The sequence below is a fragment of the Calidris pugnax genome, unplaced genomic scaffold (genome assembly GCF_001431845.1).
Source record: "Calidris pugnax isolate Ruff unplaced genomic scaffold, ASM143184v1 scaffold211, whole genome shotgun sequence".
Lineage (NCBI taxonomy): Eukaryota > Metazoa > Chordata > Aves > Charadriiformes > Scolopacidae > Calidris > Calidris pugnax.
This window is the reverse complement of record NW_015091083.1, coordinates 8,924,441-8,989,318: the sequence shown is the minus strand read 5'-3', so window position 1 is coordinate 8,989,318 and position 64,878 is coordinate 8,924,441. Positions and strand designations below refer to the sequence as shown.

General features: G+C 45.4%; 2 protein-coding genes across 3 annotated transcripts; one reads left to right on the top strand and one right to left on the bottom strand.

Moving 5' to 3' along the window:
- Positions 1-14,258: 14,258 nt before the first annotated feature.
- Positions 14,259-43,727, bottom strand: TRMT61A (tRNA methyltransferase 61A). The gene is made up of 4 exons (XM_014957405.1): positions 43,620-43,727; positions 40,601-40,965; positions 24,922-25,188; positions 14,259-15,664 (listed from the first exon to the last, which is right to left on the bottom strand). Exons 2-4 carry the CDS (start codon positions 40,929-40,931, stop codon positions 15,336-15,338), a joined length of 927 nt encoding a protein of 308 aa, XP_014812891.1. The 5' UTR covers positions 40,932-40,965; positions 43,620-43,727; the 3' UTR covers positions 14,259-15,335.
- A 4,454-nt stretch (positions 43,728-48,181) lies between these two features.
- Positions 48,182-56,398, top strand: CKB (creatine kinase, brain). 2 transcript variants are annotated; one of them, XM_014957522.1, is made up of 8 exons: positions 48,182-48,278; positions 49,228-49,440; positions 50,572-50,726; positions 51,566-51,698; positions 52,601-52,772; positions 54,481-54,604; positions 55,313-55,502; positions 56,032-56,398. In XM_014957522.1, exons 2-8 carry the CDS (start codon positions 49,248-49,250, stop codon positions 56,208-56,210), a joined length of 1,146 nt encoding a protein of 381 aa, XP_014813008.1. In that variant the 5' UTR covers positions 48,182-48,278; positions 49,228-49,247; the 3' UTR covers positions 56,211-56,398. The 2 variants fall into 2 exon arrangements, with proteins under 2 accessions (XP_014813008.1, XP_014813009.1); XM_014957523.1 differs by lacking the exon at positions 49,228-49,440 and adding an exon at positions 49,899-50,086 and having other exon boundaries at positions 48,208-48,278.
- Positions 56,399-64,878: the final 8,480 nt, after the last annotated feature.

The following is a 64,878-nucleotide window of genomic DNA, read 5'->3' as shown; positions in this document are numbered from 1 at the left end:
AGGCATGAGTTGACAAGAAGTGATTAAGCAGCTCTCTGATCTGGAGGAGGGTAAGAAACAAATGACAATATATATAGATGTATGACGGCTAATACAGCAGGGGAGAAAATCAACACACTTCAGGAAGGTGGAAGATCTTTCGGCTACTCCTGTTCCTGTCTGATGATTAAGCTGCTAAACTAAAGGTTGCCAGAGGGAGAGATGATCCCAAATATGTTTTTAAAAACACTGCTGCAGAGCACTGTGTATCCCTGTTCCCACGGCACCCACAGAAGCAAGGGGCTGATTCAAAGGCTGCTGAAGTCAATGGGAGGGTTTCCGATGACGTCCATGGGTTTAGATCCGATACCTAAATCCTGGGCATGGTTTTACTGAAAAAAACACTTAATACATGGCAGCCTTGGAAACTGCTCCCCAAAATGCTCTCCTTAGAAGAAATGAAGCATTGCTGGCTAACTCCTGGGTGCCACAATAGCACCTGGGATCATAAACATGCAGTTTTTTATTATACACAGAATCACAGAATCACAGAATCTTCTAGGTTGGAAGGGACCTTAAAGATCATCTTGTCCAACCGTCAACCTAACTGACAAAAATAGACACCCACACAACAAACAAGAAGCATCACCATCACTCAACCATACCTCCCAGCACTACATCAACCTGTTTTTTGAACACCTCCAAAAGGTTGAACGTGTGCATATTATTTTGCTCATCTCAAGAGCTTAAGGGATTAAAGCCATATTTTCCCCCAGTTCCAATCCTGAACTGGCATGGGCCATTTGTGCTTAATGGGTCATTCCTTATAGTTAGTGCAAACAAGGTTTTAGAAGGAAAGAGTCCACCTTCTGTTCTGCGTGGTACCATGTGCTGTGTCACCTCCAGCCCAGGCTCCTTAATCGCTTATGCCTGGTGGCGCAGGTGCATTTATCTGCTGATAAGAAGTATTTGCATAAGGCAGATCGATTTTTTTATGTATATCCTGATACAAGAGGAAATAGGCTCCTGGAAAATATCGGCAGAGAAGTGGAGAGATACCGTGGTTCCTATGACATCTCCCATCGCCCTTTAATCTCTCTCTATCACGGGTATTACCATTTGCAGGGGGGGTTGAAAGGCATTTCAAAGAGCTCAGGTGGTAAAAGCGCTGACAGCAAGCTCGGAGTCCACGGCTGAAGGTGACGTGCTGAGGTGGGGCCAGCAATGGCAGGTCTGGCAAACAGGTTGAAAGTCAGGTGTTCACCTTGCTAGACATGTATTTAAAAGCCTTTGAAGGTCAATGGTAGATTTTTCTAGTAGGCTGAAGGGAAAGGATTGTCTGCAAATAAAGTTTTCACCAGATGCAATGTTGCTATAGAATCAAAGTCCTCTTTGTTTAACAAGGACAATGGGTTTATAAAGATCTTATCACTGCTCGGATACTTGTGTTGCTCTGCAAAAGCAGACGGCAGGGTGCCTGCGAGCACAGGAGTGACATTATACCACATTAAAACTTGTAATTAAAAGAATAGTTCTTGCTTGGAAAAAACCTAACAGACCATGCTAATTCTTCAGCTTTTTGCAGGCAGGCAGAATTCAGGGAGACATTATGCTGGTTGTGCATGTTACACGAAGCTGGGCTGGGTCTTAAAAGTAATTCTTCAGCTTTTTGCAGGCAGGCAGAATTCAGGGAGACATTATGCTGGTTGTCCATGTTACACAAAGCTGGGCTGGATCTTAAAAGCAGAAGCTAGAGAGAAAGCCCAGCAAAGGTGCTGTGTGAGTCGAGCCCCTGGGGTATGACTTTCAGGGGTCCCACAGGACTTTCCACTGGTGGTACAAGCTGGCTTGACTTTTGTCTCTGGGAGTTTTCCTTTCTTCTCATGAAAATTAACCTTCCCCGCTGATATTTCCTTCTCGTTGCCATTTGGTGGGTTGTTGGATTTCCCTCAGGAAGGGGAAGCTGCAAGGCCGTACCGTGTGTGCTCCGTAATGTGGACTTTGGAGAAAAGTGAGAGGAAAACAGGTTGCAAATTTGAGGAGATGCAAACGGCATGTTAAAAGCTGTTCTTTAAATACGAAATGGCAAGCTTTTAAAAACAAAGCATTTTTATGAATACGAGAAGCTCATTAGGACTTCTTAAACAGTGCCAGCTCTAGGGAAGAGACATTTTTATTTAGCTCTGTGTGCAGCAGGGAAGTGTTTTTGAGATTTTTGATATTTACACTGAGGACAGGCTCTGTCTTGTGAAGATCTGGAGAAAAATGACAGAAGACTTCTTTACTTTAAATTGAAGCATTGCCCCTGGGCAGCCCAGGCCAGCAGGACGCGGGTGAGAGGAGCAGGGGATGCACTAAGCTGCATCACATCACTCCCTCTTTCATCTGTTCTTCCAGCGAGGGTGTCTTACAGCTCAGCTTGGCCATTGCAGCTCCGCTCCAGAGACCTCCAGACGCTTTGCTTTCATATTAGATGAAGACTACAAAGTGCTCATTTTGTGCAGAAATAGGGCTGAATTATGTTGGATCATTCCCCGGCTTTCAGAAAGCTTGGATATAAATCGTGGGCCTGAACGACGTAATTTATGACAGATCTTTGTTTCAATGTACATAAGCATTCTAAAATACATTAATTTACCAAATAAACCACTAATATGCTGATGTTGTAAAGGACCGTTCGCTTTGCTTTCTGCATATAATCTATCATCGTGCCCATACGCCCTTTGTAGAGTAGAAACTAATATTATAAACAAGCATGTTAGAAGGCTTAATATGAATAATAAATGGATAGGAGAATGCTACCAGCAGCAGTATCTGGCCCCGTGGGGACAGACGGCAGAGTCCTTGCCCATGATAGTGCCGTCCTGGACCTGTGTGACCCATCCAAGGTCAAACACAGAGACCGGTTTGGCAGGAGCAAGCAGGGACACTTGGCCCTGCTCCATCAGCTGAAGCTTTCCCGTACAGGTAATCACATTTTCCTTGATTTCTTTCCTTTGAATTTGCAAGGAAGTGCCCCAGCAGCCACAGCCATTGATTTCCCTGAGGAGGAGAAGGAGCAGTCTCCCTGTTTGTGCCCTCCCCAGTCCGGCACTGGTGTTCCTGGGGTTTAGCGACAGGGCTGACTGGGAGGAGGAAGGCAGAGAAGTGGAAAGACCAATTTCAGCAGGGAACATGGAAAAAGCCTCGCAAGTTCTGTGGTTTGGGCTTCTGAAGTTGGCTCCTTCCTCCTGGCGAGACAAGGCAGGGAGAGAACATGGTTCCTCCAGCGGGATAACGTCGGTCCCCTGCAGCATCCCAAGAGGTGACAGGGACAGATGGGCACTATGGCGTGTGCTCCTCCTGCTCTTGCAGCTCATGGCAGCTTCGCCTCTGGGAGACATCCAGCTCCAGGGGGGATTTTCTGTTGGCGTGTGCTCCTCCTGCTCTTGCAGCTCACAGCAGCGTTGCCTCTGGGGCACATCCAGCCCCAGGGGGGATTTTTCTGCTGCCCAGCCTTTGCTTTGCGAGTGCCTGTTGATGATGGAGCACGAGTATTTGTGGTGAAGGCACAACTGCAAATAAAACCTTTAATGCAAAAAAAACCCAACCCCATCCGTAACTAATGCCTGCATTGGCAGCCCATGACGCAGGCAGGTAAAGCTACAAAGGTGATTAAGGAGATAAAGCAAAGGCTGCTGACTGAGTTGCCTTCACACATGACAAAGTGCCAACACGCCTTTGGGGTCATACACCAACCTAATCCGTGCCTACCATGATTTGCAAAGCCTTGGGATGAGAAAATCATCCCCACTGATGCCACCAGAGCACCGTGCACCCTTCCTGCTCTGGGGCATCAGCCCGATGCCACCCTGCTGCCAGAGACCTGCCTGAGAAAGGGGGAAAGATTTAAATCAACCCATTAAAAGGAGACCAAAAGGAAATGTTGTGGGTGCGATTTGAATAAATGCTTCAGAGCTGCGAGAGCTTGTGCTCAAAAATAGCACAGAAGAGGGGGGTTTAAGCCCTGTGCGGTATTTCCAAGTGGCTCTTGGGATAAATTGACACAAATTCCAGAGGGATTTTAACTACAAGGACTAGGATCCAGAGCCTCTGCTCAGCTTGTGCACAGGCTTTAACCATGTCATGGAAAAAGCCTGATTTCAGTTCCATGGGGTAGGGATGGGAATTTGGAAAGGGAGCATGCTTATAATGTGCAGGCTTGCACAAGGTTTATTAGGATTATTTTTAGGAGTATTTATTGTACCTGGCCAAAAGGGTATGATGCAACACAGCTCCCTTCAAATACAAGACAGTGGTTTTGTGAGAAACGACAAAATAAACATGTACCTAGTGAAAGGCTCAGGAACAGGGTTAATTTTTATTTTATCTTCGGCTTGATTTTCCTGTTAAAGAAATAAATCTGCTGTTACAGACCCATTTGTTATTAGGATTCTGACAGTTCCTGCTGACTTCCCCCAGCTCCTGCAGCGCGGCGCAGAGCCGATCGCCTCTGGGCTGTGGGGAAGGCACGAAGCTCCCCTGCACAGGTTTGCTCCAGCTGCTGAAGAGGTGAAAGAGGAATCTGTCCTTCGGAGAACCTGAACCCAAATTCCTCGCGAGGCTGCACCAGCACCCGGATAAACCCCCGGCAGCTGGGGCAGCGCCAGCACCGCGCCGTGAAACCGGGGCTCCCGTGCACCAGGACATTCTTCAGATGTTTTTTTGAAGCTGTCTTGCCTCTTTTATCTGTATTTCAAAGATAACAAGCCAAAGTTTCTAATGTCATTGGTTTAAATTTCCTGGTGAAGTCTAATTGCGCTGGGTAGAAAGCTGCAGGCAGAGACATGGCAGCCTCCCGCGCTGGCACGGCAAGGAAGGGCTTAGGTGAGGATGATAAGGGGAAATCATTAGAGCAGTGCCCTGTACGGGTATCCCCCGAGTAATCACTGAAGGTGAAACCGTCTGGGACGTTAATTAGATCAGATCAGATCAAAGGGCAGAGCCTGTCCGGCCCCGATCAGCCCCAGCTGGCAGCTTGATAAGCTCAGCGCCAACAAATTCAACCGAGAGACCTCCCATAAAACCGGTACCAGTGGGATCAGGGGAGCACCCCGATTGCATGTGACTAACCAAACAGGACCATAAAAACACCTCTTTAATGCACCTGGGATTTACCAATGTCACCTCATGCACAACGAGCCTAATTCTAGAGAGACCTTGCCAAGTTTCTCCACGTTATCCCATCAAACGCAGGGCCTGGGAAGGCACCATCCTTCTTCAGGACCAGCGCTGAACCCAATTTTCCGCCTCTTTTTTTTAGGTTCTTGCCTGTCAGTGGCAGTTGTTGGATGGGGCTTGAATTACGGGGCCATTCCTGCTCCCTCCTTGCGTGGCCGCCGCTATCACAGGCAGGCAGCTGCTTTTACCTCTTCTCCGAAATTCTGTGAATTTTGGACCCCGTTCAAGGCAGAGCAAATCAACTGGGGACTTTCCATTGTTTGCCGCGAGCCTTGGAGCAGCTGTTATTGTTCTTCATCATCTGCTGGAATGTTTCTGATCAAGTTATTGTTGTCTCCCGAGGAAACTTTTAGATGACTTTCAGAATGAAGAAGCCTTCGCTTATTGGCAAAGCCATTTTTTGGTTTCATTCCCAGGGCGATAGTCAGAGTTTTTCCTTTTTACTGACGTCATGGCTTTTGGATGTGTTCAGACTAACTCGTGGCTGCATTCAATATCTCTCTTCGTAGCTTCTCCTATGTTTTACTTTTTACCCCACGGTGATTTATGGCCACTAGTTCTTACAGAATCATGTTTAATTTCCACAAAAGAGCAACCTGAAATCAGAAAAAAACATCTTTACTCTTGAAATGTTTAGAAAGAAAAAAAGGAAATTAATTGCTATTGCTTAATATCACAATGTCTTCATGTTTGTTTATTTCTTTTCTTTTTCTTTTGCAAAGACTTCTCACACGTATCTCCATCTGTAGTCATTTTTCTGGTGCGTCTGGGTTTTGTCTCTCTCTTCTTGTGGGAACACTGATGGGCATTGTCAGTTTTTTCCAAAGCTGTGGAATTAAGAGATCCAGAAATCTACTAATTAGTTCATGTTTAATCTGCACGATCTGCAAGAGCAGTTCTGAAGTCCTGTAGATTTGTTCCAGCACAGTCAAATTATGCTGATTAGGTTGGTAAAAAGCCAAAAAAAAAAAAGAGAAAAAGGCATAAATAGCAATTATTTTAAATAAATTCCAAGCACATAAAGACTGAATTTAGCTTGGGCTGTTGAAAAATTTCATGCAAATCGTAGCGTGTGTTTACGGCATTTTTTTTTTTTCCCTGAACAAAGTGGAAGAGTTGGACCTAGTAGCAGTCAGAAAAAGTTGAAATGCCGTGGGCAGCTGTGATCAGGGGTGGTGAAACAACTGCTCCTCACTGCAGCCCAAACCCTGCTGCAGGTAATTGAGACGAGAGGTGCAGCTGCAGGACAAGGAGATTTATCCAGCTCTTCCATCACAGTCAGCGCAACCGAAGATATCTCTCGGTAGTGCCCTTCCTGGTGCTCTGGCAGTTGCAGTCCTTGTTTTCTTGGGTGGAATGGAGTTTAAGCAAGCGATTTAAAAGTCTGGCTCTTTGATTCATCACAAATTCAGGCGCGGGAGCCAGGGGGTTTAGCTCCCCAGGCTGCGCTGCAGGTAGGAGGCTTCTTCCATCGTGGGTCTCACGGGGCTGCTGCACTTGCTAAGAAGCAACGTTCATATTCGGAGGATAAATACAGGGTAGAAAACAAGTCAAGCATCATTTGAATGTTTACGGACACAGCTGAGCAAGCCCTCTGTGTTTCAAAGGCTTTTAAATGTTTAGGAAACAAAGTCATAATGAAAACCTCCCATCTTATAAGTGGGCAAATGTGCTGTTAAGAACCACTAGAGTTTTGCAATATAAATCTTATCAGTGGGGCTGAAAACACAACTGGAGCTTGGCTTTGACTTGCAGCAACCAGCCGTTACACGTTTTGGGAAGTGTCACGGACCTTTAGACCATCACTGCCAGGAAGGTACAGAGGGGACCACTAAGTAAACAGGCACGAGCTCCTAGATTAGCTCTGCTGGGAGGTTTAGAACAGCTTCCCCAAAAAGGAACAAGCTTGTTGTTCCCTCGGAGAGGATGATGGTGCTCCTCTTGGTGCTGTGGCTCAGCAGCTACTGTTGTGAACTGCTCACCAATACCTGACACCCACCAACTGGGTGTCCCTGCTTCCCCTCATCCTGGTAGCCCTTTGCATTTATCTACACTGAGTGTCACCTGCGCTTTATTGCCCAGAGTCCTTCTATTCCTAAGAAGGACTCACCCGTAAGGTCTTTCTATAGTTCTTTACGACCTGTCCCCATCCTTACTGCCATAAATAACTTCCTGCCTGCAAACTGCTCAGCCCTTTTTCCGGCTCATTTATAACGAGGTTGAGCTGTGCAAGTACCAGCACGGATGCTGGGCTACCACTTGTGACCTCCACGCTACTGCAAGACCCAACTGGGACCTCTACCCTCCATTCCTCATCCCCAAACTTAGCCTACAATCATCCTTAACCATCCTACAGCTACTGGCTTCAGAAAATGCTGCAATTATATTAGATTCCCTAGCTTTTCGCATGGATGGCTCTGCAGCCTTGCTCATGGTCTTTTAATATTACTCTGGGGTGTGTAATTGAATTCAGTCACTCTTAGGTATTCTCTAATGCAGCGGGGCAGCACAAAAGGAAAATGCTGGCTGCGTGGCAATTTGAGTAATTAGCAGCCTGTGCGGTACTTCTGCTTTGTTGATTTTTACTTGAGAAAAATGGAATGCTGGCTGGTAGTCTGTAGAAGCGCAACAAAATGTGACTATCTGCTGCTAGGGTGACTGCATTGGATCCAGACTATCTGAAACCAGTTTCATCTGGCAGGGGAAAAGTACAGGCTCTATCTATAGTCATTGATCCTTCTAATTCACAGGGAGTTTGGTGGGGGTTTTTTCAGCTCTGATAAAAACAATGCAGCGCATAAGCCTCTTTGAGTCATCCTCTCTGCTGTAAGATCAGCCATAAACAGCTGATTTCTATGAGGCAGATGTATTTATAGGCTTGGGATAGAATATAGATTTTAAAATGCCATTTATCTGCTTCAAAGAGATCGACTTAACATTTTTTAATCTGTATAAAATTAATCCAGCTAATTAATGGAAATGGCTACAGAGTAAAATGAATTAAAGTTTCAGAAAATCATTAAGCATTGATACGGCTGCATGCTCTGAGTTGGTAATGAGTCATGACACGGTGAATATTATCTAACTATATTTGCATCCAGGTACTGTAAGATCTTGTGGGCAATGAGATGCAGGAACAGCTTTGCTTTGGAGAAGACTCTTGCTTAGCATTAGGAGAGAGCTGCTAATTAGGACAGAGCTGTAGCCTTTTTAGAAGAGGGAAGATCTGGGATGCCAGGTCCTGTTTTCCATCCTGCCACTGACTTACACAATCCCCTTCTGCATCAGCCTTTAAAATGAGCACGGTGCCGCACGATTCCCACAGAAGCCGATGCAACCAGGGCCCAGGTCATCAAGGCAGTTGTGCTGAAAGCCCACGGAAATACATGAGGAAAGAAAGTCAGGAGGAGCTGGGGCATGAAATCCCTTTATCTTTGAGAAATCTGCTCTTTCTCCAGGCAGCCAGCAGCTACCTAACGTGGAGGTACCACCACGCTCTCACAGTGGCAGCAGGTACTTCCATCTCCCTCTGCAACTTCCTCCTCCCTGAGTAAATGTTTGCAGGTTCAAAACCAAACGGCATGAGAAGTAAGGAACCGTTTTCTTAGGAAGCAGAAATCACATCTCACATGGAGATTTATCATGCGGAAGAATCGCATTTTCTTCTCCTCGGGAGGCACGTTGCACCTTGACTCTTCTAATATACCTGTCAGAAGTGGTACAGAAGGAGCTGCAAAGCTGCTTGCTCAGTCTGAAGGAAACATCCAGCCCGGGGTATTCCCTTGGAGCCTGAAAATGCTCTGAAGGAAAACACACGAGACACAGCACAGTTCCCAAGGTCGGGAGAAAGCCCTGGGCCAGCTGCCGCGCCGCACGGTCGTACGCCGGTCACACCACACATCTGGTGTGCCCCGTGGTGAGCTCTTGGGGACGGGCTCTCTGTGCAGTGTTGAGCCCACCTGGGCCTCTTGGTGCTGCTCTAATGCTAGCAATGCATAGGGGCTGGGTGTAAGGCTAGCACCCTGCTGAGGAGGGACACAGCCCCATTTCTAGCCTGCATAAGAAACCTTAAGGAGCGCAGCGCTGTCGCTCTTGCTCTGACACATGTCCACAGGCTGGTGGTCAGCCGTAACCACGTATCTGCTCCCTCCACTGGAAAAGGGAAATTTCTCTCTCTTCAGAGTACTGCTAAGATCAATGAGGAAACGTTGACAATGAGGGATCCTCCTGGGAGCACTGGGTAGTAAAAACTCTAAGTCAGTCTCCTGTCTGGGAAGATTTGTGTTCTTGTGGGGTACATATTCCACTCAAGTATTACCCGTTTTCTTCAGAGTTTCCCTCTTATCTGACAGAGGACACAAAAACACAGCAAGAGACCATCCACAGGCTGGTGGTCAGCCGTAACCACGTGAGTATCTGCTCCCTCCGCTGGAAAAGGGAAATTTCTCTCTCTTCAGAGTACTGCTAAGATCAATGAGGAAACGTTGACAATGAGGGATCCTCCTGGGAGCACTGGGTAGTAAAAACTCTAAGTCAGTCTCCTGTCTGGGAAGATTTGTGTTCTTATGGGGTACATATTCCACTAAAGTATTACCCATTTTCTTCAGTGTTTCCATCTTATCTGACAGAGGACACAGAAACACAGCAAAAGACCGTGCAGAAACTGCAGCCGGTTTCTTGGTTAAACCTGATTTTTCAACGCAGACAATCAAATCTCCTCCTTGTCCCATGCTCCTGCCCAGTGACGTATTGAAGCGGGTGACTCTTTTCTGTATTTTATAAGAACATTGTATATTTTGTTAAGATGATTTAGACCATGCTGCAACTCTCTTAACAGCATGACATGATGTGCGTGTAATCCAACAGGTTGGGCTGACTGCAAGATGCTTTAAAAACCTCTTTTTCCTCTCCCTCCCTCCTTTCCACTCTGTCAGGTGTGGATCCCAGCCCACAAGCCTTGTTGAAACAGCTGGATTTAACCTCCTCACTAATTGACATCCTCACTAATGAGCATTTCTGATCCACGGCATTCAAGAGGAGCAGCTAGAACCCCCTGAGGAATTGCCTCTTCATTACAAAAAGTCAGGAAAGGAGGTGCCTCCTCCCAGAAATCATTCCCTCCATTGTCATTGCTTCTTCCATTTCTTCCTCCAAGTAGATTTGGGTCTCAAATCCAGCAGCCTGCTCTAGGTGGACCTGCTTTGGCAGGGGGGTTGGACTAGATGATCTCCAGAGGTCCCTTCCAACCCCATAGCATTCTGTGATTCTGTGAATAGGTGGCTCTTGATTTTTTTATTATTATTTTTTTAATTATTCTGAAATAGTGCTTTATGGATGATTTCTAAGGGCACTGGGTACCACAGAGTCTATAACCTCATCATCTCCCTCAACCCCCCAAGTGGAATAAAGTACCTTCTGGCTCAGAATATTTTGGCATCACAAACTTTCATTCCATGTGCCCAGGGACTGGTCGCACCAAGTCCCAGGCGCCTGTGTTAAGGGTAACTACTGCACACATACTTGTGACTCAAGGAAGAAGGGGAGACTACAGCCCCCCAGAGCAACAGAAGAGAGAAAGAAAAGCCCACTGCAGACTCCTTCTTCCTTCTCGGTGCCCAATACAAGGGGAGGCTGACTCCCAGCTGACTAGAACTGGGCCTGCATGGGGTTTGTTCTGAACCAGTATCAGCGCTATTGGAAAAAAAGCTCCTTCCTCTACTTACTAGCTCTGAGTGCTCCGCCAGCACCTCTGGGAGTGGTAGCTCTGAATTTACCATGTCCTGGTCTCTGACATTGCCTGCAGCTATCTGGAGCCCTGGGGAGAACTTCTCCACAGCCCCACTGGAACCATTCATGCAAATCGCCCTCTTAAGAACTATAAAGGAATAAGATATTTAGCATCAACCCACTCAGCCCCCGCTGAAATAACACTAAGGCTGAGGTCTTCGCCGGCTTGAATGATGCTGTGCTGTTGCCATGGCAGCACACGGCTCTCCCAGGGATGCCCCGGGGTCTGGAGAACCACAGCACCTGGCAGCAGCCAGACCTGTAGAGCCTCTGCTGCCCGTCCTGGTGGGGTGGCAAAAAAATAGCCCTTCTCCCCACCTCGTGGGCCAGTAAAGAGAGCAGGAAAACGCTTGCCTCTGCCAAAAACCAGGCTGTGCAATCTGAGTCTCTTCGGAACACCAGGAAGAGTTGGTGCGTGGCAGAAGTACAGCTGTTAGCTCTGGGTTTGAGGACAGAAGTGGGGAGATGATGAGAAGGGACACTCCACGGCAAGGGAAGCACAGTTGTGGGTGATCCACCTCAGCAGCCAGGTAGAACCATGCAGGTACGGTGAGATGCCCCACAGGCCAGTGTTCCCAGCTGGCTTCTGCCTTCACTTCTATCAGCATATCAGCCAGCTAACCTCAGGTTCAGAGCTGCTGCCCTCCAGCAGAGGAGAACGGCGCGTCCTCAACAGCCTACAAAAGGACACAGAGCTCCTGGGCGAGATATGCAGGTAAAGGGCTGGATACCAGGGAGGAAGATTATTTTTATTTGACAATTCAAGGTTTATTTGTTCCCTGTGCTGATACTGATGCCGATTAATTCCAGTTCAGAAGCCGTCACGTAGGGAGAAAGGAAATAACACAATCTGGCTCCCCTCTTTTGGCATCTGAACAACATAGTTCCTCAGGAGCACTCGAGAGGCCAGCAGCATGTAAACACTTTCCCTCATGGTGACACAGACAGCCCAGTCCTTTCTGGTACTAGAGTGACCCCCTTCCTCCCTTTGACTGGTCACAGCTGCACGTACCTTTGGTGTAACATCATGGTTATGCAATGCTGACTCTCCCACTCCGCTCTCGTTGTGCCTCTCCATTTGCACAAGCCATTTCTCAACCCTCCTTTCCCGAGCCTGAACCTCTCCACCCAGCATCAGAAGTGAGCTGGGAGCACTGAACACCACTCAGTTGCAGCCCAGGAGGGACAGTCTTCTCCTGTCTCTGTCCAGAAGCAACTGGAGAAGGCAGGAACACGTGGGCTGCCCGTTGGGCTCGCCCACCTAAACGATGCAGGCTCTGCTGGGATGCACACCAGTATTTACAAGTAGATCTGGGCTGGCTGCATCCCTGGGCCCCCCTCCTTTCTAGGTCACCATGACTTCCGCAATCATCCAGTTGACCAGGACTAATGGAGCACAGATGTACTCTCAAGGGAGGGAGTGTGAACCAGAACCCTCATCGCTGGAGCACTTCCCAGGAAGAACCATCTCCTCACCATCACGTATCCCAAAGCACCTAAGGAGATGACGGAGCAGGGAATTAAGCAGAAGAGCGAGTTCCTAGCATTTTTGCTCCTTTATCCCTTTAAGGCTCTCAAGCAGGATTTACAATTGCATCTTCTTCAGAGGAAAACAGTGTTGTGCTCACAGGTGAGCAAGAAACAACCCCACTGAGATACAGGTCTGTAATGCTTTAAGTAAAGCACAGGTAAACAGTGAACAGCAGCAGACCTCTCAAGCGTTTCACAAGCCTCCTCTCAGTCATTCCTGGTTGCCTTGTAGGTGTCTCAGACAGCTCTCCAGGCTGGCTGGTAGGGCATGGAGCACCACGGGACAAGCTGTGCTGGGCAGAGCTGTGTACTGGGGCTTGTCCACAACAACTGAGGGATCCAAGCACAGAGCAGCAATGAAAATCTGCAGCCTGACAACTTGTGACCAAATTGTGGCAGGGCAGGAAGATGTTTCGTTCCAGACTGAAGACTGAAACGTATTAAAAAGAGAAAGGAGTCTCTGCAAGTTTCCTCTGGCAGGAAAGACCCGTGTTTCTGATTTACCACTTTTGGCAGGGAATGTAGCCAGAATGTAAAACAAAGGTGATCACAAGCAGAATTAAACAGTGGGGGGTACTGGCAGCACAGTACTGTCCACACTGGATAGTGTGGGATCCTCCTTGTGACCCTGACAACAAAGCAGCAGCAGGAAGCGGTGTGGTGCTGCTGGCCATGGCTGTGACTGGCAACAAAAACACAGAAGCCCTTTTAATATTGCAAAGACAGAAATTAAATCCTTCTCCTCTTACGCAATGCTTGCCCTTCCTCAGCAGGGATCAAATCAATATGGGCCCATGCAAAGTCAATGGTTTATTTCAAGGCATTTTGAATTGGGCTTTGTAGGCAAAAAGGCATCAGCCTTGTTTCAAGCTCCATGAAGATACATCCGTATTTCCATTCCATGTCTATTTGTAGGACAGAAACACAACTGTGTTCCTCTTTAATCCTGTTTTAATGTTACACTTCTTTAGTAAAGTCTGTCAGGAAAAAAGAATCAAGCCTAGGGCTGGAATTACCCCTGGTGAAGACTGGGATCCCACTTGTTAGTGAACGAGAATCACCTTCTTCTCCGTTAAGAACAACCTTGTAGCATTAATGTTGTATTTCTCCATCCTTTCTTCTGGTTTATGTTAGTACCTCAGCCTTGCTTCTATGGCTGTGATTTAAGCCACAAACATGTGCATATGCACAGACACGTCACGATAATACAGCTACCAAACCATATGAACAGTGTTCACAGTTTTGTGCTTGCCTTTCTGGAGGACATTAACAGCAGGAGAAAGAGAACTTTCACATAATTTCTGGAGAACCGCTACAGTTGTAGGCCAACTTACATAACTGATTTAGTTCAACAGAATTGCTCTCTGCCTTTAATCTGCTCAACAGTTTATCTTTGCTGTCGTGATCGGTTGAGCTTCCTTTAAACCGTTATGGATTAGCGTTCTGCTATAACACGTTAAAAGCTTAGCTTTGTTTATTTTTGTCAAGAATGGGGGAGGGACAGCAGGTTCAAATGTTCAGGCAGTTTACAAACGGTTATTTTGATGGCAATCAATATAATCAGGTAGCGAATACAAGGCACAGCTAAACGCTTCAGAGACAGTACTAGTGGCAGGAATAAAAATATCTGTGAATTCATTAGAAAAAAAAGGAAAGAGAAAGAAGGAAAAGGAAACTTTAAAAATATCTGTGAATTCATTAGAAAAAAAAAAGGAAAGAGAAAGAAGGGAAAGGAAACTTCATAAATTTGCATTATTATTTTAATCTGTAAATACAAAATTTAATCCAGCATTCCAAAGAGTTCATCACACCCACCAGCTCTGTATGGAAAACCAAAGAGTAAATGGTCTGAAAACCTAATTAATAAAGCTGGTTGAGGATTTTACTAAGTTTGCATTGTTGTTGCAATTCGGAGACAGAAATCCTGCCAAAAGCAATGTGTCATTCAGCTGTAGACAGTACACCATAATGCACACAAACCACCAAACAAACAGAACCTCAGCCACGCCGCTCACAAAGAGGTGTTCAGGTAACACTAACCAGCTGCTCAGTGGATTTTCTGTGGATTCATCAACTATGGAAGTGGATGATCTACTCGAAGACTAGAGCACGAAGCCAGGTCCGAATTTCTACTATAAGGAAGAGCACAATATCCTATTTTAAACCAAATCCAACATTTAGCACGCTTCTTTGACCCCTGTGTAATCGAAATGATTTGCAGATGCCAGCCTGGAATGGAGTGAGAGGTTGTGCTCCTGAGCACCGCCCATAATGTGCTGTGCAGCTGAACTTTATTCCAAGGAAACACTAATTCTGTGGCCAGTTGTGCTGGCAGCCCTATGGCCTCGCAGCTTGCGTGTCGCAAATGAAGCAAGCAGGCACTTTCACATTCCTAACAGCAACACAGACGCTAGAGACGTTTTTTAAAAAAAAGTGTTTGGTGGTGCTAGAAAAAAATAAAACCACAAACCTGGGAAAGTAATTCAGAAAAGAGGAGGAAAAAATTTGCAATTTGTGTGCTGTTTGTTTTGCTTTCTTATCAGGAGGGATCTTTATTCTGCACATTCCAATGAATGGCCATTCGCTATTAATTTATCTTCTTTCTGACGGCAAGTGGAGCACCATTCCAGAGTTTCAACATTCCCTTGATGCTGCTCTGCTTAATGCTTGTGTGCTATTTAAACAAAGCATATTCCAACCAAATCTGACTATATATGGAATTCCCTGACAAGTAAAAATTTGGATGCCCTACAAAAAAGAACCATGAAAACAGAAAACAAACACATGAAACACTCCTGATGGCACACACTTGACACGTCCTAATAGAGGCTCTTGGTGGCAAAGGTCAGGTACCCAGTGTGACCCACCATCTCCCTGAGGGGCACCCCACTTTTGAACTGCACAGTTCCCTGCTGCGGATTAGCGCACAGGCTACCTTGGTTTGATGGGTTGCTGCTGTCAAAGCCAGTGCTAGAATTATCCTCAGCTGCTTTTCCAAGGTCAGGGATTTGCAAGCTAATTGTCCTCACGTTGTACACTCGGAGCAGAATTTCCAAGGTGTTAATCTCTGTGAAACCATATTCTTCCATCGCCAGGCACGTTCTTTGGACTTGCTCGATGCAGGGGGAGAAGGAGCAGATGCGGCCACCTGCAAAATGAGACAAGGAGTGGAAAAGAGGGCAAAAACCAAAATGAAGCACTTTTAATCTTTTTTTCAAATTCTCCCAGATGCCCACAGAATTACTATTATGCAGACAAAGTGAAAACATCCTTCAAGAAAATAGCCATAAGGCAACTAGGCAGGTTTAAAATGTCAGCAAAATCAAACATGGGCGAGTCTACAAGATGCTTCAGACCCTTTAAAAATTGCAACAGCAAATTCATTCATCTTCCAAATCCAGTGTTGCTCACCACATTTGTTCACGATAAAACTGTAAAAGCTGATCCCTTTACGGCAGCGACTCCTTTGGAATCACTATCCACTATTCTGGACCGAGGCACCCAACTGCAGTTGGCACCTACACAAAGCCAGAAGTCATTCTCCACACACTGTACAGAGTTGCCCTCATTAGAATATAAGCGTGCGTGCACACACACTCTGACAAAAGCTGCTGTGTTTATTCGAGAACGATGGTATGCGTGTACAGAATAAAGTCATCTCTCCAGGCCATAGATGGAGTGCTGTTAAGGCTTTACCCTTTTAGTCAAGCTGACTAGCGTGTCTCCTGAGCGTTAAGATTTACTGGATATCACATCGGGCAAGTTTACATCAAATGCTCCCAAAACTCTAGGATAGGACTTTGAAGTGATAAACTAACACTTGTCTCCTTGTCTGTGCACAGTTCAGGTTTTTGATTCTAAATATAGTGTATTAACAGGGCCCCTACAACTTTCTGTGTACTACAATGTCACCTTAAGAGCTGAGAATAGAATGATTCAGATTTACTCTGAAAAGCCACAGCCAAATCAGATCAAAGAATTATAAGGACACTGTCTGCCATAAAGCCAGGGCATGTGCTTTCACCCAGGACACAGTGTTCCACAAGGCAACTGCCCTTCCTGAAAAGCTTTTGTGCTGGGGGAAGGAACACTGGGCAATGCAGCTTCAGCTATTGTTTTACTTATTACAATTAGATGAAAATGCTTGCTGACCTGATTTGCATTCCTTTCCAGCCCTCTCCCAGGCTCATCCAGTCAAGCCTTCCAACACCAGTTGTCTAAGTAGTTAAAGAACTCGTGCAAGTGAGAGCAAAGCATCCTGCTAAAAATAGAGGCTATACTGGGACTACGTGAAGCCTGCTTTATCTCAAACTCCCCCTTTTTTTTTTCCTTTTTCGTTTCTAAAGTCACATCTCTAAAAAAAGAAAGCATCAGGTCTGAAAGCGTCACTGTAGCACTCTAGTTACTGTGCAGCAACAATGTGCTGGGTTCTGACTGGGGAAGAAGACTTTCCATGACCATTAATCCACCATGCACTAAGCAGGATTTAATTTTAGTCCTGAAATAAAGTCTCCACAGCCAGGGGTTCTTATCGTGCATCTTCAGAGCAAAGCACCCTGGACAAGTAATTCCCTGGAGTGACAATTAAAAACCAAATCTAATAATCACCTGCAAAATGAATGCCGGTATGTGTCTTTATTAACCAACTCTGTTGATGCCAATATAATTGCACACCAAGTCCGCTAACTCCCATGAAATTAGATTTATATGTTCATCAGGGTGGCCAGAGCTACCAAAATGACTCTGAAGCAGACAGCTCATCTTTCTGGCCAAAACAGTACACACTTCTACCACGTCTGTAGACGTAAAAGAGAAAAGCTCAGGAAGAAATTTCTCTTACATAATTAGAAAGCTACTATTATGCACATATGTTATGAAGAAAAATGTTATATTCTTCTTGTGTAGGGAACTGAACAAATGTCAAACTTAGCTAAATGTCAGTTCACAATAACTCTTTGTCTGCAAAGCAAGAATTTGCAGAGAGACCAGAGCCTTACTACTATTTCATTCAGGCTTTTTGGTCTTGGTGTTTTATATGTTGCAATTAAAAAAAAAAAAAAAAGGGAAATATATTTACATTTACAGTAAGACTGTTCTTATTTTTTTCTGACTACAAGGGTTTCAAGATATGTTTAGGCTTTCAAATTCACATGCTCTAGATTTACAGTCCAAAACCCAGAAGCCTGCGCACAGCTGTTGCCATACATGCCGCAGAGCCGCCTACGGTTCTTGTCAAGCCTTCAATTAAAGGCAGAGCACCCTTCCTTTTGCCCGGGGACGATCAGCTGAGCGCAGCGTGTCAACACCAAACTTGGTGATGATTTATCAAGCTGCCTCCTTGCAGAGAGGGCTGCTTGGGGATGGAGGGTTAGAGAAAACGGGCTTTCAGGCCGCTTTGTAGGGAAGAAAGCTCTTGCTTGTGATAGCTAATATCCAGAGGGGAAGCGCAAAAAAAATAATGTTACTTTACTAACTGCACTGCTGGGAGCTTCTCAGGTATGAAGAGTGAGAAAACAATGTAATAGCTGGTATTTCATATAACTAAGAGCATCCAGTGGGTTTTAGCGTTCTGCCAATTTCACTTTTTCCCTTTCCTAGCTATTGTTCTGGTTATTATTATACATCCCTCCCAAATAAATATACCCACAACTACCTTTGAAGCAAACCCACCAACCATCTGTCTTTATGGATCCTAACAAGTGGGAGAGGGGTCTCCTCTGCTTTTGCAGGATGGATTTGACTTACAGGCTGGACTGGTTTGATTGAGCAGATATTAAGAGAACATTGGAAAGCTACAACTAGCAGGAGGTTGGAAGGCAAAAATGAAACTGCTGTTCCAGGCTGCGAGAGGCTATCTAAAATAAAACAATTTGGGAAGCTTCAATTGCCATGGTTTGCTTAGACCAGCAAAAAAACAAGTGGACTCTGAGCAGCAGAAAACCAGCACTCAGAAGGACATGCTCTTCTGTTCTTAGAGCAGAGATGCCATCATCTTCAACAGCCCAGATGCTTCTGAGTTCTCTACACTGTGGGCTGCCCCCTGTACCCCCACTGGATTACCAGCTAGGCAACACCCCTTCTGTCACAACCACCGAACAGATATAAATCTAGATTTCAGCATTCACAATTCTCAGATTCTCTAAGAGCCCTCTTGTCCTTTAGACATCAAGAGGCATTTAGGGCTTAAGGGACTTGAATATGCATCGCTTTGTCTTGCCATGCCAGGGATTCCTTAGTGAATGAAGAAAAGACACGTACTCCCTCCCTCTCCCCTCTCCCCTGGCTGGGGCACACTGCTCTGTCTGTGGATCACAAAGGGGTGGACTAGTCCAAAGAGAGTGAAAACAACTGAACGGAAACTTTTTAGTACACACTGAGTTTGTGTTCTTTCAGAGCTCCCCTTTAAGGAAAGCTACCGTTCCTAAATTTGGTTAATGAGATCTGTGTGTCATCATAAATTGATATAGTAATTATCTGAGATTAATCCTGTTCACATTGGGAAGCTGTGTGAGCTTTTTGATCTGAAGAGCTGTCTAAAAATGTGTTTATTCATGTATAATGCATCTGACAAGTGCTACAGTTGAGGAGAAGAGAATAATGAGACTGTATGAAAGACTTAAATTTTTTTTCTACCCTCAATTTTACAGGGAGCAAGTTAGTTTGAAACATTTAATGGAGAGGTTAAATCTCCTGAACTCGTTGGCTGGAACAAACCCACACAGTCCTGGCAGTCACTGGAACCAGCAACAGGGTCAAGAGAATACAAAAACTGAAGTACAATTCAGACTGGAATGATTAGAAAAGAGAGCTTAAGGGAAGGGGGAAATAAAAGAGATTTGCATCCACATAGCACTGTACATTTTAACAGACAGTATCTAATTAGTAATCAAGGGACACACCCTTGCATTTTTACAAAAGGTCAGTGCCTTGAAAGTTGTTCCTTCTTCAAGTGCAGTTCCTGGTACCTTCCTGTGCAATCCCAACACACGATTTTGTTTCTGGTTTGTCTGAGCAAGGGCTCACACCTCTACCAGTTCTATTTAGCTAATAGCTGCATTAGGCTTCAGGTATGGAAAATCTGGCAGTGCTACTCAGTTGACAAGGACTCCTGGACACGCTTACGATACAGAAACTGTGTCCAAGTTACGTGCTCTCACTTCTGTAGGTTATAGTATGTGTCACAACTGCTCCGACAGGCTTTGTCATCATCCAAATATTATTCAGAAGATGCAAAAAGAACATATGTAGTGCAGCACCATTAAGTTCCGGGGAAAAGAGCCTGTAATTTTAGAAGTAATTCTGTGATGTAAAGCATACAGCACAGCATTTTTATCTCCAGCAAAAGAACACAGCTCTGGGTTTTGGAACGTCAGTACACTGTCATCATTGGAAGATTACGTTACAAAAATCTCCTGGAAGAAAAAAAATCGCATAGGCATTATCATTATGCATGGGTGAGGCAGGAGAGTCACAGAGCAGCATCACCGTGGCATTTACTCTGTGCTAGTAGGACACTAAAAATATTGCCTCTGTAAAAGGGGACAGAACGTCCTTTAAGTGAGTGTGCTCGTGGGCGATTTGATGTCGCTTCCCTGACAAGTGAAATTAGAGGATTCAACTGTTGGAAGAAATTAAAGGATGTTTCTTGATTCAAAAAAGAAAAATTTCTCCAAATCACTTGCCAGCTCATTAATAGGAGCTTGATGTGATTTTCTGCAAATGTGACCTTAACCTCTACATTTGTAGGTACCTCCTTCATAAGGAACTTATTTCTCCTCACTGTCACAGGCTGGCAAAAAGCATGCAACAAGGAAATGAAAAAATCCACACTGGCTCCAAATTGGGGAAGAAAACCTAACAACTTCTTTTAAGGATCCTTTCATCCCAAACACGTTCCTACAGACTGTGTGAAAGCCAATAGCTTCAGCCAGCATTCCACAGCAATGGATGACGATGCAGGAATACTCTGCTTGACTCTTGGCACGTGATGGAATCACTTTTATTTTATTTATTTTATATCGTGTGCACCTGATCTACCAATCCCTGACAGAGCACAGCCAGGTAAATGCCCTCAAATGGGATACAACTACTGAGGCTCGCGCAGCAAACAGCCAGTGCTTGGGAACCAGAGGAAGCTGCTTTGTGGGTTAGCACCCAGTCTTAGATCCTACTGGAGCAGCTTTGCAGTAGACCAGATGGCCCCTCAATGCCAAGAGGATCTGCTTCAATTTAAAGTTATTTTGTGGACCTTTAACCTCACCTTGAGTTAGCTCTCCTTTGAATCAAAGCAGGTACCACACTAAGCAAAGGCTGGTGTTGACATTTTAGCAAACACGTATTGCTTCATCCATTTATTCCAAAATAACCTCCTGGGGACATGAGAAGCCTTGATATCGACTTGAGTACCACCTGCATGGGTGGAAGACAACAGCACACTAGACTGTCAGGCTCCACTTCCTGCCCTAACATATTCCCTGTGCGTTCCTGAGGTAGCCTGAGCCCACACAACATCAGCCTTGATGTCACTGACCTCTTCTCAGCGTGATTCAGCCTGGGGTACTCCCACACCAGACACCACAGGGGTGGGACTTGTGGCCAGGGATTTCAGCTGCTCCTCAAAGCCACACCTGGGTGGTTTAAAAAAGAGACCGTGATTAACCTCTGGGGCTCAAGAAAAAGAGCCAGTGAGACTTTCCGCATGGACGTGGTATTCCCTGAAAGCTCAGAAGAGGAGGGAGGCAAGCCCAAATGAAAACTGAAACCAGCTAAACCAGGCAATGCCTTACCTGCACCACCTGCTACTGGGAGGATGAGATACTATTTATTCTCTTATAAAGCATCTGTACTAACCAAACCTGGCAGGTTAGAAGAACAATCGATGGCTATGCTAAGGGGAAAAAACACAGACAAGACCTGTTTTAAGTTCACTGTGTACAAACAAAACAAATGTAAGACTTTGGAAAGGATAACCAACTACTACTACAAAGAGCAAAATACTGCTGAAGGGCTTCTGTGATGGCAGGAAATGCAGACACCCAAAAAGGGCAATGTTCAGAGGGAACTTCTCCTGCAGAGTTTTGGGAGGAAACCTGACAGCACCATGTTACCTGATTCAAGTGATATCTCAAGGACCACAGTTTGACAAACTCATAATTTAGGGGCTTTATGACGCTCAAGAGGGCTTGGCAAGTCTGAATTGAAGAGTAAAATCTTTAAAAGAAAGAAAGGAAATAAAGGAGGGGTGGTTTTAAAAATTTTGTAACTCAGACTGTTAATCTAAACACCACCAAGGACAAATTTATAATGCAAGAGGCCAATACAACCTAATTTTTCGATGTCCCTACCTGAAAATTTAAAATCTGTATGAAAATTGTACAAATGGGTTTCTGCCTCATCTTCCACAGCCTTGGAAGAAATAGACAATATTTATGAGAGTAGAGTAGGTGGGTGCAGAATTATATTAAAAGCATTACAGTATTCAGCTATGAGATGACTGTGAGTCAAAAGTTTCAGGGCATTTAAGAACTGCAGAACATTAAGGATATTTTTATTACCTCAAAATTTTTACATGTTCTTAATTTTTAAAAATTTAGCCTGAAGAGATCAACAGCAAGTTTGCAAAAACCACCAAGGTCAGGTATTGGGAACAGCAGCTATGACTACAGAAAAGCATTAATCAGCAGATGCTGCAAAAGCAAAACAGTGCAGGTCTGGAAACGAAAGCAAGTTCTGCAGTGCAGCAGTGCCCAAGAGATATTACAAGCAGCATTTCTGCTGAAAGCGTGACTGGTGAAATTAGCACAGGAGGATGCAGCTGAGATGCAAGCCTGAACGTCGGCAGAGGACATCACCAGAGAACATGAACCTTCTAGTCACAAACCTACCGTGCCATTTTAGTCTTTTAGCTCTTCAGACGTTGACAGTGCTTTAAATGGGAAGCCAAGCTACTCTAAGTAGTGTATTTAGAGCATACTGCAAGGCATAACGCGAGTGATAAACGTACTCTGTACAGGGGACCATTAACACTCAGCTTCTAGGAGCTGCAACTATTCAGGAGCTTGAGCTTAAGTAGGAGAGAAAACACTGATTTGATAAGGTTTTGTTAAGAACTCCCTCTTACATACTGTCTTGGCTGAACTCTCTGTAATGAATATTGTGGTTTTAAAGAGGAGGCTAGATGATGGTATATATTGAATTAGCTTAGATCTTTATTTCATTCAAAGTACCTTAAGACTTCAGGGAATAAATTACCACTATCTGGCAGTACAGCTGCGATATTTGCATGGTACATCACAATAAACCCTGCAGTGTGAATGGTTCAAATGTGACTCTGTCCAGATGTGAGAGGGAGGGCGTGGAGGGAAAAGAGTGTAACGACTCATTTTCTCCGGTTACGCTTTATCACTGCACTACCGCTTGGAACGGCGCTGAACACCAGCAGTATGTGCACAGAGTGTTCTACTGCAGAAGGGCTTTAACTATTTGAAAACAAAACAAAGGAGCACTATAAAGTTATCTGCCTGCGGTAGGGAAAGGGAAGCAGTAACAGATACCCTTCTATCGTATTTCAGATTTTACAGCAGTTAAAAAAAAAAAAACCCAACCACAACAAAACTCCCCACATGATTTGGAATAAAACAGAAACGTGTGTAAGTTTGTACCTGTTACTACTGCAATCAATTATATTTCATATGAAAAGGAAAAACGCCTTCTTTTTTTTATATGCAAAATAAAAAAGATGCCCCCAGCTCAGTCAGGTACTATGAAATTCAAAAAATGGGCCTTAGACCAATGCCAGATCTCAGATGCTGGTGGCTGTTTGCAGCAAAAACTGCAGCGAGGACCCACAACTTCACCTTTTGACTGGTACATGAAGTGCACGATGCCACTTCACAAACACAGAAATGTGGGATTTTAAAGCATTTTTTATATTGCCTAAGCAGATGTAACCTCATAGCAGAACACAGAAAAGTATAGACAGATGGCATGGCCAGTTTGGGACTGTAATACCTTTCCTAGGATTCCAAATGCTGGAGTGAGACAAGGATTCAAAACTTGGAACTGTTCAAGTGGCTCTGCTTAGTATTCTAAACATGCACCACTTAAATAATTCAAATTGGACTGCGCAATGCAGCGCCTTCTAAGCTGGGAAGTCAGCTGAGTGTTGTGCTCACTAGATTAGATAATTTGAGCATGGGAAGGGCATCGGATAGTGCAACGAACATTATTTTTTTCCCAGGACACACTGGAAAGCAGCTTCATGTTGAGCTGTAACCCTTGCAGGTACAGAGTGCTAACAAGTCTCCATTTATTCACTTTTTAAAGAAGGTATGTGTTACACAGCTTTCTAAAAGATTTTCTGTAGTAGTTGAGGTAGCCTGACAGCTGGGTCGGTCCTGACTGAGCAAGGTTAACACACATCCAGTGACCTTTAAGAACAAACTCATAGCCTGTGATTTCAAGAAGACCTAGCAATTCACTTCAAGTCAAGCCCGTGATTATAGATTTTAACAAGGAACCGGGCCTTGGCACATAATCAAGTTTTACTGAGGTCATGTCCCAGCATAGGTACTGTTCAGCACTCCATGCTCTCTTGATTAGAAAAGTCACTTTTGTAGATGGAAGTGATCTTGGCACACATCAGTTCAGATCCACACTAGTACAGTTACACTAGTATAGCACTCATTAGGGGGAAACCTATTCCAGGCTAAAAAAATGATTTATTCACAGAAGCTTATTTTTCAACAGAGAAAAGATTTATAATGAACGAATGAATGAGATTTATAATGAAATCCAAACCTCAACAGCAGTTCTCACTTGCTGTCACAATCCTGGAATAACTGGCATAAGCTAGAACAGCTTTTATGTCCCATTCCCACTGCAACCAATGGCAAACTTCTCATTAGCTCCAACAGCAGAGATTTAAGGCAGAAACTGGAAAGCATATTTAAGTATAACCACATTTTCTTTAACATTACTGATGGAGTGCTCTGTTAAATAGGTCCAAATCTGTAATGATTGATGTGGAGCATGTCTGAAGACCTTTTATACAAACACCTTTCCACCAAATTGTCAAAGAGATCTACTTTCAGCATTTATTGTTACTGCTGCCTCCCACACATCTCAGATCTAGCAGAATGCACTTGACAAAGATTCAAAGGGTTTTTTATAAACTGCCCATACTAATTGTAGCAGCTAGCACAGGCCTGGAAGAAAAAGTTGTTCTTTTCCTTTCATATCTTCTGCTGTAAATTGAAGACCTCTTTTGAGGGTTTTTCAGCGTTAGACTTTGACATTTGAGAAGAGTTATCACACAATGGAAGTGAGCAGATCTAGCATTTGGCCCAAAGGCAGAAATGTTGCATGCACAGGGCTTCTGAACAGAAAGAGATTAAGTGCAGTTACCTTCAGCTTTTAACGCTGACTTTGCGTGTCCTATGGCTTCCCATGGAGACGGAATATCTAGGAACACGGCGTCTGCGATGTTTGAGACACCAAACCCATTTTTGCAGACATCCTGGTTGGTCACGGTGACCAGATGCTCCACCCCATGCTCCCGAAACTCCTCCCTGGCCTTCTCTGCCCGCTGTTGGTGGAACTCCACTGTGTACAGGTGCCCTGTGGGAGCCACGGTCCTGATGAGAGCATGGGAAAGGGATCCACTGCCCGTACCTAGAAAAGAAAAACACATCCTGAAATGCCTTTTGCAAGTGCTAAACATTATAACAAAGGTCTTCTCCATTACTCCTCCTTCTTGGACACTTAGTCAAAACCCAAATGAAGAGAAACCATTTAACTAGTGAGAGAACAGTCCTTCCTTCACAAGGAGAGAGGGTCTAAATGACCTAGGAAACGGAGTCCTCAAAGCATTAATTAAAAATGTGGCAAATTCGGGACCTGTCCCTTCTCCCTGTAGTAGAAAAATAATGCCAAGGGTCAGCTATAGCTCTAACAAGTGCCATAAAACACAAGGAAGTAAATGCAACAGGAGAAATTCAGTGAAATTAACCAGAGAGGGTTTTTTTCAAAGTGTGAGACTCTTCTAGGGTGAAAAGAGATGAAGGCAAGGGTCCATGCTTGAAAATCCTACTGATATCCATGCAAACAAATGGCCTTTGGGATATGGAGTCTATTTTGCCCAGGCCTCTTAAGAGACACTGGCCATCCTCAGCTCCCACTGATGTTACCCAAAACTAAGGCCTCTGGGCTCTTCACAGTCACACTGACCAAACAACCCCATTTCACAAGTGACTTACACGCCTACACAATCTCAGCACAGCCTAATGAGATCCATCACATGCCTGAAATTGTATGTAAGTACAATTACCACATACAACCGGGAACTAACTATTAAGACGCTGATTTTTTTCCCTTGCTTTAGTTTCATAATTTAGGAAACTTATTTTAAATAATCCATTGGCATATTAAATAGATGAATGACTAATAACCAACATTTTCACTGAAGAAAACAGCCATATACCAATTCACGTTGCAAATTACTCACTCATGTGGCATTTAACAGAATAAGCCCCCCCAAACTCAAAACCCCACAGCAACCCCAAATTATCTGTGTTTATTGATTTATAGTTCTGTACTTGGAACACATTTCTCCTGTAGAAAGAAAATCTATTTCTAGCTATCTTCAGTGACTGTTCAGGCTAAATTTCAGCCTGAAGCAAGTTCTTTCAACCAACATAAATCTTAAAAAACTTATAAAGGACAGAACCTGAGGTACAGCAGTGGTGGAGAAAGCTCAGAAACTAGTAGAAAAGAAATTAATTAGGGGACACAGGAGCTGGTACAAGCTGCTTAATTGGAGCAATACTTTCTATAACTGAACAGGAAGTCAGAGTTTACTGAGGGATCCAAGGTTCTTGCCCTCTAGTCACATAAGGGGAGAAACATTGTCGTGGCACTGTATTTAATCCGACAGCTCTGAAAGGGGAGCCATTCAGACTGTAAACACAGCTCAGGGCCCACGTTTGCCACCGACTTCACTGGGGAAATCAGCACTGCTCCTCTGCTTCCCCCTGAGAGGGCTCTGACCCCAAGGGGCAGGCTAGCACCCTCCCCCCAGCTTTAATGGGGCAGATCAGAGAGGGAGGGAGGACCTACAGATTTTAGCATTGGCCTCAGAGGGGTCCAAGGGACCAGAGAAACTGTGACACGCAAATTTGTTTCAAGTGAAAATCCATGCATTCATGCCAGTATTATAATAAAGGCAAAAGACATGCATACATGAAAAACCACCTGTAGGCTTTAAATGTCCACAACCTTTTTCCTGGTCAAAAGGAATAATGGTAGCACAGTAGCCACGTGGTTGTAAAAACTCAAAAATATATGTACATAGCAAAGAAACAGCATTTCATTGATCTTTTTTTTTTTTTTTTTATGACAAGAGCAGGGAACTATTGTTCACACGATGCTAAAAATGACTGAAATTCTGCCTTTACATTTCATGCCAGAAGGCAGCATTGCACAACTGAGAACTTTTGCAAACTGACAGAATTTAATTATTTTACCTCTCAAATGGGTAATGCTGCACACTTTCTGCATCCTTCTCTGCTAATCTAAAGGAGTGAACAGAAGGCCTGTCAGCACAGCTGGGCGATAAGCAGAAGAGAGAGGCAGCTTGTGCATGTATCCAGTTTCCTTGTTCATATTCTTTTACATTTTTAATCACTTTGCTTTTAAATCTGATCTTAAAAACACCACAGAAGATACAGTTTGTCTCCATCCTAGGAAAACCCATTAATATTTTTTGGCTTATCTTCTGGCACTCTTTTTTTTATTCACAAACACTCCAAGCCAAATCCTGAACAAGACCCAGGATGTTGGAAGTCACTATTACAGACGGAGCTTTTGTTAAGCAAGGTTGCCAGGAATTATTTAGTGTTGACTGGCTACCACAAACATGAGCACAATACATACGTATCACGTTTTAACATATCGAATTCTATCACACTAACATCATTAATGAGAGTATTTCTGAAGATGCTGCCTGCCTCCTCCAAGAGTTTGTCTCCATCCTAGGAAAACCCATTAATATTTTTTGGCTTATCTTCTGGCACTCTTTTTTTTATTCACAAACACTCCAAGCCAAATCCTGAACAAGACCCAGGATGTTGGAAGTCACTATTACAGACGGAGCTTTTGTTAAGCAAGGTTGCCAGGAATTATTTAGTGTTGACTGGCTACCACAAACATGAGCACAATACATACGTATCACGTTTTAACATATCGAATTCTATCACACTAACATCACTAATGAGAGTATTTCTGAAGATGCTGCCTGCCTCCTCCAAGACAACACTCTCAAAACTGCAGGAAACAAAGAAGATGGTTATGAATCGCCTTCTGTTGTAAAATCTCTCCTTGAAGAGGTGACAGATTCTCAACCCAGTCCTGTGAAATGATGACGACCCTCAACTGTCACTTGCCTGACAGTTCAGCATGCTTGACATGATTCATTAAGAATATGAGGGTCTGGCAGTTCAGCGTGAGTCCAGGCTCAACACAACCCCTAAAGCCCAGTCAGCACCGTCTACAGAAGGCAGGGTTCAACCCTATGTTTCTCTGATGTTGTAGAAGGAGAACTGAATGTTTATATTCACCTTCTCCCCTGCAAATCTGCAACGTTCAACCTGTGAGTCCTCCCACCACCTTCTCTATTCCTTTTCAATTTCTCTCTGTTCTTCTTTCAAAATCACAACTGAAAAAGAGCAGGATTCAGCAAAATGTGACTCAAAGAGTCTTAGGTACCATTTGGGAATAAGTCCTAGTCAGGTTGAGGTTTCCTTGAGAGATGAAAGGCATCCTTAGCTAAGACAGAATCAGTCAGGGAAGCAGCAAAATGCAAGAAGCACTACCGAAACATGAACTAGAAATGCTACCAAACCTGAAATATCGTAGCTGAATTACCGGCATACAAATGAACCAAAAACCTCAATGCCCAAAATTAACATTTTCTATCAGAAGAGGCAAGCTAAGAACCAGATGGCCTTCAACAGATTTTCATTCTTATACAGGTGCAGTGAAATGCCTATGTTCCTCATTTGGCCTAGAAAGCAGGTGTTAAGATGATTTCTAGCACAAATACAGCTTATAATTCTTACACCAAGATACTTGCCTTTCTGACAGCTTCCACTATAAATAGCCTTAGAAACTGTTTGCTCTCTACCACAGGACAATGCCCATTTAACTAGAGCGTATTAATCATGAATAGATGCTACAGAAGAGACGTAAAACGATGATAATTCAAACTGTACTGCAGACATTGTTAACACCACAGCTGCTGCTTTAGAGCTTGCTCAGGTGAGCACTTGGGTCATTGCTAATGCCTTTGGAAAATACGATGTTCTTTTACATTGACTATTCTGTGATCTTAAACATCTTAGTCAAAAAGCAGACATCTGCATTGCAGGCATTTAATGACACACTGCAAGGTCCCCAATATGCCATACTCAAAGCTCAAAATCTGAGGAGGAGGCAGCGTGTAGAGGTCACCATGTAGACTGGGAAAGTGGTCCATCTCAGTCGAAAGGCATGAATTCAGGTCCTGGGTCAAAACCACACAAGTTAGGTGGCAAAGGGCGCTGCAGACTGATGTAATATCCTTTCCTTCTTTTTGGGCTCAAGCACACTTGGTTCTTTGATACATTTAAGCTCAGGGGAGTGTTTCTGCCCTCTCCCAAGACAAGGAAAACACTGTAGTTTTAGAAGGATTTCAATCCTAACAAGTGGACACCTAGATGAAACACTACTCAGCACCTACTGATACCTCCTCCTGATTTGTAGATGCGAAAGTATTGATCAGATGAACTCCTCGATCATTCCCCTGACCTCAAACAGATCTGTTCTTCTCACTCTCTGCTTATTCAGGTGACAGGTTTTCCACAGAGAAGCCTCCACACACCTCAGCCATCTTGAGACAATGTCCATGTTAAGATCATTTCTCATAGTACTTGACTGATAATTGAATAAGAGTACATTTTTACACTCTTCTGTTTAGTCTGGTTTTACTTACTGCAAAGGGCATTTGTCTAACCTCCTGGAATCCCACCCATGCTATAAACATAAGTGACCTGATTCTGTGTTCCACTAGATTTCCTCATTGCAGGCTAACGCTTGGCTTAACTTCCCTAAAAACTTCTCATCATGGCTGCTGCTTTTTAAATAAAGAACTATAAATTGTGATTTAGGACCTATAGATGTTTACAGCTATGCATAAGAAAAAGCATTTTGCAATAAAGCTAAAAAAGCTCTTAGGTGCATACTTACTGCGTGGAAACAGGAAAAGTGAAAAGTATGGAGAGTACTATTTAATGTTCTGTCTCTACAATATCTAGGAACGTTTTAATAGAACTGAATTTGGCTACCTAAGATACTCTAAAATGAGTAAATACAACAAAACAATGAGTGTTGCTGTATTTGTCTCCTAGCTACGCCACTCAGACCTAGCAAATAGTGAGACAGGTCACGAGTCTGCCATGAGAACGGAAGGAGCCTCAAAACCAAAGGAAAATTAATCTTGAGACAGAGCTAACAACTCCACAGCTACTATCTGTCAAGAAACACTGAACAGACGAAGACTGCTCACTGCACATGACAAATTTATGTAACTGGATAACCATTAATGATTTTTAGCTAAGATATGAAGAGATAAAAAGCATCTCATGGAAACTAACCCAAAGATCTTACTGAGAAGGTAGTCAAGGGTGCAAATCATGGTGGCAGAGGTGAGACACAGCAAGAGCAGGGGCAAAGAGAGGCAGGAGGAGAGAGAGGGAGAGTTTCAAGGAGATGAGCTGGTGGCTGAAAGAGGAAACTGCACATCAAGAAGCTCCCTTTACAGAAGATTCAGTCCTTCTCCTGCCTATCTGTTGTGGCCACCATGCCAAAATAGGCACTTCTGGCAGCAGACTGGAGAGAGGGGCACTGCTCACTAACCAGGAATGGGAATGTAAAGACTGAATTTTTCCTTAGAGATTGAAGAGTCAGAGTTCTTTAGGGAGGGATCTTCTGCAGAATGGATATAATAGTGTTAAGTTCAGAGCTGCCTGAGAAATGCGCTTGGTGGTCAACTGAAATGGTAAGATGAAAGTGAGTCCAGAAAGTCTGGAAACAAATGCTTCAGGGTATGAACAGCATTCCTCATCAGCTGCAGGTCAGCCACAAGTCTGAATAAATTAGAGTGATGCCTCATGTGGCCACAATTCTGGTTCAGTCCTTTGGTGTGTCAAGAGAATACTATGCTCTCTGACATTTGTACTGATGAGGCCTTTCTTACACTTCAAAAGGAGCTATGCCAGGATTGGGTTTTTGCATCTTCTCTCACTCTAACCTGACAGCTGTTAGGAGGTAGGTAAGGGAGACATTATAAAAACATGGACTTAATTAGTATGAGTACATTCCAAAATCAGATAAATACTTACAAACTTTGGTGTGTTCTTTACATTAGAGGTGCAAACAGTTTACATATAGTTATGTCGCAAAAATTACAAAGACATGAGCAGAATTTGTCAAAAAGTCTAAGCACTTCAGAAGAGTCATCAGTCTACAGCTGACTTGCTGGGACTCCACAATAAACTATTAATCATTTATTAAGTAGCCATTAATCATTAAGTCCTCATGAATTTTTTATGAGTGTACTCTTAACAAAATCTATACCCAGGCTGTGAGTTTGAAAATTTCATAATTGTTTTTGAGAAGCTCTACTGTAAGACTGGCTGGCAGCTCTCGTTACTCCTCCACAGAGAAACCATGAAGGCCCAGAATACTGTTCTGTCTCCAGAAATGCAGTCTGTGGGCTCAGAAACTCATTGCTGTGTGGCAATGAACAGGGTTTAGCAATTTTTAATTTGGGATTTAGCTGAAGGGAAACAAAAAATCCAATTAACGTTTTTGCTCATGTGAGTCTGCTTTTGCTGAATGCTGAAGGATCACTGGGATGGTGGTTAGAATACTTTTGACTAAATTACGTTTTGTCTAAATACTGTGCTCCACCAAAGCCAAATTATTTGTGAGATTTATCAGATTAAATGAGGTTTCACAGTGCTGTACTACATTCCCTAAGTAATTCCAAGGGTTAGCACAGACACTTTTTTAGGTCTCACCAGGGAGAGAGGATAGTAAAAAAGCCTCAATACGTGGTGATTGGAAAGAATAAAAAAAAAAAAAGGCCCCTGAGAGGGCTCTGACCCCAAGGGGCAGGCTAGCACCCTCCCCCCAGCTTTAATGGGGCAGATCAGAGAGGGAGGGAGGACCTACAGATTTTAGCATTGGCCTCAGAGGGGTCCAAGGGACCAGAGAAACTGTGACACGCAAATTTGTTTCAAGTGAAAATCCATGCATTCATGCCAGTATTATAATAAAGGCAAAAGACATGCATACATGGAAAACCACCTGTAGGCTTTAAATGTCCACAACCTTTTTCCTGGTCAAAAGGAATAATGGTAGCACAGTAGCCACGTGGTTGTAAAAACTCAAAAATATATGTACATAGCAAAGAAACAGCATTTCATTGATTTTTTTTTTTTTTTTTTTATGACAAGAGCAGGGAACTATTGTTCACACGATGCTAAAAATGACTGAAATTCTGCCTTTACATTTCATGCCAGAAGGCAGCATTGCACAACTGAGAACTTTTGCAAACTGACAGAATTTAATTATTTTACCTCTCAAATGGGTAATGCTGCACACTTTCTACATCCTTCTCTGCTAATCTAAAGGAGTGAACAGAAGGCCTGTCAGCACAGCTGGGCGATAAGCAGAAGAGAGAGGCAGCTTGTGCATGTATCCAGTTTCCTTGTTCATATTCTTTTACATTTTTAATCACTTTGCTTTTAAATCTGATCTTAAAAACACCACAGAAGATACAGTTTGTCTCCATCCTAGGAAAACCCATTAAGATTTTTTGGCTTGTCTTCTGGCACTCTTTTTTTTTATTCACAAACACTCCGAGCCAAATCCTGAACAAGACCCAGGATGTTGGAAGTCACTATTACAGACAGAGCTTTTGTTAAGCAAGGTTGCCAGGAATTATTTAGTGTTGACTGGCTACTGCAAACATGAGCACAATACATACGTATCACGTTTTAACATATCGAATTCTATCACACTAACATCATTAATGAGAGTATTTCTGAAGATGCTGCCTGCCTCCTCCAAGACAACACTCTCAAAACTGCAGGAAACAAAAGAAGATGGTTATGAATCGCCTTCTGTTGTAAAATCTCTCCTTGAAGAGGTGACAGATTCTCAACCCAGTCCTGTGAAATGATGACGACCCTCAACTGTCACATGCCTGACAGTTCAGCACGCTTGACGTGATTCATTAAGAATATGAGGGTCTGGCAGTTCAGCGTGAGTCCAGGCTCAACACAACCCCTAAAGCCCAGTCAGCACCGTCTACAGAAGGCAGGGTTCAACCCTATGTTTCTCTGATGTTGTAGAAGGAGAACTGAATGTTTATATTCACCTTCTCCCCTGCAAATCTGCAACGTTCAACCTGTGAGTCCTCCCACCACCTTCTCTATTCCTTTTCAATTTCTCTCTGTTCTTCTTTCAAAATCACAACTGAAAAAGAGCAGGATTCAGCAAAATGTGACTCAAAGAGTCTTAGGTACCATTTGGGAATAAGTCCTAGTCAGGTTGAGGTTTCCTTGAGAGATGAAAGGCATCCTTAGCTAAGACAGAATCAGTCAGGGAAGCAGCAAAATGCAAGAAGCACTACCGAAACATGAACTAGAAATGCTACCAAACCTGAAATATCGTAGCTGAATTACCGGCATACAAATGAACCAAAAACCTCAATGCCCAAAATTAACATTTTCTATCAGAAGAGGCAAGCTAAGAACCAGATGGCCTTCAACAGATTTTCATTCTTATACAGGTGCAGTGAAATGCCTATGTTCCTCATTTGGCCTAGAAAGCAGGTGTTAAGATGATTTCTAGCACAAATACAGCTTATAATTCTTACACCAAGATACTTGCCTTTCTGACAGCTTCCACTATAAATAGCCTTAGAAACTGTTTGCTCTCTACCACAGGACAATGCCCATTTAACTAGAGCGTATTAATCATGAATAGATGCTACAGAAGAGACGTAAAACGATGATAATTCAAACTGTACTGCAGACATTGTTAACACCACAGCTGCTGCTTTAGAGCTTGCTCAGGTGAGCACTTGGGTCATTGCTAATGCCTTTGGAAAATACGATGTTCTTTTACATTGACTATTCTGTGATCTTAAACATCTTAGTCAAAAAGCAGACATCTGCATTGCAGGCATTTAATGACACACTGCAAGGTCCCCAATATGCCATACTCAAAGCTCAAAATCTGAGGAGGAGGCAGCGTGTAGAGGTCACCATGTAGACTGGGAAAGTGGTCCATCTCAGTCGAAAGGCATGAATTCAGGTCCTGGGTCAAAACCACACAAGTTAGGTGGCAAAGGGCGCTGCAGACTGATGTAATATCCTTTCCTTCTTTTTGGGCTCAAGCACACTTGGTTCTTTGATACATTTAAGCTCAGGGGAGTGTTTCTGCCCTCTCCCAAGACAAGGAAAACACTGTAGTTTTAGAAGGATTTCAATCCTAACAAGTGGACACCTAGATGAAACACTACTCAGCACCTACTGATACCTCCTCCTGATTTGTAGATGCGAAAGTATTGATCAGATGAACTCCTCGATCATTCCCCTGACCTCAAACAGATCTGTTCTTCTCACTCTCTGCTTATTCAGGTGACAGGTTTTCCACAGAGAAGCCTCCACACACCTCAGCCATCTTGAGACAATGTCCATGTTAAGATCATTTCTCATAGTACTTGACTGATAATTGAATAAGAGTACATTTTTACACTCTTCTGTTTAGTCTGGTTTTACTTACTGCAAAGGGCATTTGTCTAACCTCCTGGAATCCCACCCATGCTATAAACATAAGTGACCTGATTCTGTGTTCCACTAGATTTCCTCATTGCAGGCTAACGCTTGGCTTAACTTCCCTAAAAACTTCTCATCATGGCTGCTGCTTTTTAAATAAAGAACTATAAATTGTGATTTAGGACCTATAGATGTTTACAGCTATGCATAAGAAAAAGCATTTTGCAATAAAGCTAAAAAAGCTCTTAGGTGCATACTTACTGCGTGGAAACAGGAAAAGTGAAAAGTATGGAGAGTACTATTTAATGTTCTGTCTCTACAATATCTAGGAACGTTTTAATAGAACTGAATTTGGCTACCTAAGATACTCTAAAATGAGTAAATACAACAAAACAATGAGTGTTGCTGTATTTGTCTCCTAGCTACGCCACTCAGACCTAGCAAATAGTGAGACAGGTCACGAGTCTGCCATGAGAACGGAAGGAGCCTCAAAACCAAAGGAAAATTAATCTTGAGACAGAGCTAACAACTCCACAGCTACTATCTGTCAAGAAACGCTGAACAGACGAAGACTGCTCACTGCACATGACAAATTTATGTAACTGGATAACCATTAATGATTTTTAGCTAAGATATGAAGAGATAATAAGCATCTCATGGAAACTAACCCAAAGATCTTACTGAGAAGGTAGTCAAGGGTGCAAATCATGGTGGCAGAGGTGAGACACAGCAAGAGCAGGGGCAAAGAGAGGCAGGAGGAGAGAGAGGGAGAGTTTCAAGGAGATGAGCTGGTGGCTGAAAGAGGAAACTGCACATCAAGAAGCTCCCTTTACAGAAGATTCAGTCCTTCTCCTGCCTATCTGTTGTGGCCACCATGCCAAAATAGGCACTTCTGGCAGCAGACTGGAGAGAGGGGCACTGCTCACTAACCAGGAATGGGAATGTAAAGACTGAATTTTTCCTTAGAGATTGAAGAGTCAGAGTTCTTTAGGGAGGGATCTTCTGCAGAATGGATATAATAGTGTTAAGTTCAGAGCTGCCTGAGAAATGCGCTTGGTGGTCAACTGAAATGGTAAGATGAAAGTGAGTCCAGAAAGTCTGGAAACAAATGCTTCAGGGTATGAACAGCATTCCTCATCAGCTGCAGGTCAGCCACAAGTCTGAATAAATTAGAGTGATGCCTCATGTGGCCACAATTCTGGTTCAGTCCTTTGGTGTGTCAAGAGAATACTATGCTCTCTGACATTTGTACTGATGAGGCCTTTCTTACACTTCAAAAGGAGCTATGCCAGGATTGGGTTTTTGCATCTTCTCTCACTCTAACCTGACAGCTGTTAGGAGGTAGGTAAGGGAGACATTATAAAAACATGGACTTAATTAGTATGAGTACATTCCAAAATCAGATAAATACTTACAAACTTTGGTGTGTTCTTTACATTAGAGGTGCAAACAGTTTACATATAGTTATGTCGCAAAAATTACAAAGACATGAGCAGAATTTGTCAAAAAGTCTAAGCACTTCAGAAGAGTCATCAGTCTACAGCTGACTTGCTGGGACTCCACAATAAACTATTAATCATTTATTAAGTAGCCATTAATCATTAAGTCCTCATGAATTTTTTATGAGTGTACTCTTAACAAAATCTATACCCAGGCTGTGAGTTTGAAAATTTCATAATTGTTTTTGAGAAGCTCTACTGTAAGACTGGCTGGCAGCTCTCGTTACTCCTCCACAGAGAAACCATGAAGGCCCAGAATACTGTTCTGTCTCCAGAAATGCAGTCTGTGGGCTCAGAAACTCATTGCTGTGTGGCAATGAACAGGGTTTAGCAATTTTTAATTTGGGATTTAGCTGAAGGGAAACAAAAAATCCAATTAACGTTTTTGCTCATGTGAGTCTGCTTTTGCTGAATGCTGAAGGATCACTGGGATGGTGGTTAGAATACTTTTGACTAAATTACGTTTTGTCTAAATACTGTGCTCCACCAAAGCCAAATTATTTGTGAGATTTATCAGATTAAATGAGGTTTCACAGTGCTGTACTACATTCCCTAAGTAATTCCAAGGGTTAGCACAGACACTTTTTTAGGTCTCACCAGGGAGAGAGGATAGTAAAAAAGCCTCAATACGTTTCAGAGCTGCCTGAGAAATGCGCTTGGTGGTCAACTGAAATGGTAAGATGAAAGTGAGTCCAGAAAGTCTGGAAACAAATGCTTCAGGGTATGAACAGCATTCCTCATCAGCTGCAGGTCAGCCACAAGTCTGAATAAATTAGAGTGATGCCTCATGTGGCCACAATTCTGGTTCAGTCCTTTGGTGTGTCAAGAGAATACTATGCTCTCTGACATTTGTACTGATGAGGCCTTTCTTACACTTCAAAAGGAGCTATGCCAGGATTGGGTTTTTGCATCTTCTCTCACTCTAACCTGACAGCTGTTAGGAGGTAGGTAAGGGAGACATTATAAAAACATGGACTTAATTAGTATGAGTACATTCCAAAATCAGATAAATACTTACAAACTTTGGTGTGTTCTTTACATTAGAGGTGCAAACAGTTTACATATAGTTATGTCGCAAAAATTACAAAGACATGAGCAGAATTTGTCAAAAAGTCTAAGCACTTCAGAAGAGTCATCAGTCTACAGCTGACTTGCTGGGACTCCACAATAAACTATTAATCATTTATTAAGTAGCCATTAATCATTAAGTCCTCATGAATTTTTTATGAGTGTACTCTTAACAAAATCTATACCCAGGCTGTGAGTTTGAAAATTTCATAATTGTTTTTGAGAAGCTCTACTGTAAGACTGGCTGGCAGCTCTCGTTACTCCTCCACAGAGAAACCATGAAGGCCCAGAATACTGTTCTGTCTCCAGAAATGCAGTCTGTGGGCTCAGAAACTCATTGCTGTGTGGCAATGAACAGGGTTTAGCAATTTTTAATTTGGGATTTAGCTGAAGGGAAACAAAAAATCCAATTAACGTTTTTGCTCATGTGAGTCTGCTTTTGCTGAATGCTGAAGGATCACTGGGATGGTGGTTAGAATACTTTTGACTAAATTACGTTTTGTCTAAATACTGTGCTCCACCAAAGCCAAATTATTTGTGAGATTTATCAGATTAAATGAGGTTTCACAGTGCTGTACTACATTCCCTAAGTAATTCCAAGGGTTAGCACAGACACTTTTTTAGGTCTCACCAGGGAGAGAGGATAGTAAAAAAGCCTCAATACGTGGTGATTGGAAAGAATAAAAAAAAAAAAAAGGGTTCCACACACTTCTGTTTGGAAAAAATATCTGATCAGTTTCATATTGTTTCCAATGTACTATAAAAATGAATGTAAAGGCCTCAAAATCTGTTGTCAAATGGAGCTGTTACACTACAGGCAGTTGTAATCACTGGACTGAAAATAGTCTTGCCTGGGATGCTGACATCAAGATTAGTTTTGGAGAGTGTGGCAACACACCAAAAAAAAAAAAAAAAAGATTCAGCTTATTCCTTTATCTAGACAGTGGCTGCATATGCAATGAACACAAATGGGATCAGAGTTACCCGATGAGAATTAAAGTTTCACACTACCAGGCCACCCACAGCAGGTATTTTAGCAGATATCTCAAGTAGCCTTTAATTTTGGAAAGACTGGGTTGTTAAAGACTGAATAGGAGTAGGGAATTCCTCAGGGCAGGGACCAATAATTTCAAGAGATCTTAGCTCCAGTAATGGTACTAAGTTTTTAAATCTCAACATACCTTTATAAATTAGAAATTAGCAAGAGACAGAAAAAGGATCATATTCCTACACCTCCGTCATGAAACATCAGGCAGATGCTGAGTTCCCTTATAGCCTCTCTATTGAGTATGCTTGGGTCCTTTAAATTATGCATGCACTGCTGACAAGCTTGCTTTTTATGTATTTATTAAAGATTATTAAAAATAGTAAAAACTGTATTAATATGTTTATATCATTTATGAAAAATCATGACTAATCAATTTAAGCTGCATAATTCGAGCGATATAAAATTAAGCCTTCTGGTTATTCTACTGAATTTTTATAATTGCACACAAAAGGTCATTTATACCCATATTCACAGCATTACATTTCACAGAGGGTATTTCATCTTACTTTGTCGATCCTTTCTTCATACAGTTTTGGAGACTAATCCACAATTCTGCTTGCTTACATAGGTAAATGCAGGGCATTCTTCCACGGCCTAATTAGTAAGACAAGGAGAAGAGCCCCACCTCTTTACAGTGCCCACTTTGCCAGGCTGTATAGCAATTGTGTATATCACTTCAATTTCAAATAATAAAAGACAGAGACCTCCATGCTAATTAGTGCTCAAAATACATCTAAAACCAGCAGTGGCAGGAAACAGACTCAAATGTCATTACTAGACCAGATTTCCTATCTTGTTTCTATTAATTGCCATTGGGCTGGTTCCGTCTAGGCCACACAAGGTTAATCTAGAAATAACGATTTTGGATCACTGAATAATGCCTAATTTAGGATGGCACCAAAGCAGGTTACATCATCACACTAGAGGCTCCAGTTGTCAATACCTGTACAATTTTTAAGTCAAATCACCACTTCTGGTCAGTTGTCAGCAAATATGCAGTAAGATCTCTTGCTTCGAGGTTAACCAGATGGATTTTATGCAATACTCTTTCTTTGTTTTTTGTGAACCGTGAATCCTTCAAGCAATACAAGCACAACTATAGTAGTAAAACCATTCACTTTTCCTGGAAAGGTTAAATTACAATACTTGGACAGCATAGGCATTAAAATAAACCTGGGGACAGTTTCCCATTAGCAAAAAGGATTGATTGTGGCTATGACTTTGACTCGTAACATTTTTTGGAATCTGAATAGGTTACCTCATCAAGTGTTTCCATCTCCTAGTTGTTTAGATAAATAAGCTTTAAAACATTTTCATTCTTTCTAGGTACCTGACATTACTGAAAACATTTTATGTGCAGCTATATTTGCCTATTCCAACTGAGGCAGGACATGGAGCAGTTTAAATCTCCCCCATAAGCGGTGTTATTTTTCCCATCCTGTCTAAACATAGCAGGGAGAGGAAGAGGTGAAGAGCTGCCCAATTAACAATATGGCTACTTCCCCTGACAAACCTAAAGGTGCCCGATCATCCTACAAACCAAATTATAAACTCATAGGACCTAACCATTTTAGCAGTAGCAGAGGCTTCTGCATAGCTTTGCCTGTTTCAAGTGCTGCTATGCAGCACCCAGCCCCATATACCACCTGTTTCTTAATTGGTGCAACTGGATGCAGAGATAAGTAGTGTTTCAGTTGGGTTGGAAAGTGGTCATTATCCCTGAAAAGCTGCCCAAAATTATGCTTGGGTGGGAAGAGGAAATGTTAAATCCAAGAAAGCACAGTGCATCACAACATCGTCATGCTGGTCTTTTGCCACATCTATGCTTGAGAGGGAAGTGTACGAAACTGCTTCATAAAAACACTCAAAGCAAACAGCCAGAAAAAAAAACCCAAGGAATAACTACATCAGCTTCTATTTTTTCAAACTACAGAGATGCAATCAAATCAAGCAAGCCTCATACTGCCTGCAGTCATAAAGGCATTATAAACTGTATATAACCAGGAAAATACCTATTAATATAAAATTTCACTCCTTACTTGCAAATCAAGCAAAATCATGGAAGCCGTACGTAATAAATTAAACCAAGTTTAGAAACAAAATACAGCCCTGTGATGAACACATCACCCATTGTATTATACAGCTACCATGATTTTGCATGCAGTTGCAGTGCTACAAGTGGATCACACATTGGAAAATGAAATATATGAACTTACGTGGTATCACATTACATAAATTTATTTCCCTTATTAGCTCAACACCCTATCATCACAGTCTTTTCACTGGGTTATCAGAACTCTGTTCTCTGAAACTGTAAATTCAAAGCATGCATTTTGATTGAGATCATGTATTTAAACGTATTTTTGAAGTATTTAACATGTTTCAGAAAAGAGAAGGAGAAATGTTTATAGATTTGTTTTAAGAAGATGGACTAATCAAACACATACTCAAAGGTATACCGGTATGTGAGGCCAGCGCACTGAGGTAACATTACTTGTTGAAGAAATAGCAGATGTAAAGATAAACTTATTTTTTAAGTGCTGGTGTTAGTTCTTAATAAAGGATTTCAACATATTAATTATTACCTGATTCACATACTATGGAGCCTGGCTTCAGTTCTAACATCATGGTGATTATAGAGATGTCAGTGGAATATAGAATCTGCGTCCTGTGTGGAAGATTCATGGTCCATAGTTCTGGAGTGGGATGAAGAATAAACACCCATCCTCCTTTACTGCAGGTCACTTTGGAGCCATACTTCTTGCCGATGAGGTCTGTGGAATGCCTGATGACCCCATACTTAGTCTGAGTTACAGTGCCATGCTGGACTTTCACGGGAAACATGGATTCATGGCCCAAGAACACAATAGCTGTGTCACCGTCCTTTATAGTATCTCCATATTCAACAAAACTCATTGTGACAGTCTTGCAGTTGGCTGGTGGTTGTCACCTAGAAGAGAATAAGTATGTGAAAGAGAGTTTTGCAGGATCACAATGAAGCTGAAACTTCAGACATAAAACCAACTCTTTATTTTATCCAATACAGAACAAGAGCACACTGTGCAAATAAGACGTTAGCAAGAGAACTCCATGAAGTTCAGTCTCCCCCGCTGCACTCTTGATCCAATTAAAATCAATTGAAAGGTCCCACAGATTTGAATATAAGTAGTATTTTTCCTGTTTTATGATATGTGTTAAGGAAAAAATTAGGAAATACGTTGTAATTTACTCAGCTTGTTCCCCAATACTACTGAGAAACTAGCAAGGCAGTATCAGTTTCAGCTCTGTTCAATTCCAGTTCACAAGCTTTCAGAGTATGTTGTAGTAGCAACTTTTATTTCCATCTGCTGGCTTATCCCTTGGTGATTTACAGCGTAAGACAACTGTTACCTGCCTTGGATATCAATGACTAGTTATTAGGACCACTAACAAAAGTCTACTCAAAAGTTTTCCAAATGAAGGTTTAAAGATTGAGTAAAGGTAGTATCTGCACTGATTTATGTGTGAATTTGACTGACTGTAGGGAAAAAAGAATATTGTGGCCTTTAATTTGCCATTGGGGGTGCAAAGTAATTGCATGGGAAGTGATCTGTGCTGCAACTAAACGTAAACAACCATTTGGAAGCTAATGCAAACTTTATCCTTTTATCACTTCAGCCCCATGGTCTCAGAGCTGCTTAGAGAATTGCAATTAAATTTTGTTGTTTTTGAGAAGGCAAGCTAGAAATCAGAAGGCAGCTTACAATGAAACCTGGCATTGGCTTTCAGGTAAGGCAGCTAACTATCTAGGCTGCAGGTTGATCAATTCGTGGAAGGAATTGTTTAATGAAGTAATGCTGATCTCAAAGTTTGAAATTAAAACTATAACAGAAGGCTTTGTAAGTCAGATTTCCGGCACTTCTTCCATGATTAAAAGCAGGGTTGCTTTTAGTTTCAGAATAATCATTTGATTCCAGTGCTTTTGTCTTCAATGTGTGACAGCTTGGTCCTGCTTCATCGTTTTTATTAAAAACTTTTAGTTCTCAAATTTGTCCATTTTTGTTGACCAAAGCTCACTGTAGTTCAATTTGCTGCTGAACAGCTAGCTTTATAATTTCTCTGCCGCAGTCACTGAGACAGATAAATAGATGTGCTTGTGGTCAAAACTTCCAAAGCTTATGACATACTTATTGCGAAACGTATTCAGATACCAAAGCAGAACAGGCCTGTCTGGACATATGGAGAAATAGTAAAAAGGGCATCCCATGAATTCAGAAATGTTTACATACTGGACTTTGTGAAACAGTACAAATGCTTAACTGTGTTTTATAGCTTGCACCTTATGATTATATTCCTGTTCTTAATCTTTCATAAATGACACTTGTAGTTCCTCTAGATACTGTTAATGCAATGTAGTTTTCAGCTCTTAGAACATTTGAAAGGAGCTCAACTGTAATCCATTTCTTTCACTATTTAGACTGCAGTTAAACCCATGTGCAAAAGCAACATTCCTGCAGCATGTCTGCAGGGACAGAGAGAATTAGTCTCCCTTTGATTAATTACACAAACTGGCTTCCAGTTTCTTTGCCTTCCTTTGAGCCACTACACTTTGCACAGCTAATTGTCACAACAGTGTGTTCTGACATCCCAAGTTACAGATCTCCCAGGCTCACATCTCACCTGGCATGTTATATTCATGCACTTGGGGTAAATTTGGGGTCTGGGAGGACTTCTTCTTCCACCTTATGGGAAGGAGCACAGTGATCTACAAGCACTCACTTTCACTCATTTTCAATCATTTTCCATTCCCTACCAATGCAAGGCCTCCATGCTCTGTCTCCTTTACTCTCTGGGTAGCATGCAGATGTCTTGGTACAGCATTACTTTTGCCACACAGTGCTGTGGAGTGGGAGTGGGAAGAAGGTGAGGCAGTGCCTTGTGGCAAGGCGTTAGGGGGCTATTCCATGGGCTTGTCTCGACTTTACATTTCCCATGACTCCAGCGACCTAAACTCAACGGCCCAGGCGATCCCTCGCAGCCTCACCAATTAAAACCACTACAATGATTCTGTGTTCCCTTCAGCCAAAACCCAGACGCACCTCTCCTCATCCTGACCAGCTTCCACACAGACCTGGCAGGCTGCCTCTTCCCTGAGAAGCCTGGCTGCTTGACAGGGCAGCGGGGTAAACCTCCCGAGGAGGAGGAGGAGGAAGAAAAGGAGGCAGGCATAGCTGCCTCACCTCCCCGGCAGCACAGGCTCCCCCCCGGTAACACGAAGGCCGGTGGGTCCCGCTGCAGAGAGTTTGTCCCCGGTGGTGGGGCCTCCCGCCCTCCCCGGGCGCTGTTTGTCCCCGCGCCCCCTCAGCTGCAGCCCCGCTGCCCTGCCCGTGAGGAACGAACCCGGCAACCTAATGGCTGCTGCGGGCCGTGTCCAGGGCTGACCCCCCGGACAAAACCAGGCAGGGAAGGGGAGGGGAGAGAGCCCACCGGCGTGGCGAGAGGAGGGATCAGCCTGCAAACGAGCAGCGTTAACCCGTGGCGGGCGGGATTCAGGGCCCCCGCCGCTCCTCAGGGCCTCGCATCCCCCCAGGAGCCACCGGCTCTCCCCGTCCCCACAGCCGTTACCTTTGGGGGCTGAGCCCCGCCAGCAAGGCCCGGCCCGGCTCTCCTCACACGCGGTGCCCGCCCCAGCGCCTCCTTCCTCCCCGGTCGCAGGCTGCTGACGCTCCCGCCTCCCCGCCGCCTCCGCCCCCGCCAGCTCTTGCCTGGAGCCGGCGAGTCGCCGTCGTCCGTGCCCGGTGCGGGCAGCCCCGGCTCCCGCCGCCCGTCCCCTCAGCGCTCCTTGCTGTGTCCGTGAAGGGGGGGACCGGGACGGGCGACGGTCGCCGACTGCCCTCACCACCTCGCCCGTCCCCTCAGCCTGCCCGCCCCAGCTTCCCGTCCCCTCAGCGCTCCTCGCTGTGTCCCTGAGGAAGGGGGACGGTCACCGACCGCCCTCAGCACCCCTCGCCCAGCCCCGTGTGGCTCTGCTTCGGCGGGGGGCGGCGGTCCCTGGCGGCTGTGGGGCCGTGAGGGGGCAGAGGGGCAGCCGCCCTCTGGGTGAGAACTCGAGGGGTGCCTGTGGATGACGGGTCGCTATAAAGAGCCACGATGGGGATGGACGGACCCAGCAGGAACTAAGGTTCTTCACCCATGGAGCCCATGGAGCCCTGAGGGCTGCCACCAGCAAGGGTGAAGCCCCCTCCCCAGGGAATGGCTCTGCCTTTGCCATGGGCAGACCGTGGGCAGCCGGCTTCTAGAAAGTTCTACCTTCTCTGCCCCCCCCGGGCCGCCTGCTCTGGGGGAAAGGCCGCTGAGGGCCGGGCAAAGCTCTCCGTAAGGGTTTGGTAAGGTTGTAGGAGAAACCACAGTGTGGGCAGAGAAGCAGGGGAATTGTTATCTCAACCCCAAATAGCGTGGTACTGACTCCTGCTTCTCCTGCCTGGTGTTTAGGGCTGAGGTGATGCGGTGGGCCCCGCGCGTCCCGGTGCTTCGCAGGAGGATATCGCCTCATCTTCTGCTTCCAACAAGCCCAGGCCGCCTGGCACAGGAGGGGTACGGGCACAGCAGGGAGTGTGTGAGTCACCCTGGACACACAGGTAACGTTCCCTGGCTAAATCAGATAACCCTCTGCAGGGTGCTGCCTTCACCAGTAACCTGTAACGTACAGTAGTGGGGAAAAAGTCATCCTTCCCTCCACCATCAAGAACACAGTCATGGAGAGCCGTTTATACGACAGCTTGTAATTTTTTTTTAATGAACGTGATTCCATCAAGTATGAGGGAATTTTTGCCCGTTGCCTTCAGTGGGAACATTTTTGTTAGGCTGTTGACCTGCCCATATCATAATTGCAGTTAGTCTTTGTTATTTAGTTATGAAACTCTCCTCCATCTAATCTAAACATAATGTATGCAGTTTCAGAGGTTTCTTAAACTGCGAACTCCTACTCAGCTGTTTTTCTGACTGGCAATTACTGTGCCTTTATATTTGCACCTACCTTGGATTTTTTGTGTCATTTTCAGTGTCATTGGTTATATTTGTCATTGTTTATGTTCTTGTGTCCTTTCTTTCCCCATGATGAACTGCTGTTCATGTCGCTGTGGGCCTGACTGTATGTGAGATCAAGACACTCAGCAACTCCTCGTTTCCACAGGCACTCAGCTCGCTGGAAATGATCAGTAATTTTCAACTGACTGCCTGAGCAGTGTGAAAAAATACACGAAGGGTAATAACCAGGCAAATATATTTTAAGTGATAAATGTAAATGGGAAGAGAAGTTTTATTTGGGAAGTTAAGCAGATGCAGCTATAAGCTGCCGATACCTGAGTGTTAACGTTTCATTTCAAAGTTCTGTTCAGTTGTCAGTTAGGAATTAGAAACAATTCAATTGTATGTAGCAAATCACTTTCTCTTGCTATTTCCCAATTTGGAATATTCTAGATTTTCAAGATGTTTCTCCCCTAATTCTTCAGGTTCACCTTACGTTCACACGAGTAATTTCAGAAGACACATTCAGTTGCTAACACCCATCTCCTCTTGCAGTTGTACACCGCACAACATTTATAATTAAGCCTCTTAGGAAGTTAGCTGCACTGCCCATGATTAACTTCCCTTAATTCTTCATTGTTAAAGCTCAGGGCAGAGATCTCTGGAGTAATCACCCCACCTTTCCATCCTGAGCTGCAGAGTGGCAACCCAGGGTATAAATCAGTGTGCACTAAGATAGCGTCCCGGCACGGAAAGTACGTCTTGGTGCCTTTATCACAGTCTAACAGGCCATACAGGCTTATCCGAAGCAAGTATTCTCTCAGCAGATGAGCCAGATAAAAGGGCTGATCAGAGCCTGTTGACACACAGCACGGCATCTATAATTAAGTCACTGGGGAAGCTGGGATGGGATGCCGTAACAAAGGTCGGATCCAATTTACACACAGCTTTCAGCAAATCTTAAAATGCTGCCTGGGTAAAAACCCAGTGAGGTAACCACCACTTTCTGACTGACTGCGTGCTAGAAATTTGTCAAATGGTGGTGAGGGAAAGGGGGCGGAGGGTGCGCTGCTTATTCCATGTGTGAATTGGGGATATTTTGGTTGTTTTCCGCCAGTGGCTCTCCACCTCTTCTTTTCAGACAAAAGTTTTGAAAAGAAGAGGTGTCTGTGTGTGTTGGAAGTGCTGTAATGAATGGCACATTGAGAACACTACCAGCTCGTAATAACCATAATGACTGGTATTCCCTGTTCTGCAAGACTGGGAGGGAAAGTGTAGCCAATGGACAGAAATTGACCCTTGGATTTTGGCTCTCGAGGTGACCTTGACTCCACGTATCTGCAGAACAATTATAGTACAGAACAGCCCATGGCTTCTCTGTTTGTGTGGCAACAGACGATGGAATAAGACAGAAGGAGCCTTCAGTACCTACCCTGATAATGATTTTTTTTGTGAAGAAAACCACCACAAAATACGGTGTCATGTAAGAAAATGTTCTTAGTTTTATTTCTATTGTTCTAAATTAAAAGTAAAACCTGAGTGGTTTGCATTAAAAAAAAAAATATCCACAATCAGAACTGCGTTTTCAGCTGAGGTCATCCAGCAACGCTACATTTATTTTGAGGACTCTGGGTACGATTTTACACTTCCGTTCATTTAATTCTTGCTTAGCGATGGCATCATACGCAATTCGCACTCGTCTGAAGCATGAGCCTTGTGTGAAACTTGTGAAATGTAGGGGTGGGTTCTGTGAGGTTGGGAAGGCAGAGGAGACCTCGAGAGAGGATTTGTCCTTTGATCTGGGAGATGAGAGACCAGACTCGCGCAGATGCCGGGCCCTCAGCTTCCACTGGAGATCTGTGTGCTCAGCATCTCCCACTATCAGACCTGGAATAACTGGGAAACCTGGACGGCAGCCCAACGCCGCGTGCATTTTTATTTGAGGCGGTCTTTAACGCTTTTGATTTTGTAACGATTCCCTCTCTCTATTTTATTTGTTTCTAAATCCCGAGCTGTGCAGCAGAGCGCGTCTGCTTGCCGTTTTGGGGGGTGAGGGTCCCAGTGGTGGTGCTGAAGGAATTGCGGTGGGGAAGGAGCTTCTGGTGGTGTCTCCTGGAGTTCCCAGCTCGTGTCAAACAGCAGTGCTGCCACTCAGGTCCGCATTCCCACAGAGACGGACAGACGGACACCCTCTGTTTGGACAAGAGGATAAACACGGGTTCTGTTGCAGGAAACACACGTCAGAGGAAGATAAAGACACTATTATGTAAAGGTGAAAGGCAGACTTAAGATAATCATTCAGAGTCTTAGCGTATTTTATTTCTGCAAACAGTGGGATTCTCGGCTGCACCTGAGCTTTGGGACAAATCCTGCCTGTTCCTACGTGGGGACTGGTGGGACTTGGTGTTTCCATGAATTCCAGGTGAGCTTCAGGAGCAGTGAAGCCCAGCCGTCCCGCTACTGTCCTCAGTGGGAATTCTACCACTTACCAATGTATAAAATTTAACACTTTTTTTTTTTTGGGACACGAGGAGAGCGGGACACTCACTGTGTTTCACACACCACCCCTCCCACCTCCTTTCCAATTAAAACTGTTAAAATGAGCCCCCAGCTTCGTGGGTGCCGCAGGGCGAGTGGCAGGTCCTTCCCTCAGACCCATGGCTGTGGCGTTGCCTTTGGCCAAGCCAACCTGGGGACAGTTAGTCACTCACACGACTGGGGCCGTGCCACCCCTTGTGCTACAATGCCCGTATTTTGGGGCTGGCGGGTTATGACGCCTGTTATCCAACCCTCAACCAAGGTGTGAGGCCTGAAGGGCCGTGTGCCCCTGCTGCTGTGCAACGGCACCGCCACCCGTGGACAACCCTTGGCCGATGGAAGGCAGAGAAGGATTTTCCACACAGAAGTCCGCGTTTCGCGAAGTCGCCGTGTCCCCTCCGCCGCGGGGAGCGGAGCGGCCCCACAGCGGGCCCCGCACCGACACCCAGCCCCACAGCCGGCCCCGCACCGACCCCCGCCCCACGACGAGGCCAAGCAAAATGGCGGCGGGCCCGCTGCCGGCTAGCGACAGAGCGCTAGCCCCGCCCACCCGCGCGTGGCCCAATGGAATGAATGGGCTATAAATAGCGGCCAATGGGGCGGTGGCTCGCGCTCTATATAAAATAGGCGCGGCAGCAGCGACTGGGCTCCACTCCGGCTAAGGCAGCGGCGGAGTGCGGACCGTGTGTGGAGGTCCTTTCTTTGGCTGCGGAGTCCTCGGTAAGTCCCGGGGCAGCCGAGCCGTTCTTCAGCTCTAAAATAAGAATTTTTTTTTTTAATTTTTTATTTTATTTCATTTTCTTCACTGTGCGGGGTGGAGCCGGTCCGTCTGAGGAGGGGGAGCGGGGCGGCGGGGGGCGCGGCGCGGGTGAGGGGCGCCCGGCGCGCAGCCGGGCCGGGGGAGGCGGCGCGGAGCTGGGCGCAGGTGCTCACCGGGCTTGCCCCCAGCTGGAACGGCCCCCGCTCTAAAACCAGATTAACCCGGTATTTAGCAGGGTAGTTACATATGCTCGCCCCAGCCAGGTCCCCCGAGGGAGCCGTCTGTTGTATAATGGCTTGTTGGATGCTTCCCGCCCCTCCGCTCCCAACGCGGGGAAGCAGCCGGGGTTCCGCGGGCGGGGAGGGCGCCGAGCGGTATCAAACGCCCCTCGGAGCGGGGGCGCGGCGGGTCCTTCGTCCCTCTCCCCGCTCCGCCCGGTAGCGGCGGGAGGAGGCGCGACCGCCCGTTGAGGGCATCGCGGGGCTGCTCCGCTCACCTGCCGCCCCGGCGGGGCCGAACCCTCCAGCCCCCCGGACACCCCCCCCGATCCAACCACCACCCATCCCGCCCCGTCGCCGCTGGCGGGGTCTGTCCGGTTCCACCACGGCCGCTCCGTGCGACCTTGGGCGCGTCCCTTCACCCGGGCGGTTCCCCGGAGGAGTGGGGAGAGCCCCTGCCCCGGCGGCTGGGATGTTGAAGGACAGGGCAAAGCTGGTGGAGGTGAAGAACTTTTTTTTTATTCTTTCCTCCTTCCTGGCTCTTGTGAGAAGGCGTTGTGACAACAAAGGTGTGAGAAGCACGGGTGGAACAGCAGGCAAGGTGACCTTGCCTGGGTGCTGGGCATTCCCCCGGTGTGTTTCGGAGGCCTGCCAAGCCCCCAGTGATAGGCTTCCCTTCTTTCTCCCCTAGTGACTGCGGTAGGGTCAGCCATGCCCTTCTCAAACAGCCACAACCTCCTGAAGATGAAGCACTCTGCTGATGATGAGTACCCCGACCTGAGCGTTCACAACAATCACATGGCCAAAGTGCTCACCCCGGACCTGTACAAGAAGTTGAGGGATAAACAGACTCCCAGTGGATTTACGCTGGATGATGTCATCCAGACTGGGGTTGACAACCCAGGTAACGGCTGGGGACCGTTAGATCTGCATAACTATCTGTTCTCCCTCCTTAATGGAAGTGCTTCTTGACAACAGCACCCAAGGCTCTTGAGCTGCTGAGAGGCAAATATCGTAAAGCATTGAGAGACAGCTCTAAAAGCATAGCTGTGTTAAAAGAGGCCTTGTTCTATCAAGCCATGCTCCTTTCTGTGATCTGACACATCAATTCCCAGATACTTCAATTATGTAACTGCTCTGCTAAATACTTCCAATCTGAACAAAAAAAAAAAAACAAAACCACCCCAAAACCCAAATGCATTCTAATTATAACACAACTCGGGGGGGAAATGTGGGCTTACCTGGCTGTTCTGGTCTGTTCCTATTCCAAACCGGTTATGTGATATTTTCTAGCACTTCTATGAAAAAAGGGGGAGCAGATGTGTTTACATGTTAACATTACAGTATTTATTTTTACTCTAGCAATATCAAAATGGCCCAACTAAATAATCAGAGACTGCCTCCTGATGAGGAGTACCCGGACCTGAGCACCCACAACAACCACATGGCCAAAGTTCTAACCCTGGATTTATACAAGAAACTGAGAGACAGAGTCACGCCCAGTGGCTTCACCCTGGATGATGTCATTCAGACTGGGGTTGATAATCCTGGTAAAATGCATTGAGAATATTCCGTGTGAGCCAGCTGAAGTAACTGGTGCTTTTGAATACGGTGACTTGAAACTAATCTTGTGGAGGTGGTATTTATGAGCAGACTACAGCAATGCATCCCTGTCTGTAGCAGAAGGAACAAAAAGCAGAGCATGCTTGCTTACAGCAAAGCATGATTCTTTAGACGTAAAGTTCTACCCGGTGGTCTAAATTGGCTAGAGAAGCTGGATTTGCTGTGCAAATTTGTCCTAAACCAAGCTTGATAAATGAGCATGGTTTAATGGCAACAGCTGTGGGTTTCCATAGCACTGCATTTGACTAACTGGATGAAGCCTAAAATGTAGGGTGTCTCCAAATGTTTTTATATAAGAATGCGTTTCTAAGTGACTAGATCTGCCACTAAGGAACTTGCCTGGTTAGTGCTGCGCTGGAGTACAGCCAAACATCACCCAAACTTAGCTCTTCTGACTTTGTTACCACTCCAGGCCATCCCTTCATAATGACAGTAGGATGCGTAGCTGGTGATGAAGAATCCTATGAGGTGTTTAAGGAACTCTTTGATCCAGTTATTGAAGACAGGCATGGTGGCTACAAACCCACTGATGAGCACAAGACCGACCTGAATGCCGACAACCTGCAGGTATAAACTTTTGATCAATTACTGGTGCCTCCTGGTCTGAGGACTGGGTAAAGTTGTTGGCAGCTGCCCAAACTGATTGCTCAGGCTCTGTCCCCTCACTGTCACACAGCACAGACCCACGGGCTGTGTTCAGTGTGGTCAGACTTACAGGCTTGCTGCTGCAGGATGTTAGTGGCTGGGTAGAACCAGGCAGCAGGGGTTTGCTTCATGTGCTGTAACGTAGGTCACACCAAGTGTGTTCAATGTGTATTTCCATGAACTGTGGGCTGTAGTGGTCAAGCTAAACAACACTGTCCTAGCTTTCTAGGACTGTCAGGCAACTTAACACTTTCTACTATCAGATCTTGGATCTTAAATGTCACCTGGTGGTCTCATACTACAGAATATACATTATTGTGGCTAGAATTAAGGATTTCTGTAGCCTCTAGGAATTCACAATGCAATGTTGATTGGCTAGTCATAGGTCATATTGAAAATAAGAGACTTTGGCTGACAGTAGTGAATAATTCTCATTTGTGAGAGTAAACACCTACCTAAACCACAGGGGTTTGCCTTATTTTGATCCCTCTAGATTGCAAATCTGAATGAGTAACAGAAGCCCAGACTGTAGTCTGAAGTGGAGGTAAAACTGGAGGTCTGGTGATACCTCTGGCTTCTAGCACTGCTTAGTAGCTGTAGCCTTAGCCTCAAAACACGGGTTGTGTTAAAACAGGTACCTGAGCTAAGGCTGAAGAAAATAGTCCTGAAGTAAGACACCGCTTAAATGCGTGAGAGCTCCATGTATTCAGGGTAGGTGTCCTGGCAGCAAGGTTGTTCTCACTGGTTTCCTAATTTTGTAGGGAGGTGATGACCTGGATCCCAATTACGTGCTAAGTTCCCGTGTCAGAACTGGTAGAAGCATCCGTGGATTCTGCCTTCCCCCGCACTGTAGTCGAGGAGAGAGGCGGGCTATCGAGAAGCTCTCTGTTGAAGGTAAAGTGAGAACTGGGTGCATCAGGAGAACTACTTACGTCCTTTGCGTGAGAGGTGTTCTCTGCAGTTTGAAAATGGAGGCAGTTGGCAAAAGCCACCTCCCTTAAGACTGAACATGGAGCCTTCCTTGGAAAAGGCTCGTTACATTACAGCTGCCTCAGCACTGCAGTGAGTAGCTGACAGCAAGAGCATGTCAGAGGGAAGTTGGGACTGCATTAAGTTGACCTTTGTTGATCTTGAAAGCTTCTTTCTGTGTGTGTGGGGAAAGAGGGTTAGATCATGGCTCAAACCTGAAATTGAGTGGGTATGTAGCAACTTCAGGGCTTGAGTCATGGTTGCAGTATTTTGTGGCTGCTTTTAATTGACTTTCATTAGTGTTTAGCTTGCTCAGAGGTGTAGCCTTGTTCCAAAAGCTGATGAGAGTAAGTCCTAGTTTTCAGTGGAACTCCTCAGCTGCAGGTTTTTTCTATTGCCTCCCAACTCCATTAAGTGAGAGGAGTGGATACACTCAAGGTGCAGTTCTGGAGACAAAGTGCAGTCGTTCCAAAACCTCTCAAGGGCAAGGTAACAGTCCTTGACTAGAATAATACTGTTTGTTATACTCATGACCTTGATTCTCCTTGGAAGAAAGTACTCTGCTTCTGCAGTTTGGCAGCAGTAATGATTCCATACTGTATGTGAGGGAACAAAGGTTACTTGTGTAAGCCTGGAAGGTGCAGACAAATCACCTGATACTGCCCTAAGTGCTGTAATGCTGCAAAGGCATTGCAATTGCAGATGAAAGCAAGGGAGGAACCAAACCCAGCAGATGAGACATTGCTGTATTTTGTGTGTGATCTCTGAAGTGCTGGGAATGTCTAGCACCTTTGGTCCTGTACTAAAAGTGACTCTCTCTCTTTCAGCTCTGGGTAGCCTGGGAGGTGATCTCAAGGGGAAGTACTATGCTCTGAGAAACATGACTGATGCAGAGCAGCAGCAGCTGATTGATGATCACTTCTTGTTTGACAAGCCAGTTTCTCCTCTTCTGTTGGCTTCTGGGATGGCACGAGACTGGCCTGATGCCAGGGGTATCTGGTGAGTGTTCCTGGAAGGGAAGAGTTGCATGAAGTCCCTGCAAAAAACCCCAAATCTTGCAGTTTTGTTTTTTGGCTCGTACTGTTGGGCAAAATGGCAGCTTCTGAACTTGTATTACTGAATGTAGTGACAAACTTGTGTGGTGTCCTGTGGGGAAGCTGCATCTAAACCAGCAGAACTTGGAGAAGTGTTATTATGCACCCCATGGGGCTGGTAGGACCAAGCCAGCTTGGTGAGCCTGTAACCAGAACCTACCCAGCACAAGTTAGGGAAGCACCAGGCAACCATTGAATCAGCTTAGGAAAGTAGATCACTTCTAAAGGGATAGATGTGCCACTACATTCAGCTGTTGTCCCAGGAGCTTAGAGTAACTTGTGGTAACAAACCATAGCCTTGCCTTAGCTCAGACTTGATACTGGATGCAGAGTTGCTCCCTTATAGCCTCATTGCTTCTGCTTGCAGAAGCTGGTTCATGCTGGACTGGTATGGCTTTACCTGTACTAGTGATAAGATTTGCCCCCCTGTCTCCAGAGACTCGAGGACATGAGTTGACTGATGCAGAGGTGTGGAATGGAAGGATTCTGCTTGTCTAGATGTAGGTCACCTACATAAAACTCTGCATCTCGGGAGCTTCTGCAGCATAATTAACTTGCTCCCTTGTAAGCTAAGGGCTAGGATTTTATCAACTGGAATACTCCAGTCTTATTACTGTAGCTGCTTCAGTACAAGCCAGAGGAAGCACGCTTTGTTTCTGTAGGTCACCTTTGAGATTGCATCATCTACCTGCAGATTGCCAGCACCAGATAGCACTGTCATCTGAGCATGACTAATCTAAAAGATGGGAGTGTAAAGTCTCAGTGTTGTCTGCATAAGTAACTTTCCTCAGGTACTAGTTAATTTTTGATCCTAATCAAGAAGAGAAGTTATCACTGTGATTAATATTGACAGTGGTACTTGCTTCCAGCTGCAAGGTAGGGCAAGAAGGGGGCCCAGTGGTGTTCAGAGGTTTTTTTTTTATAGCATCTCTAAAGAACCCTGATCTAAAATGAATAGTGAAAACTCAGCTTAGTTCTCTGATGGGTTACGAAGTGCAGTTTAACAGAATCTGACAAAATTCTGATAAAAGGCTTTGTTATACATTGTCAACGTGGTGTCATTACGAGCATCACTATACAGGGCTGCCTCAAAGTCTGTTGAAAACTCAGCTTAGTTCTCTGATGGGTTATGAAGTGCAGTTTAACAATCTGATGAAATTCTGATAAAAGGCTTTGTTACACATTGTCAACGTGGTGTCATTATGAGCATCACTATCAGGGCTGCCTCAAAGTCTGCACTGACACTGTTCTGCAAACTCTGTTGAACAGATATAATCTTCTAAACTGTAAACTCAGACCACAGGTGAGCTGGGGGTGTGACTGGATTTTAGGATTTGGTACTGTAAGACTGGTTAATGTCATGTTACTGCTTATTCTGGCCTGTTTAGATATAGGCCAATTCAGACCATCTCTTGAAAAGAACAGGATAAAAACTGCTAGCTGAACTCTGTTAGGTCCTGCATGGACAAAAGAGGTAAGATTAATTTATTTGAGGAAACAGCTAGATGAGCCTCTCAGAATAAAAGCTACAATGATGAATAATTTGGTGCTATTACAGTTATCTTAAAAATGTCAGGTGGGACAGACAACAAGTTGTTTGCCTTGTCTCCTAGGCACAACGATAACAAGACCTTTCTTGTCTGGATTAACGAGGAGGATCACCTTAGAGTTATTTCCATGCAGAAAGGTGGCAACATGAAGGAAGTATTTACCCGCTTCTGCACTGGGCTAACACAGGTAAATCAATATTGCCTGAGCTGTAGGTTCAAATGGTACATGTTTCTCTGGTTGCAGCTGAAAATGTGAACTCTCTGGAGCCCTATGTGGTGGTGCTTCATAGCTTGGGTCTCTGGGAGCACCCTGATGAGGTCCAGAGCTGTGAGGGCTCTGGAACACCCTATATTGGCAAAGCACTGTGGCTGTGAAATCTAAAATACGTCCTCTGATGTGGCACCCTTATCTGAGTGTCTAAACTGTACTTAAAAGAATTTCTACATGGTTCTATAAATCAAACATTGAGATACCCAGGGCGGGGGGAGGAGAAGTTGCTTGAATGTGGATGGGCAAAGCTGGACTGAAGTTTCTAAGCTGAAGGTTCTTCTCAGCTTCTAGCTTTGATATGAACTTGAGCCTTACCAGCCCCTTCCCTAATCCTAACCGACGTGCCAGCTTGACATGTGCTAAATCAAGCTTCCCAACGGATAGGGACTTCAGATTTTTGTAGTGGAGCTTAAACTTAGCCTGTCTCACAAGATTAAGGCCTTAAAAGCCCCTTGATGGTGGCCCTTTTTTCCAAATGGAGGGGGCTTATGTGACTGACTTAAATAGCTGCTCAAACTGTTGTGATGGTTGCTATGTAACTGAAGCTGTAAATGAGCACTAATGGATGACCTACATCCTTCAGGCAGAGAACAATCTCTAAACATTCATTCTCTCTATTTATAGATAGAAAATCTCTTCAAGTCCAAAAACTATGAGTTCATGTGGAATCCACACTTGGGCTACATCCTGACCTGCCCATCCAACCTTGGAACAGGGCTCCGTGCTGGTGTGCACATCAAGCTGCCCAACCTTGGGAAACATGAGAAGTTTGGAGAAGTCCTCAAGAGGCTGCGGCTGCAGAAACGAGGCACAGGTGAGAGGTGAAACAGTGATGCCCCAGTCAGGCTGCCCCAAAAAACCAGCGAAAACCTGTCTACAGCCAGAGCTGTGGCTTGGTTCATGGTGGCCAGTGGCTGTCAGACCATCCAAAAGCTTCCCTTGTAAAGCACATGAAGAGAACAGAGCCTTAAAATCTTAACCTTGGAGGAGCTGGGGATGCAAAGTGCTCTGCTTATACCTTACTATATCTGGCCATATAGGTATGCCCTTTTGTGAGGTATTCTGAGCACTGAAGAAGGTGATTGTGGTGGCAACTCTTCTGTTGTAAGCAGGGATGGGAATCCTGATGTAACTTCTGGCTAGGAAATAGTTCCAGCTGCAACCACAGGTTGGGTTGTTCATGGGTGAAAAGCTGGCATGCTCAGTAGCCCATGTTGACAGCAAGAGCTGAGTCTTGTTAGGGAATTGTCCCACTGTGTTCCCACCTCAAGCTGGTGAGGGAACAAAGGTGGACTCTCCTGTTCTAGCTGTGGTTGTTGTACTGACTGAATCTCTTGCTCCAGGTGGTGTGGACACCGCTGCTGTTGGAGGAGTGTTTGATGTCTCCAATGCCGATCGTCTTGGCTTCTCTGAGGTGGAGCTGGTGCAGATGGTGGTGGATGGTGTGAAGCTGCTCATTGAAATGGAAAAACGCCTTGAGAAAGGCCAGTCCATTGATGACCTCATGCCAGCTCAGAAATAAAGCACTTTATTCTCATGCTTCCTAACTTATTGGATGAATAATAAAATGTCACTCCAATTCAAACCCTTGGGGTCAGAGCCCACTTAGTTACACTGTAGAGAAGTCTTCCATCCATCTGTGTTAGAGTTTATTTTTTTGATGGTTGAGATGTTGCTGAAAACTAAATAAACTGTTGTTTTGGTCTGAGATGTCTTAGATGTGTTAACTTGAATGTCTTTGAGATGTGACTGGGTTTCCTTAGTTATGCTAAATGGGCTGGTTTTGTGTGCTAGCACACCTTCCTGGCTGCGCCGCTGCAGTCTGCTGGAGTTGGAAGTGGTTAAAGCAGTGTCAAAAGCGAACCTTTTAACTTAATTGTAGTTGCTGTAAACTTGAGAACTAGTGTTAAACGTGAGTCACTGCAACCATGCCCTACCTCCAAGGCTTTGACTTGGTGCATCTGCTCTTGGGAGCTGTAAACTGTCATTATCCTGACGGCAGGGAGCCAGGCTGACTCCTGGAAGGGAGGGGGGACACATCTGGGTACAAAGGGCTTGTACTGTTCTCAGACAGGTCCTCCTGGGGCTGCAGGGCACTGCTGTGTGGTTGGGCTTTAGCCTGTAACAATACCCACACCAAGCTATTTTGTGAGGACAAGATCACATCTTTCACCTGGAGATGTGCAGGGAGTTGGTGTAAATGGCTAACTGCTCTTTTTTGGGAGTAAAGAATGAGATTAAATTTAAAGAACTCAGGTTAAATCCATACTTTTCTCTGTGTGGTTGCAGCACAGCCAGGGAAGAGATGGGGGCTGTAGCTGCCATTACAGGAAAATACCAGGTGACTTTAGTATTCTCCAGCTGACTCCTGTTTGCCCAGGCACTAGTTGTCCCATGAACCTGAAAACAAGCAGTATAGTCAATTAAGACATGCTAAATAGTTGGTTTTTCTTCCAAAGTGGGTCAGGCTGCTCTCTGGGTGTGAGCTCAGTGTTGTATCATGTAGGTCCGTTCTCCAGAAGGGCTGTAGTTGGTGTACAGGTGTGTTTGTGATGTGGAAGCACCATGTTATTAACCTACAAGAGGGACGTTTGCCAAAAGTATTGCATGGGTTGGAGCATTGGACCCTTAGAAACAGCAGCTTTTGCAGCTCCTGCCACCTGGGGAGCAGAGGGCACGTGTTCAGCAGCTCTACCTGCTGCTAGAACCTGCCTTTTGGAGAGGGAGCGTGATGAGAGGTGGATGTGTGGCTCTGCAGCGTGCAGCTTTATGTGGGTGCCTGCAGATAACTGGAGCTTTCTTTTGTCGAGGCTGTGATGCTTGGAAGGCTGTGATTGCAGGCTGTCACTTAGCTGAAGCGATGACTCCAGTTGGGGTAAGCTAATTCGATTTCGGTGAGGGAAAGGCTGAGAGAACATCTCAGATGAGGTTGTTTTGTTTTTTTTTAAATTATCTTTAATATAGCTTTTTGTGTGATTCAGATTTAACCAGGTGGGAGGAAGGGAGATCACGTGTAAGAGTTTTGTTCTGTGCCGGGTGATGTTCCCGTGTTTGAGTCAATCAGAGCAGGGATTCTTCTCTACGGGGCTTGTGAGGGCAGGGAAGGGAAAATGGTGCAAGAGGCAACCGGTTGGTTCTCTGTGTTCTTTAGATCCCCCTCGCTCTGTGCTCCGTGTCACTGTTCACAGAGGCTTGGCAAATAGCTGGTGCTGCATCTTGTAATCAGAGCATGGTGCCTCTCCTCAACACGGCGTCCTTACCGCGCTCACAGCAATTATCTAATGGAAGGAGGTGCCTGAAAACATGTCTATTTTTTTCTAGCTACATCAGCCGGACTAATAAAAACATCTCACTCTCCCTATGCATCTTGTTTCTCCTTGTCCATCAGAGCTGCTACATCTCTCTTGCTTTAGCCCCTGGGTCCCTGCAGTCTGAGGCAGGACCTGTAGCTGACTAAAAAATTACGGTCAAAGCAGCAAGTTAGTCTTTAATGCTTGCATCCAACTAGAAAATATTTCTTTGTAATTGGTTTTCTTTCCCACCCACCACCACTGCTGCGTTCCCTCCTGTTGCTGCCATGAGGACCAGTGCGACCGTGCTTTTGTTTCAGCTGGTACAAAGTGATGGAAAATATTCCAGAGAATGAACGTGTTGCGGTGAAAGGCTGGACACAGTGACCTACCCCAGCTGGGACTCTCTGGAAGAGAAGACTTAAGGGGGGATCTAATCAATGCATACAAATACTTAAAGGGAGGGTGTCAGGAGGACAGGGCTGGTCTTTTTTCAGTGGTGCCCAGTGACAGGACAAGAGGAAATGGGCACAAACTTGAATAGAAGAAGTTCCACCTAAACATGAGGAGGAACTTCTTCACTTTGAGGGTGGCAGAACCCTGAACAGGCTGCCCAGGGAGGTGGTGGAGTCTCCTTCTCTGGAGACATTCAAAACCCGCCTGGACAAGTTCCTGTGCAACCTGCTCTGGGTGGACCTGCTTTGGCAGGGGGGTTGGGTTAGATGATCTCCAGAGGTCCCTTCCAACCCCATATGATTCTATGATTCTATGACTCACTAAAAACCTGTGATCCAGAGAGAAATTAGACCTCCCACCTCTGCACCTTGAAAGCTTTGGTTTGGTTCTCAGTGTTACTCAACATGGTGCAGATACCGTGGCCGTGGGGCCTCGTCCCTCAGGCACCTGAAATTGTGCTGGGCAATGGGAAGGTACCGTGGGCCAGGGGTGCCTCGGCCTTAAACCAAGGGGAGGAGAGGGAGTTCATCAGTTGCTGCTGTGCTTTATATGGGGCGACCTTCTGCCAAAGCCCTAATGGGCCGACAGCTCGGGCTCAAAGAGTTGGAGTCAATGGGGTTCCATCAGGCTGGCACCAGTCACCAGCAGGGCTCCCCAGGGCTCCATTTTAGGTGCCTTTTAATGTTTTTCTAAATGATCTGGATGGAGGAATTGAATGTGCATTGTTTGCCAATGCTAATAAAGTAGGAGGTGCTGTGGGCTCTGTCAAGGGTAGAGAGGCCTTCCAGAGAGATCGGGATGGAGTGGACAGCCGGGCAGTCACGAACTGTATGAAATTTAACAAGAGGAAGTGTGGGATTCTCCACCAGGGATAGGGTCACTCTGGTTATACAAACTGGGGGACGAGAGGCTGGAGAGTAGCTGTGCAGCGAGAGATCTGGGCATCTGGGTTGATGGCAAGTTTGAATATAGAATAGAATCATAGAATTGTTTTGGTTGGAAGAGACCTTTAAGATGCTTGAGTCCAATCATCAACCTAACACCACCAACCATGTCCCTGAGTACCCCATCAACCTGTCTTTTAAATACCTCCAGGGATGGTGACTCAACCACTTCCCTGGGCAGCCTGTCCCAATGCTTGAGAACCCTTTCAGTGACTTATTTTTTGTAATACCCATGCTAAACTTCCCCTGGTGCCACCTGAGGCTGCTTTCTCTTGTCCTATCGCCTGTTACGTGGGAGAAGAGACCGACCCCCACCTCCCTACCCCCTCCTTTCAGGTAGTTGTAGAGAGCGAGAAGGCCTCCCCTCAGCCTCCTTTTCTCCAGGCTGAACAACCCCAGCTCCCTCAGCTGCTCCTCGTAAGACTTGTTTTCCAGACCTCTCACCAGCCTTGTTGCCCTTCTCTGGACCCGCTCCAGCACCTCAATGTCCTTCTCATCATGAGGGGACCAAAACTGAACACGTTTGAGGTGGGGGGTGCTGAGTGTAGGTGGACAGTCACTGTCCTGGTCCTGCTCATGCTGTCCCTCAGCTCCCGCTGCGCCACTTGAAACACACACCATTTTCACAACAGTTTCAAGGGGAATTTCTTTCTATTTTTCATTGTCTTTTTCTTCTGAACGTTTCTGCTCTCCTCTAGGGAGCGGCTGCCTGGCCCTGACCTGCCCACACAGGGCAATGGTGGCACGGGTGGCAACCACCCATCCAGGTCCCCTTCCCTCCTGGCACGCCTGGCACAGGCAGCACGTTGCCCGCTGGCACCCCAGGGTCCTTATTCAAGAAATCAAGCTGCTTGGGAAACCTTTCCCCTCTCGCGTTACATTACTGGCAGCAGACTGCCCATAACTGCTCCTTATTCCACTTTCGTGCTATCTCCTGGAAAATTATTCATGGTCTTTCACCCGCTTGTGGACTAAGCCACATAGGGAATGGTGGTAAGCTCAGCATTATGGCATCCACCCTGGGCACTCTGCCACACCAGCCCTGGGTTCAGTGGCCAAGCTCCCCACACGCTCCCTTGTGTCCCCAGCCAAGCCAGGGGACGGGCTGGCTGCTTCATGAGGAGATCCAGGTCCTCCTAGGAGGTTCCTGCTTCATGAGATGAGGTGGCCAAAGTGGGTGACTCCTCTCACATGGAAGCAAAGCATGGAGCAAGGTGGCTTGTTGAGAGCCTTTGCCCAGGGTGCAGGAGATTCCTCCTCCAGCCCTGCCCTCCGCCGGGATCCTCGCTCAGCTCAGCCCCAACCACCGCCGAGGCCAGGGCAGTCATTTCCTCCGGCTTTCCATTTCGCCCAGCATAATTAATCCCTTGCCAAGCTGAGAAGAAAAAGGAGGATGCTATTGCCTAACGTCTCCGGCACCCATCTGGGAGGGAGGAGGTTTAGGCTCCAGCCTGTCCTCAGATGAGCGTTACCCTGTTTTTACGCAACGTGCAATAGCTTGAGCAGGAGAGTTGGAGTGATGTTTTTTTTTTTTTTTTTTTCTTTTCTCCACCCACACAGAGAGAATGTGGTAGCACGGTGGGCAGGGCACTCTTCTGGGAAGGGAGACGGCATCACAGCCTTTTCATCTCCTGTTTGCTTTTCTTTCTCCCCCGGGGAAGCAGCAGGCCAGCAGGCTCCTTTGGCTGGACTGCATTCCTCTGGCCAGCCTGCCTTCCCTCCTCTCCTAAAAAAATGGCAGTTAGAAAGCTGGAAATAGCCCGTATGACTGTTTGTACCCGTGGGACAGGGCACTTCTCCACCACCACTGGGCTTTGTCAGCTTTTATTTGTCCTCAGAGAAGGGGAAGATAAGCGTGGCGATGGAGGAGGACACCCCATAGCCTAAGATGTTTGAGATGAGAGGTTGATCAGAACCAGGTCTCTTGCATTGCTTGACCCTCTCCCCCTGGTTTTAGCGTGTTAGGATTTATTTTCGTACATAGAGATGACACAAGCTCCTGACCAGCCCCATTTTGAGGCCTGACCTGCTTGCCCTGGGTTCCCAGCCCCACAGCACCTCTGTCTTACCAGCAGTGGTGAGGGCTTCCTCATGGGCTTCAGAGATGTTTGTACGTGAAGATGCTGTGTTTCCCCAGCTTTTTGAAAGACCATCTTTTTTTTTTTTTGGTCCAAATGCTGCGCAGAGCCAGGTTGAGGGTGCCAGGTGAGAAGCTGGATCTGCTACACCCCCAGTGTGGGTCTAGTAATTGAATTGGCAGCGTGGGCTCAAACTGGGATCGACAATTAACGGGGAAAATCTGCATTACCAGACAGGGTAAAAATAAACAGAGATGCATCCAAACCTACCGAAGATTTTTATTTTCCTCCTCCAGCCTGTGAGTAAGATTATGAGAAACCATACATATAGATGTATATTTATATATACATATGCATATTTTATTGTATATATGTATATATACATATGAATATCAACTTTCAAAGGGCAAAATGTTTCATGCTCCACACCCAGGAAAATGAATAGAAAGGGTAACACTTGGAAAAATGTGAGCATTGAGGTTTTTAATGAATGTTGAAAGCTTCAGCTAAAAATACAGAATGGGCAACCCCCAGCTTTCTCTGATGCAGTTTCAGAATAAAACCAGAACTGAAAATTAATTTGACAGATACACGTGCAGATCTTTGTGAAGACCTCAGCTTCTCACTGTGTTCAGGGCAGACGGGTGTGAGGTTCAACCAACAGCTTCGGTCCAGTTGCTCTTTCCACATCCCTTATTGGTGAACGGAGAGTAAAACTGAGAGTAATCTGTGCTGAGGAGACCTTGGAGGTGTCACCTTATATTTTTGCAGTGACTTATTGTGATGGTGTTTGATGATGGTGCTCAAGCACAGCAAAGATTTCCTGGATTACTCGGGAATGAGCAAGACTGGAAAACAAGTGAATTAATTCAACTGAAACCCCGTGTTCTTTAGCCTGGTCCTGCCGAGCAGTTAGCACATGCACCCAGGACAGTTTTGTTGGGTGTAAATAATGGCTCTTTGCAGTTCAAATGCTGCTGCATGTTCAAAATGCAATGAAACCAGAGGGAAAATTGATGGCGGGTTCAGCGCCAATGCCAGCCTTAATGGCACAGAGGGGATTTCTCCTGCTTCACTGGCCCAGCTGGTCAGGGACAAGGTGGAGGCGACCCAAGCAATGAGATAAATACTTAAAAGTACTTATAAATACTTGATAGGTGGAGGCGACCCAAGCAATGAGATAAATTCTTAAAAGTACTTATAAATACTTAAAGGATGGGTGTCAAGAGGATGGGGCCAGTCTTCTTACAGTGGTGCCCAGGGACAGGACAAGAGGAAATAGGCACAAACTTGAATATAAGAAGTTCCACCTAAACATGAGGAGGAACTTCTTCACTTTGAGGGTGGCAGAGCCCTGGAAGAGGCTGCCCAGGGAGGTGGTGGAGTCTCCTTCTCTGGAGACATTCAAAACCTGCCTGGACAAGTTCCTGTGCAACGTGCTCTAGGTAGACCTGCTCTGGTGGGGGGTGCTTAAACTAGATGATCTCCAGAGGTCCCTTCCAACCCCTTGTGATTCTGTGAGATGCAAATGAGATGGTTTTAGGGCACTGGGTGGTGAAGTCATCTCGGGCAGGAAAGCTGGTGTTTCAGCCAGCATGGGCCAGGTTGCGTCTCTCCCACAGAAACTGGCCGGTCTCCCTCCACGGCTGTGGTGAAATCCCCTGAATCATCGCTAATCACCGCTCCGGCTGACGACATTCCCGGGCTGCTGGGCAGAGCGTGCCTGCCATTACTGGGAAGACATCAGAGCCATCCCTGTGCTGGTGGTGAGGATCCGGAGGGCTCTGCCAGGAGCGAGTGACGGAAAACGTCCAGATGGGCATGAGAGGAGAGGTCTCCAGCGGGAATGGACACCGGGAGGGGCATGGGACCACGCTGCTCCACGAGTGGGCTGTCTTCAGCAAAGGGCATCAGGATACCATCGTATGGGATCACCGCTGTAACAGCCTCCGAGTTGGGACTTGTCTGGGGAGAGACAGCTCCAGAGATACCCGTGGGAACGTGCGTGAGGAGAGGATTGCGATGGACGGGAGCGCTCGTGGCCCCAGAGCCACAGGAGGGTGATGCCTGCCTCCTTTTTTATAAGCCATCTTTTAAAGGCGAAATGTTGTTGAGCATCTCGAGGGTGCTCTTTCCCCCTGAGCTGGAGTAAATGTCTTCCTTCCTTCCTTCTGCCTCCGGGACATCCCCCCTGACCCTCTGCTGGGCCAAGGGGACATGCTGCTGCCAGCACCGCTTTCTCTCCTCCATCTGGTGGGTGGCACGGGGAGCTCCCTGCTCCCACGGAGGGGTGGCTGGTGCCCCAACCCTTGCAACTACTTAAAGGGTGGAAAAGGCCATGAGGAATCAACAGCACAGATATTTCCCACTGCTGAAAGCCTCAGGAGAGGCTTGAGGGTTTCTTACAGCTCTCCTGGAGGCTGGAGGAGAGCAGAGGTGGGAATGCAAGGCCATTGTGCACGGACACACGTGCCATCACTGCAGTGCACCCAGCCACCTCCTGTGCTCACCCTCGGTGCCCCCTCAGGTGCTCTGGGGACCTCCACATTTTGCTCACGGTTCTCCAGAGGCTGATCCCCAGCTGCACCATCTCTCCCAGCATCCTAGAAGGTCCACCCTTCCCTTCCACAAAACTCGTGTGAAGCCCATCCCAGCAGCAGGAGGTAAGTGCTGGGGAAGGCTGCAGTGGTGTCTCAAAGGCTGTGTCCTGACCAGTGTCCCTGGTGACCGTAGAGATCATTTCTCACTGCAAGACACCTCCTGATTGCATAAACAGAAAAGAGACTGGGGTTGGGAGGCAGCGGAGGTGGCACCAGCTCTGTCTCTCTCTGCAGGCCCGTGTGGGAAGCACACCAGTGCAGCAGCTGCTGGGTATCACACCTTGCATCTGAGCATCCCTCACCCTTGGGCAATCGCTGGGCTGCCCACCCGTTCCCTCACCAAAGGGCTCTGCTGGGACTTACTCATGCTGTGGGGTGCTGTGAAGTGGTGCTGGGCTGAGGGCTCATCTAGGGCAAAGGCAGAGCTAACCCCACAGCCAGCAAGTGGGGGACGTGACCAACCCAGAGCCATAAGTGAAGTGTTTGCTCTTACTTGGTGGTTTGGCCTTTTTTGGGCCTTTTTTTTTTCTTCTTTTCTTTCCCCTGGTGGTTTTCATTTGCAGCGAACCCTGTGGTTTGCAAAGAGACTTGTCAGCAGGATGGAGACCTTGCAGCTCAGCATGGGGGGAGCTGCCTGCCTCAGAGTGCAGGCAAAAGCCTGTGTCAAGGGCTTGTCAACCTCAGTAGGGGACAGAGAAGGTCCATCTCCGCCTGACCTGCCTCTTGCTGCTGTAGGACACCAACCCCAGCATGAAGAGGCTGGTTTTCCCTGTGGGAAGGGCCCTTGCAGCAGCACAGAGCTTGGCCTTGGTTCATGTGCCT

What these genes read in the sequence shown, in the direction of transcription:
- TRMT61A (XM_014957405.1), bottom strand. Translation starts at nt 40,931, where the DNA reads ATGAGTTTTGTTGAATATGGAGATACTATAAAGGACGGTGACACAGCT. An exon ending in CTCCATAGTATGTGAATCAG is followed by an intron (nt 25,189 to 40,600) that starts GTAATAATTAAT and finishes TTTCTTTTCTAG; the next exon opens with GTACGGGCAGTGGATCCCTT. An exon ending in GTCAGCGTTAAAAGCTGAAG is followed by an intron (nt 15,665 to 24,921) that starts GTAACTGCACTT and finishes CTCATTTTGCAG; the next exon opens with GTGGCCGCATCTGCTCCTTC.
- CKB (XM_014957522.1), top strand. Translation starts at nt 49,248, where the DNA reads ATGCCCTTCTCAAACAGCCACAACCTCCTGAAGATGAAGCACTCTGCT. An exon ending in CGAGAAGCTCTCTGTTGAAG is followed by an intron (nt 51,699 to 52,600) that starts GTAAAGTGAGAA and finishes TCTCTCTTTCAG; the next exon opens with CTCTGGGTAGCCTGGGAGGT. An exon ending in GCTGCAGAAACGAGGCACAG is followed by an intron (nt 55,503 to 56,031) that starts GTGAGAGGTGAA and finishes CTCTTGCTCCAG; the next exon opens with GTGGTGTGGACACCGCTGCT.